This window comes from Morus notabilis, unplaced genomic scaffold, assembly GCF_000414095.1.
Source record: "Morus notabilis unplaced genomic scaffold, ASM41409v2 Scaffold140, whole genome shotgun sequence".
Classification (NCBI taxonomy): domain Eukaryota; kingdom Viridiplantae; phylum Streptophyta; class Magnoliopsida; order Rosales; family Moraceae; genus Morus; species Morus notabilis.
The window spans coordinates 205,237-265,875 of record NW_010361275.1 but is presented as its reverse complement, the minus strand read 5'-3'; the positions used below and the strand labels follow the sequence as shown (position 1 = coordinate 265,875).

Below are 60,639 nucleotides of genomic sequence, written 5' to 3'. Positions count from 1 at the left end.
AAAAAAGCTCGCTTGGGCTTACAAGAGTTGAATATAAGAAAGGAGTTGCACTTGGATGGTAAGGGGAAAAAGCCTCCGGCATGTTTTACATTGTCTACTACGGAGCGGAAAGCTTTTTGTCAATTTTTAAAATCAGTCAAATTTCCCGATGGATATGCAGCAAATTTGTCGCGAAATGTCAACATTAACGATGGTAAGATCACGGGTTTGAAAAGTCATGATTGTCACGTGTTGTTGCAACGATTGTTACCGATAGGATTGCGGCCTTACTTGAAGAAAGACAATGTGTTGGGTCCGATTGCTGAGATGTGTTCATTTTTCCAGCAACTTTGTGCAAGGACATTGTCAGTAAAGGACATAGATGCACTACAAGAAGGTATAGTTTACACATTATGTAAACTTGAGAGGATTTTTCCTCCTGCATTCTTTGATGTTATGATCCATCTAGCCTGCCATTTACCAGAGGAGGCAAAATTAGCTGGACCAGTGCACACTAGGTGGATGTACCCTTTTGAAAGGTATCACTCTATTTAGTGGATTTATGTATATGTTTAGAGATTTTCCTAATGACGAACATGTGTAATTCTCGGGAGTTATATCATAGGACACTAGGGAAATTGAAGAAATATGCCAGAAATAAAGCTTGTCCAGAAGGCTCAATTGCAGAAGGTTATACTATTAATGAGGCATTGACGTATTGTTCAATGTACATGCGTGACATTGAAACACAGTTTAATCGGCCCGAACGTAATGCAGACAATATCGAAGCCCGACCATCCTCATCAATTTCAATTTTTCATCAACGTGCGAGACTGTTTGGGAAGCCAAAGGCTATTATGTTGACACAAGATGAACGTGAAAAAGTACGTTGGTATATTCTAAACAATACTGAAAAGTTGCAGCCATATTTGGAGTAAGATGTTGATCCTTATGTGTACCTTCTCAATTCCTTTTTAGAATAACGAAATTTAACACATAATCATTGACAGTGAACATGTTTCATTATTGCGATCCGAAGGCGTTGATCTTATTGATATTCAGCGTACCCAAATATCAACCTTTGCAAAGTGGTTTGGAAATAAGGTAAGACAATGCTTGCTTTCATTTGAAATATGAATTTATAGTGAATGGCGTTCTTCTTAATATCTTACATCAACATTGATGCAGATTAGAGACAAATATGCAAAAGATGATACAACTATCTCTAATGACTTGTATGCTCTGGCAAACGAACCTAACATTTTTGTGCACTCATACCCTGGTTGTATGGTGATTGGAGTGCGATATCATACTAAAATGCGAGATGACAAGCATACCACACAGAATTCTAGTGTTTACGTTGAGGGAGATTGTGATGCGATCCGAAGGCGTTGATCTTATTGATATTCAGCGTACCCAAATATCAACCTTTGCAAAGTGGTTTGGAAATAAGGTAAGACAATGCTTGCTTTCATTTGAAATATGAATTTATAGTGAATGGCGTTCTTCTTAATATCTTACATCAACATTGATGCAGATTAGAGACAAATATGCAGAAGATGATACAACTATCTCTAATGACTTGTATGCTCTGGCAAACGAACCTAACATTTTTGTTCACTCATACCCTGGTTGTATGGTGAATGGAGTGCGATATCATACTAAAATGCGAGATGACAAGCATACCACACAGAATTCTGGTGTTTACGTTGAGGGAGATTGTGATGGGGTAATAAGTGATTTCTTCGGTGTGATTGAGGAGATTTGGGAGGTGTCATTTTTGTATTGGAATAAGGTGATCTTATTTAAGTGTTCATGGTTTGATACTGCCAATGGAAGGATGAAGAAAGAGTATAATTTCACCACCATTAAAACTGATTCATTATGCTTTGAGGATGAATTGTACGTCTTGGTAGATCAAGTGAAACAAGTCTATTACATTAATGATGAAAAGAGAGGTGACTCTTGGAAAGTAGTTCAAAAAGTCAATCACCGTCATATATGGGAGAATGTCTCAAAAACAACAGTTGAGGCTTGTCAAGAGGATGAAGAAGATAACGAGCCTTATCAAGAAGAGTTATCAAATGAGCTTGACATTTCATTTGACACCACAAATGTTAATGAAGCTCCCTTAAATCGTACGGATATTGGGCCACTCAAAATTGATGGTTTCAGCATTGATATTTGCATCGATCCCAATGACGAAATTGATGACGAAACAGAAGAGGAAATTGAAACGAAATTCAATGGAGAAGCCGATGATGAAATTGATGGTGACATCGAGAAAACTGATTCTGCAACTGATTATAGTGATTGATTAGGTCAACTTATTTCAGTTTAACTTCAAAATGTGCATTTGTGATTGTTTGAAGTAGTTGTAAAACTGTGACAAGATTTGAATATACCATACCTCCAATCACTAACTTCTATTTTTATTTTTATTATTTCAGGATATCACTTATGTCTACTCGTAAGAGAAAGCTATCATTTAGTTCTGGTTCAAAATCCAAATCCGCTCCATCTCTGCCGGATGTTGACGCATCTCCCCGGACTCCTTTAGTGGCATCTTTAGGCACTTAGGCTCATCCACATCTTCGCGAGCAGATAATGAGCCATCACAAGATTTTTAACAATTTCACGAGGATCAACCTCCGGAGATTCTACGTATTGAAAATACACGTAAGATCATAATAATTATTTTTAATTGAGTTTTTTTTTTTTACACTATTCTACATTTAACCTCCTTTGTAAACAGCACGGTCAACAAATGTTCGAGGACCAACTACATGTCAAGGAATTAACAAGTTAGTGTCCAAGAAAGGAAAGCTTCAAGTACAATTTAGAGAATCTGAGCTCCGAGTTTACGGGGAGCATGCGGGCCGATTTGCGAGCAAAATTGGTTCTATAGTTCGCCATCATGCTCCATTAAAGTATAGTGGTTGGGGTAAGATTCCTGAAAATGAACAGAATGAATGCATAAGATGATTGAAGGTAAAAATTTATATTGTAACTTATTCTTTATAACGATTGCACTTATATAAGAATAAATTTAGCAACTTTTTTTTCTTCAGGATCTATTTGATTTAGATTTTGAGGCGCATTCACAATTGAAAGATATTGTACATCAATATTTCTATGAGCGCTTTAAAGGTTATCGATATCGGTGCCACCAAAAATATCAAGCCATTATTGAGGAAGGAAAAGATCCATTGCAACATTTACCGAATCAATACATTAAACCAGATGATTGGGAGTGGATGTGCACCAATTGCTTTGGCGATGATCAATGGCAGGTAAAATGAACAACTTAACTGTATTGTGAGATGTTTGTATGAGAATGTGGTTTTGGATATGCAAATTGAACCAATATATGTGGTTTTGGATTTTCTGGGTTAATTGAAATTATAGGGGAGATGATGTCGAAATTTCTATTATATTTTAATGCATTTAAATGTTTCTTTTTTCATTTATATAGAAAAAAGCACAGGTTGCTGCGGAAAATCATTCCAAAAAGCCAGCAGGTTATTTGGGTGGCTCAAGATCTATAGTTCAACATTTGGAGGAAGTCCATGTAATTAACTTGCACTCACTTAAGTATACTACCACTTGAAACCATAATTTCTTTTTTCTTTTTAACTAACTAACAAATAATGATTTCTATGTAGAACACACATTCAAGTTCTGACTCAAATGCTTCGGGAAGGTATTTTGAGGTATTCAAGAACACTCATTGGAGCGAATCACGGGGATGGACAACTGAGAGAGCAAAGGAAGATTATGTAAGAATTACTAAACACTTTATCATTTTGTTTGATTTTATATATTTTTTTGACTCTAATTTGAAAGTTTATAACACTTTGCCTAATGCAGGAACAAATGATCAAGATCCGCGATGCTCGTTTAAGTGAAGCACTAGATGGGTCAGAACTTGATTTTGATGCAGAGGAAGAAATTTACTCCCAAGTTTTGACAAGTAAGAGGTATGAAAAATATGGTTTCAAGCGTGGCATAGGTCCTGTACTAAGAAAAGCGCCACAAGGTCGAAAATCTAGAGGTTTAGGATATGAAAAACTTGAAAATGAAGTTCAAGAAAATAAACGTCGTATGTCGGATATGGAAATCCTAATGAAGCAACAACAGGAGCTTATTCAAAAGCTACTTCAACAAATAAATCCGCCGTCCGATCATCTTGGACCTTCCGTCTCAAGAATAGAAGATTCTCCGCCACCGCCACCGCCACCACCGGCCTCAATTTGTTAGAGTGTTTCATTTTTGTAATATTAAGATTTTATTAGTATAATATTTACATAATGTTTGGGTTTGTTTAAGTATGACTATTTTAGTATTTTGTTTGGACTCTAATATGTATTGAAATATTTAGAGATTTTTAAATTAATATTTGCTATTTTATTTATATATTTTTTTTTCAAAAAATACAGGTACATAAATCTGTCTATTTGCTACTAAATATTTGGTACTTGATTATTTTTGCTACCAAATATATTTTGTTACCAAAATTTTGGTAGCAGAAAGCTCACACTTTTTGCTACCAAATATATTTTGCTACCAAAATTTTGGTAGCAGAAAGTTCATGCCTTTTGCTACCAAATATATTTGGTTACCAAGATTTTAGTAGCAAAAAGCTCGCACTTTTTGCTACCAAATACCTTTTGCTACCGAAATTTTGGTAGCAAAAATTTCATACTTTTTGCTACCAAATAGATTTTGCTACCAAAATTTTGGTAGCAGAAAGCTCACATTTTTTGCTACCAAAAACCATTTGCTACCGAAATTTTGGTAGCAAAAACCTCACACGTTTTGCTACCAAAATATATTTGGTAGCAGAAAGGTCACACTTTTTGCTACCAAATATATTTTGCTACCAAAATTTTTGGTAGCAGAAAGCTGACACTTTTTGCTACCAAAAACCTTTTGCTACCGAAATTTTTGGTCCCCGAATATCATATATTTTGCTACCAAATACATTTTGTTACTAAAAATTTTTTTGGTAGCAACAACTATTTGCTACCAAAAATTTGGTAACTAATACTTTCTGCTACCCACTTTTTGCTACCAAACTTTTTTGGTAACAAAAACATTTTGCTACTAAAAACAGGACTTTTAGTTACCGAATTTTTGGTAACAAAAAATTCAAATTCTTGTAGTGTATATATATATATATTTTTTACATGCATGCTAATGTGCATCTAATCTGATGTTCAAGAAAGAAATGACGTAAATTATGTTGACATATTTTATATACTATTGAGAGTTTAGGGAAAAAAGTTGTAATTTTTGCAGTTGAGGGAAATTTTCGGAAATGAAATTGCTTTATTTCCTTGAGAAAAAAGTTATGAGAATGTTTAATTGACATCGATGTTCACTAGTTTATATTTTGGCGATTATGTTTATGTACGTAATACATGATCAGTATAAGTTACCAAAATTTGAAGTTTTAAGGATTAAAACTATAAATTTTATTTTCCGACAAAAAAAAAACATTTATGTAAAATTTATGGAAACGATTTACAAAACTTTTCTGATATATATATATATGTGTGTGTGTGTGTGTGTCATCATAATTATCAAATACGAGATCAAAGACCCAAGGCATATGAACTCTAATTTCAGAGATACTTGGAAATTGAGAGAGAATATAATTATTTGTAGCTCTAGCGAGTAAAATCCCAACCATCCAAATTGGGTGTAGCAGAAATTAATAATTGAAATCAATATTACCTTCTTCCTCATGATATACCTTCAGTATAATTAGTAGGCATGATATTATACTTCCATTAAGAACACATCTACTACTCTCTTTAGATTAACAACCCATATTATCTTTTGCATCAAATTATTTTCTTTTTTTCTTGCAAGGAGAAAGGAAGTAAGGCTCTAAAATATTATATAGAGAAAATTGCTATACTTATCCTTAAGAGTGTACGAGTTCAGAGTTTTACCACTTACTCTTAATTAATATTCTTTTGACTAATACATTTATTTGACTAAAAATGATATTAATTAAGAGTAAAGAGTAAAAATCCAAACTCACGTAGTCAAAAGAATATACCATCTAATTATTTGTTCATCATTAGAAATATTAGCAAATGTAGTTTTCTTTTGATTTAAGTTTCTAGTATATGAAGATGTACTATAACGGGAAAAAAAAAAAAAAAAAAAACCAAAATAAACAACAGAGATCATGACTTATAAAAAACTCGCACATTAAAGATGATAATACATCGTTTGTTTAAAAAGGGAAACAAGATCAGAACTACTTACATATATGTATGAATATAACCTTAGATTCTCAATTATAACAATCAAACCAAATATTAATCCATTGAACTACGCATATGAATAATCAATAGTATAATGCATAAATAAAAACACACCATATAAGGTTTCCATTTTAAGAATATCAAATTAAGGAGTGATTATCAAAGATTACCGCCATGTTTTCTGCAGCTCCATCTAAGGCTTCCATTGCATATGCGAGTTCATCAGCTTCCCAAAGCGCATAAATGTCCTGCACAAGATGATTAGATTGCCCTACTTGACCTTGGTAATTAACAAACTCATAATTATTGTCGCAGTCGATTATAGAATCGAAAAACGATGAGAATGTCGCATCCTCGTTATGATCCGCCTCCTTTCTCTGACGATCATGATCAGATTTCTCCATGGTCAAACCTTCAGCTGAAAAATTAGCTCAAATATTTTCTTCCGCTGGAGTAGTTAATTGGGAGTAATTAGGGTTAGGGTTTAGATTAATATTAGGAAATACTGTTAAAGTGGCAGAACAGTTATGGGTTACTTTTGAGCAACTAGGGTTAGAATTAGGTTTTGCATCAAAGGGCTTATGAGTCCTTGGATCTATGCCTTGGTTTATGAGCTTCTTGCTAAGATGGGTATTCCAGAAATTCTTGATCTCATTATCCGTACGCCCTGGAATTCTCCAAGCTATCAAAGACCACCTTAGATTCAACAAGATCTATCAATTAATATTAGGGTTTTCATGAAAACTGACTAGAAAAAAGAAAATACGTATGTGTAGAGCATGTATTATATATACCTATTTCCAAGGAGGCGATGAAGGCGGAGGATGAGATCCTCCTCATCGGGAGCGATGGTGATACGACCTTGCCCATACCGCTGGGGTTACCAAGCCCATTACAAGGGAGAACAACAAAGGTGGGGAATAATCCGGAGCTGGGCCTAGAGGACCAGATGCCAGCCCAAGTCACAAGAAGCCCACCTCGTGTCAGGAGACCACCTAGTTGGATGTCCGATTACGTGATTTGAAGTCTTGTACGACATGTCGTTTGGAAAGCTGATTGTGCAGCCAATTTCTACTGTTTTCTTTCTCTATTTGTTTGTTTTAGTATTTCAATTTTGTAACGATTTCTGGCTAGAGTTTGTTAGCCTCCAAGAACTGTGCCAGGCAGAGAGAGAGTTATATGCTCAGGTTTTGCTGTAGTTACGGATAACAAGAATTAAGAGAAATCTCTTTTCTCCCTCATCTTTTTTCTTCTCGTTCCCTATTCTTCTTTTCCTATGTTCATTTTCTGAGTTTCTGGAGCTGTCACTCGCTCGGAGAGTGCTGTGTCACCGCTGATTCTTGATTTAGATTGCAGGGGTGTATCATTGGTGCTTTCATTGACTTCATCCATGGCGGATTCTGACGTTCTCGAGGCTGTCAAGGTGCTACAGATTCAATTCGAAGGCCAAACACTGGCGTATCATCAGACATTGCAACAGTATATGGCGGCGGTGGATTCTCGTCTCAAGGACCTCCGTTCTCACTTTCATGGTTCCTCCGGTCCTTCGTCCGGCACTGCGGGTCGCCAAGCTCACCCCTTTCATCCACCCGACATGCCATCAGGTGGCGCAGATCTGGGCCCGGTTCTTCGATCCATGAAGATTGAGGTACCGAAATTTGATGGTTTTGATCCCAATTGCTGGGCATTTCGTATCGATGAATTTTTTGACTTCCACGAGACGCCGTAGGCTCTCCGTTTGAGGATTGTATCCTTTCACATGGAAGGACGCGCGTCGGCTTGGTATCAGTGGATGAAGGCGAATCATCTTTTGACTCATGGACGGAATTCTTGATTAATCTCAAGCAGCGTTTCGGCACCTCTCTGTACGACGATCACCAAGGTAATCTTTCTAAATTGACTCAGACATCTTCTGTAGCTGAATTTCAATCTGCATTTGAGGATTTAATGAACAAAGTGACTGGCATTTCTGAGCAATTACTTATCTCATTTTTCATTACCGGTTTGAAACCGGATATTCGTCGTGAGTTATTGTTGACCCGACCATCCACTCTGTGGAAACCTTCGCGCTTGCGCGGGCTTATGAGGCTCGTGTTGAAGAGACAAGGCAAGACAATCGTTCATGGTCCAAATGGTCTCCTCAACCCCCCAACACTGCCCCAATCCCATATAAGACTACCCCTGTGGCATATACGCCCACAACCACTCCGTCGAACCCAAGTCCGGCGACTCACCAGGGTCCCACAAATCACAACCAATTTCTGAAGCCAAACACTCTTCCCCCCTACTACCCACACCCAATTTACCAGTACGGCGCTTGTCTCCTTCGGAGCTTCAGGAAAAAAGGGCCAAGGGCCTGTGCTACAACTTTGATCAGAAATGGAACGTGGGTCATCGATGCCGCAGTAAATTTCTGCTGTTGTTGGGCACAGAAGATGACGACAACGAGGACGCTGCTGAGGATGGTTGTGTCACCGAGCAGGAGCTGGAGGTGGTCACGGGTGACATTTCTAGCCTCAATGCGTTGGCTGGTCAAAGTAACCCTCGCTCACTTCGCTTGGTGGGTGAAATTATAAATCACAATTTTCAGGTTCTCATTGACAGTGGCAGCACCCATAATTTTATTCAACCTGCACTTACTGAGCGTTTGGGGTTGACGGTCCAACCTATATCCCCTTTCAGAGTATACATTGGCAGTGGGGACTTCTTAGTATGCACATTTTGCTGCACACGGGTGGCATTGACAATGCAGGGGCATGTTTTTCCGGTGGACCTTTATGTATTACCAATCGAAGGACCGGACGTGGTCCTGGGAATCCAGTGGCTCCAAAACCTTGGCCGTGTGTCTCATGACTACGCCGCATTGTCGATGGAGTGTAGTTGGGAGGGCAAACCCATGTTACTCCGTGGAGATTGGGAACAGACACCCCGGCAGATTTCGTTCAACCAATTTCAAGCATTAGTTCACCAGGCGGGAATTTGTAGTGTGTTTGAATTGCACAAGCTAACTGAATCGGAAGTCACCACATTAACATCCCCGGTTCACTCGGATGTGTTGGAGATCCCTCCTGGTCTGCCTCTGCCAATTGCCCAATTACTGCAGCAATATGCGGCTTTATTTCACCCACCCACGACCCTACCACCACACCGGGTCATAGACCACAAAATACACCTCCTTCCTAATGCTAAGCCGGTCAATGTTAGACCTTACAGATATCCACATTTCCAAAAGAATGAAATGGAAAGACTTGTTCGGGACATGTTGGATCAAGGGATCATTCGCCCCAGCCAGAGCCCCTTTTCTTCCCCGGTTCTCTTGGTCAAGAAAAAGGACGGGACGTACCGTTTCTGTGTCGATTATAGGGCCTTGAACGCCGTTACGATTAAGGACAAATTTCTGATTCCTACTATCGATGAACTTCTAGACGAACTTGGCGGGGCGGCGGTGTTTAGCAAATTGGACTTGCGAGCGGGCTACCATCAAATCAGAGTGCACGCTCGAGATATCTATAAAACAGCCTTCCGCACTCATGACGGGCATTACGAATTTCTCGTCATGCCGTTTGGCTTATCGAATGCACCATCCACTTTTCAACCCACCATGAACCGGGTCTTTGCTCAGTTTTTGCGAAAATTTGTGATCGTATTCTTTGATGACATTCTTGTATATAGCGCCACGATTGAGGACCATGTGACACATCTTCATAAGGTTCTAGCATGCCTGCAGACCCAACATTTCTTTGTCAAGTTCTCCAAATGCCTCTTTTGCCAAGAGACAGTCGATTACTTAGGTCATATTGTGACCCCCACGGGCGTTAAGGCCGACCCTCACAAGGTGGCAGCCATGGTGAATTGGCCTCTGCCTACAACGCCAAAGCAATTTAGGGGTTTTTTAGGCCTCACCGGGTATTACCGTCGCTTCATTCGGGGGTACGCATCCATCGCAGCGCCACTTATGGATTTACTGTGTAAGGATGGTTTTGGGTGGACGGCTCGAGCTTCCGTGGCTTTTGCAGATCTTAAGCAAGCCATGGTGGAGGCACCGATTTTGCGATTACCCAATTTTGACTCGAAATTCATTATTGAGACGGATGCATCAAATGTGGGCATTGGCGCCGTTCTCATGCAAGAAGGCCATCCCATATCTTATTTCAGCAAGAAGTTGGGTCCTAAACTCAGAGCAGAGTCCACTTACATCAAAGAACTCCACGCCATTGCCGAAGCTGTGCAAAAGTGGCGTCAATATCTTCTTGGCCGGTTCTTCGTCATACGGACGGATCATAAGAGCATCAAGGAGCTGTTACAGCAGGTGATTTAGACCCCTGACCAGCAAGCGTACATCAAAAAATTGCTTGGTTACCATTTCCGAATTGAATACAAACCTGGCCATGCTAATCGTGCCACTGATGCACTGTCCAGAGTACATGAAGAGCCCAAGACAGCCTGCACTATTCCTGCCCTAGCTGGGTTGTTCATGGCCAGCCGTCCGATTTCAGAAATTTTGGTCATACTTCGCCAAGAGAACTCTACACTGGAGGACATGTTGTCCCTGCATCAACAATTGGCAACTGGTACACTCTCGTCGGCCTATTCCAGTCATGATGGTTTGCTCTTCTTCGGGCAACGTTACTACATCAGCCCTCATTCGTCCTTGAAATCGACCATTCTCTATGAGTTTCATGCAACCCCCTTGGCTGGACACTCCGAAGTCAAGCGCACGTTGGTCCGCCTGTCCTCGGTTTTCTTTTGGCCTCATATGAGGCGTGACGTGGAAAAACTTGTTGCTGCTTGTTTGGTTTGTCAGCAAACAAAGTACTCGACTCAAGCTCCAGCCGGGCTGCTTCAACCCCTGCCCATACCCTCATTGGTCTGGGATCAAGTCACGATGGACTTCATTACGGGCTTACCACTATCTCGGGGATCCACGGTTATACTGATTGTGGTTGATCGACTGTCCAAATCTGCGCATTTTGGCCCTCTCCCAGCCCAGTTTACAGCAGTCAAGACAGCTGAGTTATTCGCTGATATAGTAGTCAAACTCCACGGCTTCCCTAGTTCCATCGTATCCGATCGAGACCCCATCTTTGTGAGCCATTTCTGGAAGAAATTGTTCAAACTTAGTGGCACTACCCTATGACATAGCACAGCCTATCACCCACAGACCGACGGGCAATCTGAGGTGGTGAACCGTGGCCTCGAACAATATCTCCGGGCCTTCACGCACGATAAGCCATCAGCATGGGTTACTTACCTCGGGTGGGCGGAATTTTACTATAACACTAGTAACCACAGCGGCCTGAAGATGTCTCTTTTCCAAGCTCTTTATGGCCGTTTACCACCAACTATACCGACGTACTCACCGGGGTCCACTACAGTACAGGCACTGGATGAACTTCTGCGCGAACGAGATGCCTTGTTGCAGTCGTTGAAAGACTCTCTCTGTAGTGCACAACATCGGATGGAACAGAAAGCTAACGCGCATCGTCGGGAATTAGAACTAGCTGTCAGTGACCGTGTCCTTGTACGTCTCCAGCCGTACCGCCAGACAAGTGTAGCTCGTCGCCCATCTCAAAAACTAGCTAAGCAGTTTTATGGGCCATTTTCAGTCATCGAGAGGGTAGGCCAGGTTCCTTATCACTTAGATCTGCCAGCAGAGTGTAAGATTCACCCGGTCTTCCATATTTCTGTCCTTAAACTGTTTCGTGGATCTGCAGCCAAGGAAGCATATCCTTTACCACCTGACACGAGGAGCGATAGGCCCCTCTATCACTGCCAAGCGCCGTCTGTGCTTCTCGCCTTGTGCTTCAGCAGGGCAAGGCTGTGCGCCAAGTCCTAATTCAATGGCAGGATAGCCCCCCTGAAAACGCCACTTGGGAATCCTTCGATGCATTCTGTAAGTTGTATCTAGACTTTCACCTTGAGGACAAGGTGGTTTTTCAAGACGAGGGGAATGATATGACGTTGTCCATACCGCTGGGGTTACCAAGCCCATTACAAGGGAGTACAACAAAGGTGGGGAATAATCCGGAGCTGGGCCTAGAGGACCAGATGCCAGCCCAAGTCACAAGAAGCCCACCTCGTGTCAGGAGACCACCTAGTTGGATGTCCGATTACGTGATTTGAAGCCTTGTACGACATGTCGTTTGGGAAGCTGATTGTGCAGCCAATTTCTACTGTTTTCTTTCTCTATTTGTTTGTTTTAGTATTTTAATTTTGTAACGATTTCTGGCTGGAGTTTGTTAGCCTCCGAGAACTGTGCCAGGCAGAGAGAGAGTTATATGCTCTGGTTTTGCTGTAGTTACGGATAACAAAAATTAAGAGAAATCTCTTTTCTCCCTCATCTTCTTTCTTCTCGTTCCCTCTTCTTCTTTTCCTCTGTTCATTTTCTGAGTTTCTGGAGCTGTCACTCGCTCGGAGAGTGCTGTATCACCGCTGATTCTTGATTTAGATTGCAGGGGTGTATCAGATGGGGCCGCGCTTGATGGAGGGGCGGAGATAGTTCACCCAGCGGAGTCGGCAGCTCTTCCCGCAGCGGAGCAAACCGGCGTGCTCCGGGAGGGTTCCCCAGTGCCCTTCTCCATGTCTTTTGATGTAGGTTGCTAAAACCTCATCATCTTCCGGAGTCCATGTACCTTTCTTTATGCCTACTTTCCTGCCACATGGCGTTTTGCTTTTCTGCTTGCTGCTGCTGAAATAATTATGTCCAAATGAAGATGGGTTCCTGATCATGATCTGATCTCTCTTTGATCTGTGTCTTCTTTTTTATTTTTTGTTTGTAAACTCAATGTGTTTATGTGCGGATAAGTATAAGAGAAAGCTTTGAAGGTTAATTTGGATGATGATGATGGTGGTGATCATGATCATCGTCATGATTAAAAGTAATGATGTATTCTTCTTTTAAATTTCCAAATTGATCCAATCTTAAATTTCAAAAGATATACAATAAATTGGGTGTTGCCAAAAAATGTCAACACTAAAATATATCTAAAAATATATATTGGTCAGCTCTAAGCTAGGCTTAATTTGTTGGTAGATCAAAGACAGGGCACTATGTGCGGACATGGATCCGCAATAATATTGGCCTTGGCCACAGTCCCAGTGCCTCCTGCAAGATCAAGCAGGGATTCAAATCCCTCAAACATATTGAATTTATAGATAAATATGTTTTTTTTTTTTTTTTGTTACGGTATATCTAATAGTATAGGGTTGCTATGCAACCCTACCATATAATTTGTTGAATAATAAATTTGGAAACAAATGCTTTTGCTTGAGAATATGACATATGGTTGGTGAATTATATTTCCCACTTCTCATATGACATAAAGACATTATATTTTTTTTTGGATTAATCTCATTAGTGCTTCTGAATTTTGAGGTCATTTCCACTTTGCTTCTTAAAATTTGAAAATTCTCATTTTGCCTCATGAATTTTAAAGTTGTCTTATTTAAGAAGCCATTTTATAAGAATTTCTATTAAAATCAAACAACAAAAGCGGGGGTTAAATGTGGGCATGTGATTTTTGTCTTATTTGTATTTTTTAAAGATTCATCTTGTGTGTTTTTAAAAGAAATTCAACTAAAAAGAGCATGTGACTACATCACTCTCATTTTTCTATTTATTTTTAAGAGAAATTACTATAGAAGAGGTTAAGTGAGAACAATTCAAAATTCATGAGATAAAGTGAGAATTTTTAAAATTTAGAGATTAAAATTAGAAATAATATTAAAGTTCAGGGACACCAATAATAATAATTTTTTTTCCCGGAATGAAGGACATCATATGTTGGTTCACAATTGTTCGGTTGTTGGAATATGAAAAACTATTCCTTGATAAAATTAATATTACACACCACAATTTTCACTATGTAGTGATATTTGCAAAGAAAATCAAATTATATTGCATCTAACTACAACTTTTAAAAATAGAAAAAATTATTTTTACCTTCATGTTTATGAGAAGTTTTTAATTAATATATTCTTAATTAATTTTACAATATCCCCAAACTATGCATAAAGAAGGTGGGCCCAAGACTCATGCATTCTTTAATTCTTTAAGACCCTTTTAATTCATTAATTAAAAGGTATATTAGTCAGGAATAAAGGATAAAAATCTAAAACTCATGCATTTTAAGGGTATTTGTCTCTTTTTTTCATTACCTATGGCTCACTTTCCTCATCCTCTCATGCAAGTTTGAGGACTTGTTAATTGTTAATAAATTTAACTACATTACATTTATATTGAGCCAAAAAAAAACCTACATTTCAAATTTATATGAAACGAAATATAACAATTTTTTAAAAATATTTCAGGAATATATAATAAACATTATGCAATGATTATAATAGTAGTATTTATTTTTATATTACAAAATTACGTAATAATTATTTTAAAAAGGCATTAATCACTCTCATTACATGTATTATAGCATATCTAAGAGATTTTATCTACCTTTGAGTTGGGGCATATACTATTTTATGGTCTCTAGTCTGCTACTAATGATTTTTTTTTTCTTTTATGGAAACATTGCTATTTTCTTTTGTTAAGTGGCCGGTTAATTACTATCTATTTATCTGCCTATATAGATAAACAAAGAGGCAAACTTCACACTAATGGTGTCCCAAACATTTATTATTATGAGTAATGTTAGGGACACTAACTCAAATTTTAACTCTTATGTATTAACTTACATGACATGTAAGTTATCATGTTTTTATTAGTAAATGCAATCTGTTATCATTAATTGATGTGACAATATTTTAAATACTTATCAATGTAAAAAAGACAACTCATATGCCACATGAATTAGTATACAAAAATTAAGATTTGAGTTATTGTCTCTAGCATCATTTTATTATTATTATTATTATGGGGAAACTTCAATGAGAGATCTAACGCCCAAAATGAGAGTTATCTTAGAAGAAGTAAAACCTGCAACAAAAAGAGCTTACCCCATTCTTTCTCTGTCCTTGTCAGCCAAGGAGAAATACCATCATCAATATATCAAAGAAGAGTTAGGTTTCATACTGACAATTATCATGATTATGATCATGATTATGATCAATATCTTTAATGATCATCTCTACTATAATCACCTTCCCTTTCCTGTTGCATTTGCTTGTAATTGCCTCTTTGCATCGCTTAAGTAATTTTACACTCTTCGCCACTCATTTATGCAATATCCACTGTTTTTCCAAAACGTAAATCGTTAATATTTGATCATGAATTGATCTCCATGCATTAAATATTTTGTGGGTGTAAATAAACACACAAACAAATGAGTATTAATAATATATGTAGTAGGAAAAAAAAAGAGAAAAGGTTCATAGATTCTTATTTATATTCAAAGGCTTTCATAAACTTAATCATGTGTGTGTATACAAGATCGGTTTTTAGTTATATACTGAATTTAATTCAAGCCCAAGATTCTATGAAATTGATTCTATCACAAACAAGATCGGTTTTTACTTTTTTTCGAAGATTTAAATCATTTTGTCCTTATCTACTTTTGAAATTCACTCTAAATCTTGTCATCCTTATATACGATTTCTTCTTTTAAATTTCCAAATTGATCCAATCTTAAATTTCAAAAGATATACAATGAATTGGGTGTTGCCAAAAAATGTCAACACTAAAATATATCTAACAATATATATTGGTCAGCTCTAAGCTAGGCTTAAGTTGTTGTTGGTAGATCAAAGACAGGGCACTATGTGCGGACATGGATCCGCAATAATATTGGCCTTGGCCACTGTCCCAGTGCCTCCTGCAAGATCAAGCGAGGATTCAAATCCCTCGAACACCGATATGCACTTATCGAGCAGTACAATCACAACCAATTACGCATCACTAGCCGTCGCCTCATTGAACAAAATCCCATCCAATTCGTTGTGGCAAATGGTGTCGGATCATCATGTTCGAGCCAAGTGCTTAAAGAATGCCATGGCTTAGTCATAATAGGGTCAAGCACGGCAAGCAAGTAGGGTGTGACACATCTTCGAATTGGTCGATCTCCCTGACGACAACTTCTTGAAGACAAAAGAAGCTAGAGTTGACCAAGATGCGCATGAGGTGGTAGATCAAACGAGAATCAAGCTTTTTATTTTGGTGGATTGGCAAGGCAGATATGAGTTGAGAAAGAGTCATGGGTTTGCCATGACTATGGATGGCATCTGATATACCTAATTAATGTTCTATTAAGGCCTCGTTTTTGCTTATTCGAGCTGAGATGTAACTTTATGTTAAAATTTTTAACTATAGCAAAAAAAAAGTTAGATGTAATTTATTGTGAGAACTTTTAACTGTAGCAAAACTTGAATTAAAAACTTGAATTAATCGTTATTATAATTAATCATTTCTAGGCCTTATTATATATTTTAATCTTACCATACGGAATCCACATCCGTCAAGTATAGCGTGCTAAGTATGTTTTTCAGTTAATCATCACTATCATCATATTTAATTTTAAAAATAAAATAGCATGAAAACATGCAGCTACAAAAGTAGGGACGGGTATTAGTTAATTGATTGATTATACACATACAATTGCTATCTCTCTTGTTAAGTAGGTTAATTATCTATTTTTCTGCGTATAGAATTGAACTTTCTTAATTTAATTTTTAATAGATATAAGCAACGAGAAAAAGTGAAATAAACCTCTTATACTGAAATTTTGTGATGGCTTTTCTATCTCTTTTCATAGTTTTCTCTAATCTGGCTACATATACAACCAGAAGGTGTACGATTTTCCACTTTACGACTTTCACGTCTTATTTATTTGCTTTTGATATGTGTCATAAATGATCTTTAATAACATGGAGGTAGAGGTATCAAAATTCAAACAGATTTAATTATAAGAGTAAAATTATTATAGTACTCCTCAAATTTAATTTAATTTTAATCACTGAATATCTTGAGCACTGAATATGTAATGTAAATATATAGAGAGAGATTTTCATGTGTGATGACATTGAACTAGGCAACCATTATTGCCCAGATACATTTTTTTTTTTTTTTTTTGATGACGAAGGTCCTAGGTACATGTTTCGGTGGAGACCTTAATCTTACCAACCTACCTATTGAATCTTTGAAAAAGAAAAATCAACTGGCAATAGTACAGATTCCGTCATAAAGAATACAATTACCAACCTACCAAATTTCATAGTTTTCTATATATATTTTGTGTAACGCTGCATATTTAACACATGTATAATTTTTTTTTGTTGAAAAGAACACAAGTATAATTTAACACATATATAGGAATTATTAGTAATTATTAATCTGTACGGGTCTTATCATATAACCCAACATCTATATTTAAGGCTGAGAAGTAACACCTATTTTCATAACTATTGGAGATTTAAACTGAATTAATTATCAACATGTAGGTGTGGAATTACCACTATGTCGCTTGCTGCAAGTTGATTTTTTAAAAAGAATAATACCTCAATTCAGGCTCATATTATTAATGAAGAGAAAAAATATGCATTACAACCGCCACAAAAACCAAGTGAATCTGTAGAAAAAAAAAAAACCAATATAATCCCTATACACACAAAATTCTAAAGAAGCAGAAGAATGAGACCATCACATCCAATTACAATTAATGATTCTGAGATTAATAAGATTATCAGCACACCAATTAGCTTCGTAAAAAAATTATCAGCACACTAATTATCAAGAATTTAAGTGCAGGCTGCCAACGCATTCACACTAGCCCCTTCAAAACGCACCTAATTCTATCCCAAACAAACCAACCACCAACCTACCAAATTTCATAAGACCTTAATCTTATCTAGCTATCTACTGAATCTTTGAAAAACAAAAATCAACTGGCAATAGTTCAGATTCCGTCATAAAGAATAAAATTACCAACCTACCAAATTTCATAGTTTTCTATATATATTTTGTATAACGCTGCATATTTAACACATGTATATTTTTTTTTTTTTTGAAATGAACACTAGTATAATTTAACACATATATAAGGATTATTATAAATTATTAATCTGTGTGGGTCTTTTAATATTTAAGGCTGAGATTTCTACTTTCAGAGATCATTTTAGTCCTTTGGTCAAGAAACTTTGGATCCTTACTTGTATGCAGGCTGCCACTGCCACTTGTTGACGAAGATTCACTCTCAACTTCTGTTTGAGTTGTCTTCTTCTTCAACCCGAAAACATTCAAGAATGAATGCGGATTTTCGTCTTGTTGTTGCGGTTCCTGTACTCTAGGAGGTACTCTAAACCTAATCTCATATTTACTATAGATCGAATATATTTTTTCCTTTATTATTGGATATTGGTCCAAACAATTGATGCCTAAAAATTCACCTAAGTTATCTAAACCACTTTCTAAACCTTCTAATTTTAATCTATGATCAAAAATAGTACCTAAACCATACAACAAAGGCAACTTATACCAATATTTTATAAATTTCTTTTCCATTGAATGGATAGGAACTGCTAAGATTGGGTCCTCCCTCTATTCGTTAAATAAAATACTAATTCGTAAAAATTCTCCTAAAGCTAAAGGTCATGTTGGATAATATGTTCCACTAAGTTTTAGAGTCACTTCATGAAACCTACCTAAAAATTGATACAAAACTTCGGTAATTTACCAATCATATGCGTCTATATGATTTACTTCTACTTTTGCACACATATAGTTAATTATAGCATCCTTATAGGGGATGCATTGTTGAAGTATTATGTAAGTTGAGTTCCATCTTATAGGCATATCTAACGCTAATGCTCTAGTAGGTATATTTAATGCTTGTAAGAACCTAAACCAATCTTCTTGTCTTTGGTTACTACCTTAAATCCATGCAAGACTATCTCTAATTCTTTTAATATGATTACCCATTTCTTTTAAACCAGATTTAACAATTAAATTAATTACGTGACATCCACAATGTTGGTGAAAAATTGTACCATCACTGAATAAACTTAAATCATTTTCAAAGAATTCAATTGCCTTTGTATTGGCACTAGCATTATCTAATGTTATAGCCATTACTTTATCTCATAATCTAAATTCATCAATTACATTTAAAATAGTATTATATATTAAATCCGCATTATGTGATCCTAGAACATATTTAAAACCTAATATTCTCTTATCTAAATCAAATCCTTTAAAGTAATGTCCGGTTATAGCTAAATAATATTTATTGGCAACGGCAAACCAAATATATGTCGTTAACACAATGCACCCGCTAGTCGAGTGTAAAAGGTTTATTAATGCTTCTTTTTCTTTTTTAAATAATTTTAATAAATCTTTCCTAAGAGTAGTTTTTGAAGTGAACTGTGCATTAGGATTATGTACAACATTAATATATCTTTGCCAATTAGGATGCTCTACAAAACTAAGTGGTTGATCTAAAGCAGCTATCATTCATGCAACTTCCATACGATCTACTTGCGGATCGTATTTCCAAGTGGTTAGACCACCGGTTGCGCGATCAAAAGATAATTGTGTTTGGTAGAGTTCGGATCTGCTGGATTGGCAAAACTTTTGAAGACACTTTTCGGAGTGTCTTCTCAAGTGTGTGGTGCCGTGAATATTGTCACCTTGTAATTTAGATAAACAATATTTACACTGAGCTATATGTTTAGTGTTACCTTCATTGTCGATCTCCTCAATTATGTTAAAGTGATCCCAAACTGTCGAGGTGTGCTTGCATTTCCTCCTAGAGGTTGCAACACTTGCAAACGCAGTCGCACTGGTACTCGACCACGACCTCCAGTACATCCAATAGGGCTCGGATTAGAAGATTCATGCATAACAAATTCATTAGTGGGAAATTACCCTTCTTCCACGTTGTGTTGGGCATCAACGGGAATACCACTATAACCAAAAGGATCCATTATAAAAAAATAAGAGCGATTTGAGAGAGAGAGCTTTAGGATAATGCGATAGTTTTTAGAAAAATGTTGATAGAGATTTGAGAGATTGAGAGATATTGAGAGAAATTGAGAGAGATTGAGAGAAATTGAGAGGGATTGAGAGAGTTTGAGTGAGAAAAATGTGAAGGAGATAGGGGGTATTTATAGGGAAATTTTTGGGTTAAAAAATTGATTTTTTTTCAAATAATTCATAGTGCAACGGCTACTTTAGGAATCGGCGGGTCGGGTTCGGGCGGCAAGGTCAAAAAACTAGCCATTGGACGGGTTTTTGGGCAAAATTCAGGTTTTCAGGCTTATTTTCAGGTCGGGCACCAACGGTCGGAACTTTAACCGTTTTTTGGGAAATTCGGGCAGTCAGGCGGGTCGGCAAATCGGGCTTGGCCAAAAAAATTCAAAAAAAACTCCGGTGGACGGCGGTTGACGGCACCTACACAGCGGCGGGCTCCGGCGAGCCCAAATTCGGCCTGCCCAAGCCCGAAAATACCACTTTGGACAGGCCGGCATATGGGCCTGCCCACCGAGCCTGAATTTTTCAGGCAACAGGCTTGCCCGCCGGCCCAAAGTTCCACCACTAATATAACATAATCTTTTTGAAATATTTCAGAAATAACAAAAATTAAATAGTAATTACAATAATAAAATTCACTTTTTATACTATGAAATGACGTTGTAATTATTAATTTAATAAGTAATTAATAGTGTCCTGCCCGACAATTGATAATGATCTTAGAACCGTTTACTAACAATCAAAGGGTGAAGGCAATCAGAGTTCAGAGATCATTGAAGTACTTATGACATGTATTTGATAGCAGACCCCACCGTCTACTTTTACAACCTTCTTTTTTTTTTTTTTTTTTTGGTTAGAAATTAGAATACAAGAAGTCCAAAAATATATCCATCAAAAATTTTCGAAAAAAAAAATATCCATCGAAACAATTCCTCTCCCAGTGCGAGCCTCAGCCCTGTAACAATGACGGACCTAGAAAAGTATTTTGATGAGACAACTAAATTGTCATATTTTCATCCACATTTTCTTTACAACTTGAATGTTATATATTGAAAAACAAAATATTAAAATTAAAATTAAAATTAAATAAAAAGGGGGTACTTATGGCTGTTTGGTATGAATAAAAAGTGGAAGAAAATAAAACATTGGAGAGGTATAGGATGGAAATTTATAAGTCGAGATATTTGGTAGGAAGAAAGTAGTTTCTTTTCATCCAAACTAATACAAATTATATTGTTCCATAATAGTTTTTTTATCCTTTTTATTTCACTTTCAATATCAAATAAGAGATGGTAAATTAATTTTCTTTCCTTCATATCATATAAAATAACTCATGAGGAAACTAAAATCTTTTCTTTCCTCTATAGCTTATAATTACTAACCTTTATAGTTTTTCATTCTCTCTTATCTTCTTTCATTCTTACCCTTATAGTTTATTATTAACTAGTGACAACTTTATATTCATAACAAAACTTTTTTGTAATTAAATGATAATCCCAACTTTACCATAATTTTCCACTAATAATATTTTTTTTAATTGTGAGCATTATGTATATATAGGTGAACTTTTTGTGACCATAGGTAACTTTTTTTAGGATGAGAACTGGGAGTACTTATTCTCACCAAAATAAAACTATTGTCTACAATTAAAACGTTTTTTAAACTTTTTGTTTTCATTGGTTTATGACGGGAGTACGTGGTTAGAAATTAATTGTGTTTACCAATAAACTTTCTCACTTTTAGTCATAATGATTAAGTTGTGACGACTACTACTTTTTCTAGTGGAAATATGTTATAATATATTTCACTTTACTTATTCCTAATTTAAACATTGAAACTTTAATTATTAAATCAGCTCATGATATGTTCACACATTAATCTTATTAATAAAGTATATTCAACATCTTGAAAAAACATACTATCAGTAATATATATCCCTATGAAAAATTCTTCTGAGCAGTTTTCTTTCATCATTTGTTTTGATCATAAATTACTTAGCACTTACATTCCTATACTATATGTTAATTAGGATAAAATTGAGTTTTTTTTTTTCTTTTTTGGGGGGTACAAGGCACCTTCCGCTATGTTAGTCCCTCCCCTAGAAGTACAATGGTTGGTCCCTCCGGAACTGGTAATCTCCGTTTGACTAAAATTGAGTTAATGACCCACACAAGTTGAAAACACTTGTACGTACACCAAAGTTAGGTCCGGAGAAGATGTGTACGTATGAGGTGTATGAGATTTCTCGTGTTAAAGTTGCTCCTAATATTGGTTGGGGTAGTAAAATTTGGGCACAACATATTTCCCCTCGTTTTTCCTTTCTTGTTTGGAAGTTGTTGTGTGAGAAGCTTCACGTGGATCTCATTCTAAAGACTTTTGGTACGCAATTTGTTTCAACTTGTAGTCTTTGTGGAAAGGCTGAGTAGTTGATCCTTACTTTTATGGCTAGTTGTTGGTTTGTTTGGGATCTTAGGAATTAGGTGCGGTTTGAAGGGGCTAGTGTGAATGCGTTGGCAGCCTGCACTTAAATTCTTGGTTATCTCCGGCAGTTCAAGTTTTTCAACTTGGGTCTTATAATTTTGTTTCCGAGATTAATATCTTCAAGAAATTACATGTTTCTCAGTTTTTGCCTCGAAGTCCTAAGATTTTTCCAATTTATTAGATTTCTCCTCCATCTGGATGAGTGAAGGTAAACACTGATAGTTCGGTGAGAGAAGCCCCTGACTTGATTGCTTGTGGTCAAATTTTTAGGAATGCTAGGAGCTTTGTTTTTTAGTGTTTTTCTTTGAGAAGGTTTTTGTGACGCCTCCCGCCCTAGGGGCGGGTCGCCAACCTTACACTACGACTAATAGGCCGAGTTATAGTCTAATCCATTACTTATTACTAGACTATCGTCTCTTTATTTTTTTTTCTTTCTTTACTTTAACTCTCAGGTTCTTAACATGTTTCTAGCATGTTATGTTGTTATACTAATAGTATATCTTACTAATACTTTAAGAATCCAGATATGGAACTAGTCCCTGAAAACTTGTCTTACTTATTACAGTCCGTTGTTCTTTACTAAGACAATGACTGTAGCGTCTCTTTCTTAAAACTGAATAAACATACTGGTGTTCTATATTACATTACTCTACAGCAGAATTTTCCTAAGCGGGCGTAGTAGACACCACCCCCGTGTTCCCATGACATATCTGCCACTTTGCATCGGCTAGTCCATCAAGCAGCATTACAGTATAACTGGCTATTTACCTGGGTTACTTACACACGAGTAAATTGATGAGTTAACGCTCAGCAAATATAAACATGCACACATCATAAACTAGTAAAACTACATTATGAGTTATGATGCAAATATGGTCATGTGCAACATGCTTTAAACTGCTTTCTGTCTTTATGTTCTTACTACTGTGAGCCTGGGCCCCTACTTACTGTCTGGTCTAGTCAGAATCTCTACTCTTTGAGATTTCCTCCCTTGGGAGGCCGACGACCCGTCAGTCTCTTTACATTACTGAACTTTGGGTTTGCATTTCAAAGTGTTAAAAACTTCACTGAATGATATGCAATGTTTTTTTTTTCCCTATGTGCACATGCTAACATAAAATGCATAATACTTCATGCATACCTTAAACTGAGCATTAGGGTAACCACATGTCGCCCTTCTGCAATCTAGGGCACTAAGCCCTCCAAATATTTAATATCACATCGACTTAGGAATATAAGCAAATTCATAATTCTAAGTCTAATTTCGGTTTACTCGAGTCCAGACAAACATATATGTCTATACTTAGAAATAATCCGCTAGGATTCCTGCTTGTTGGAAGTTCTTTCTTGTTGCTTCAGCTCTCGTGCCAAAACCTGTTTCATGGAAATAGGCATTAACTTCCTATTCCAAATCAAAATTCTTCATACTTAGATTTTTAAATCTAATTTCAAACTCGTGTCTGAACCTTTTTCCTCTAAGCCGAATTTCTAGCTTAGGAGGCAATTTTCACAAATCTGTGTGTCTCGGTTTCTGAACCTCCATCTATTCATTTTCGAGCCTTAAAACTGTTATTCATTCTCAAGAGTCGAATTCCTAACTCATTTCTTACTAACTAGGTTTTAGAAAATTTCGACAGAGTTTTGCCTTGTTTTTCTCGTTTCCTGAACTTGCTCTAACTTCCGATTTCGGTACCTAGAGTCAAGATTCACATTCCTGAACACCAATTCCAACATAAAATTGAACAAAAACACATGTTCACCATTTTCTAGGGTTTTGGATTTTTTTAGTGTAAATCCAAAAAATTTCGTTCAATCGTTTTAAAACTTACACCATTAGACTCCTATCACAGTCCCCTACAAAACGTCAGTTTTGATTTTTAGTTTTACGGAATTTTTTCAAGATGAGTTACTATTCATCCATAATGAAAATCATAGAATTTCTCATGAAAAATCTAAAATCTTACCTCTAGAATTTGAGATTTTCCGCTAGAACACCTCGGGTTACGTTTCTACCAGACTGAACGGAAGAAATTTCAGTGAAAACAGTTGATTCCCTTGATTTCCCCTTGGTTCTCTCTCTTTTCTCTCTTGGTCGGCCACACTTAGGAAAATAGAGTATTTGGCTTCTAATTTCCTTTTTAGGCCTTTTTAAGACTAATTGAATATTTTAATAATATTTCTAATAATATCTCATATTACTTTCTAAATTAAAGAAATTACTTTAATTTCCACAATTTAATTTTTCTAATTCCACTTAAGTTTAACACTTAATTTGAGTGGTTCTAAGTTCCTCACATTTTTCTTGTCGAGACCTAACTTTCCATTTTTCAAAATGAGTCTCTTTCCTGTACCGATAATCTCACACTCGGTATAGGTTTTACACTGTTTTTCTGGACTGTCGAGTACCCTGGGTCAAACTTCTCATGTTCAACCCAATTCTCTTTGGTATCTCTTTAGTCAATTTCTTTTTCTGAAATTTTCATTTTAATTGAATCAGAAATTCTGGAAACACTTATCCTTGCGGTACTGGTTTTTAAGTTGTTTCCCGCTTTAACTGACTCGGAAAAATCATGTTTCAGGAACTATTACTATTTTTCTTACTTCTAATATTTCTACTCTTTTTCTAACTTGTCATTTGGTCGCATATCTAATATTTCAGTTTTTTATAACTAAAATATACCCACTAAAATTTCTAACTTTTAACTGATATTTCACTATTCATAACTAATATTTATGAATTTTCTCTGTAAAAATATTCGTATTATAACTTTACACTTTTCGGGAAATTTTATCCCATACATAAAGTTTCTACATAATATTTCCTTGATCAAGCTAAAATTCTACTACTTTCTATTCCGGAAAGAATTATGGTCAAATGTCGGACTATCTAGATTAGACCTAAAATTTTCCGGGTCGTTACAGTTTTGCTTTTGAAGTTGAAATGTGGACTGTTATTAATGTCATTTCCATTGCGTATGAGAATGGTTAGAACAAAATTGTGACTAGAGCAGGGTTCTTTCTTTGCCTAGGAGGATGAATTTTCATTTTTCTCATGTGTTTTGCGAAGCTAATTGATCTGTTGATAAGTTTACGAATCTCAAAATTATTAATTGTAACAGGATGTAGTGGTCTCATTGTTCTGCTTCTTTAGAATTTTATGTGTATAGGAATTATATTGGTTTTTTTTTTTTCTACAGATTCACTTGATTGTTGTGGCGGTTGTAATGCATATTTTTTCTCTCCATTAATAATATGAGCCTGAATTGAGGTATTATTCTTTTAAAAAAATCAACTTGTAGATAGTAGTAATTCCACACCTACATGTTGATATTTAATTCAGTTTAAATCTCCAATAGTTATGAAAAGAGGTGTTACTTCTCAGCCTTAAATATTAAAAGATATTGGGTTATATGATAAGACCCACACAGATTAATAATTACTAATAATTCCTATATATGTGTTAAATTATACTTGTGTTCATTTCAAAAAAAAAAAATTTATACATGTGTTAAATATGCAGCGTTATACAAAATATATATAGAAAACTATGAAATTTGGTAGGTTGGTAATTGTATTCTTTATGACATAATCTGTACTATTGCCAGTTGATTTTTCTTTTTCAAAGATTCAGTTGATTTTTGGTAGGTTGCTAAGATTATGGTCTCTATCGAACTTGTAGAGTTCAATATTTTAATCACTAACATTTATAACGTGAAACATGTACCTAGGCCCTTCTTCATCAAAAAAATATATATATATCAGGGCAAGAAGGGTTGCCTAGCTCAATGTCATCACACATGAAAATCTCTCTCTATATATTTACATTACATATTCAGTGCTCAAGATATACATAACTCAAAATAATACCAAAGAACACCAACAATAACATGGAGAAAGTAGTGAGAAACTCTGGGCATGATCTTGAAATAATGCCATTGAGCTAGTTAAATCTCAAGCCCACATTTGGAACTACATCTTCAACTTCATAAACTCCATGTCCCTCAAATGTGCCATTCAATTAGGTATACCAGATGCTATTTATAGTCATGGCAAGCCCATGACTCTTTCCCAACTCATATCGGCCTTCCCAATCCACCAAAACAAAAAGCCTGATTCTCATTTGATCTACCGTCTCATGCGCATCTTAGTCAACTCCGGCTTTTTTGCTCTCCAAGAAGTCGTCGTTGGGAAAACCGACCTATTAGAAGAAGGTTATGTCCTCACAAATGCTTCCAAATTACTTCTTAGGGACAATCCCTTGAGTGTCACACCCTTCTTGTTGTCTATGCTTGACCCTATTATGACTAAGCCTTGGCATTCTATTAGCACTTGGCTCCAAAGTGATGATCCTACTCCATTTGCCACAACACATGGGATGGAATTTTGGGACTACAATGACATGATCCCAGGCTGGGAAATTTGTTCAATGAGGCCATGGCTAGTGACGCGCGATTGGTCACGAGCGTGGTGATCGATAAGTGCAAATCCGTGTTCGAGGGATTGGAATCCTTGGTTGATCTTGCGGGAGGCACTGGGACGGTGGCCAAGGCCATTGCAGATGCATTTCCTCATGTAGCATGCACTGTGTTTGATCTACCTCATGTTATTGCTGATTTGCAGGGAAGTAAGAACTTGAAATTTGTTGGCGGGGACATGTTTGATAAAATTCCTCCAGCAGATGCAATTTTCATGAAGGTAAGAAATATATATATATATATATATATATACACACGTAGTAGTTAAAATTCATATATACAACAATTAATATTAGGCTTTTAAGACGATAATTAATTGTTCTTGTGTCTGAAAATTGCTTAGGTTCACATAGGAGTTGAGCAACATCACCAATATAAATAAGTAGCCTCTCACTTCAATATATACATACATATATATATATATAAAGTACGCTCTATATTTGGGTCTCATGTTGTGTATTTCACTCTCTATTAATTAATATATGACGCTTAGTTACTTTAAAAGCAAGAATCATAATTCTAAAACTACCTAACAACAAATAAACCCTGGGCTAGGGCTGGCCAACTGAATTTGTTGGATTTTCAAGCATTGAAATTATATAGATGTGTTTTTAAGAGTCCTATAAATAAGTATAATTATATGAAAGCCTTGTTTGGTACTACATCTAAATACTCATGTAGTTATGTGGTTTTATTTACAACCACAAAATAATATTAATCCGATTGTTTGTTTAACAAAACAGTGGATATTGCATGACTGGAGTGATGAAGACTGTGTAAAATTACTGGAGCGATGCAAAGTGGCAATTACATGCAAAGGCAACGAAAAAGGAAAAGTGATTTTAGTAGACATTGTCATTGTGGAGGACCAAAACAACAAGGACATTGGTTATGACAATCATGCTCATGATCATGATCATCAGTCGTATGAAACTCAACTCTTCTTTGATATGTTGATGATGGTGTTAGTTCGTGGCCGAGAGAGGAAAGAGACAGAGTGGGCTAAGCTATTTTTGGATGCAGGGTTTAGCACTTATAAGATAACTCCTATTTTGGGTGTTAAATCTCTCATCGAAGTTTTTCCGTAAAATAATAATATATATAAATAAAAAAAATACTTGGGACACTACCATACTAAACAGCACAACTAATTTTAAATTAGCCAGATGACTCTCAACATGAGGCCAATAGATGAGACCTACTTTTTATAATTAGTTGTCTTGGTTGGCACTAATAGAGCTCTGAGCATTGCCAAATAATAAAGCTTTATTATGCTGTTTAAGTCGTAATTAATTACCATTACTATAATGTTATTTTCAATATGAATAAGTGATGGACAATTAGAGCTAGCTTGGGATTTGACAATGATAAACTGGCTTTTCCCCTGGTGGGCCCTAGAAGCTCGTCGACTTGCACCGGCCGGACGTTAGCAACTTGTGATCATCTATCCATATATGTGTGCAATATGTAGTTTATGTAAACAATGGTTTGTTACTGTATTCTATCAAGTATACATTTAACTTGATAGAGCAAAATAAATTAGCAATATTATTCTATTCAATATTTCTTGTTTCAAGGTCAAGACTCAAGTCAATCTCACTCTTTATTTTATTTGTAAGAAAAAGAATACTCGTCATGAAAAAAAAAAGAAAAAAAACAACTTTCATAACACATGGTAAAACTAAAACGGAACTTGTTAATAATGGTGATTAAAATCAAATTAAATTAGAGGAGTACTATAGTAATTTCATTCTTATAATTAAATCTCTTGTAATTTTGATACCTCTACCTGCATGTTATTATAGATCATTTATGATACATATCGAAAGAATATAAATACGACGTGAAAGTCGTAATGTGGAAAATCGTACACCTTCTGGTTATATATGGGGCCAGAATAGAGAAAACCAAGAAAAGAGATAGTAAAGCCATCACAAAATTTCAGTATAAGAGGTTTATTTCACTTTTTCTCTTTGCACGCTATATTTGACCGATGTGGGATCCGCACGGTAAGATTAAAATATATAATAAGGCCTAAAAATGATTAATTATAATAACTACGAACGATTCGAGTTTTCAATTCAAGTTTTACTACAGTTAAAAGTTATTACAAAAAGTCACATCTAATTTTTTTACTACAGTTAAAAGTTTTAACATAAAATCACATCTCAACTCGAATTAAAAATTTGAATAAGCAAACTGAATGAGGCCTCAATCAATTAACTAATACACATCCCTTCTTTTGTAGCTGCATGTTTTTCATGCTATTTTATTTTTAAAATTAAATATGATGATAGTGATGATTCACCGGAAAACATACTTGGCACTCGTAGGCTCCGTACAGTAAGATTAAAATATATAATAAGGCCTAGAAATGATTGATTAATATCATGTGCTAGTAGGGAGGTATTAATTCCTAAAAACGTTTGATACAAAAGGATATAAAAAATAATCAATTTGTATAGTAAGCAACAAGTTGCTTTCAGAAGCTTAATTAGCATAGTAATAATTCCACATCGCTCTGTCTAGAACGTTGATATTTAATTTAGTTCAAATTCTCATTCGTAGACATCTCTAAGTCTTTTTTCTGAAAAAAAAAAAAAGAAAAAGAAAAAGAAACCTTGCTAGAAGATTTTAGTTATGAAAAAGAGTATATATTACTAATTTTGCGCCTCAATAAAGGATGTAGTTGAGGTTGGATAATTATATCATAATAAGAGCTTCGACACTCATGTTTGATAGCAGTGCCTCCTAGTGTTTTATTTGTATAGCCTTGTACATTATTATTGTATTACAATTAGTAATTCACAAAAATATTATCACTACAACAATTAAGCCCATTTACGATGACATTTTTTGCGACGACATTTGTCGTTGTAAATAATACACTATTTGCGACGACATGTCGTCGCAAATACCTACCGTTAAATAAAATAACAATGTCGTCGCTAATAATTTCATTATCGTTACAAAAAATGTTGGCGCGCAATTTTCAATGACGCAGATTATTGGCGCCAAGGTAATCCGTTTTTTTGCGACGACAAGTCATGACTATTTGCAACGACATTCATCGTCACAAATAGTTTTACCTTATTTGCGACGACATTTTTTTATTGTCATCGCAAATAATCTTATTTGACGATAAAGTAGGCGCGGGAAAAAAGCATTAGTTGCAACGACTTTAAAATATTTGCGGCGAGAAAATATCGTCGCAAATATTTTAGTATTTGCGAAGACATTTTATTAATTTGCGACGAATTTTATTATTAGCGACGACATTTTAAATTTATTTACGACGAATATGTGGTCGCAAATAACTCTGACCTAATATCCCCTTCTTCTTCTTCTTCATTTTCTCTCAACGCTCTCTCTCTCTCTCTCCTGCAAATCTCTAATCAAATACTTTCGCTTTCAAGTGGTTCAAGCTTCTCATGTCGAAGTTATCCTGGTTGTGTGGTCAACGGTGTCAAGTTTCTAACATGCAATCGGGATATGAATCGAAGTACTCAAAATAGTGGTGTTTGTGTTCGCGGACCTGATAACCAAATGTTTTATGGAGTTTTGGAGGATATTTATGAACTGTGCTACTTGAATGACAATTATGTTATGCTTTTTAAATGTCTGTGGTTTGACACTCGTTCGGGGAAGAAAAGGATTCAACACTACAAAAATAGAATAAGTGTTTTTGTTAAAGACACGTGGTATGAAAATGAACCTTTCATACTTGCATCTCAAGCAGAGCAAGTTTTTTACGTAGACGATTTATTTAACGGTCCAAACTGGAAGGTTGTAGAACACTTTAGACATCGACATATTTGGGACATTCCAGAAACTGACATTGATGACGTGGTGATAGTCCAGGATACAGAGTCTACAAATATTGAGTTAGTAGTGGAACTACCAGAGATTGACTCATTTGTATTGAATCGAGATGATGGATCGTCTAATGTCGTCACTTCCGATGTTCATGCAATTATGAAAGATAAGTCTCTCGTAGTTGATGATTTTATTAATGACGAAGACAATGAAACTTTATAGGAGTACGTTGAAGAGGAAGTCATCGAATCTGAAGACGATGATGACATAAATGATGATGGAGACAATCAACAATGTAGCAGCAACGATGAATAGAACTACAGAATAGTAATCTTTGTCATTTTTCTCAGATTTCATTTTAATATTATGATCTTATTTGAATTTATAAATATTGTTATTAATATGAATTTGTTCACATACATTGATGGTTGGTAGGGTAGCGACTTGCGCTGGCTCTTCAGGGGGAGCGCAGCCTCCTCCCGGTCCTTGCAAAGTCCCCACATACTGTGAGTCTGGTATGTTATTCTGGCTGTGGTTTCTCGTTCTATCATATAGTAATTAAATGTAGTCGTACATGTTGATTTGAAATACTTTCATGTGCTTACAGCACCTGAACCTCGACAACGTAGAGAGCGAGGTGGGGCAAAAGGTTATGAAATCGCCTAAAAGGTCCTTCAAGATGGGAAAATCACAGTAGAATTTGATGAGGCGGGAGGTACTTGGAAGGCACTTGGTAAATATGGTGTCTGGTTTAATAGTGCGGTTGGTATTCGTACCAGGGACATATGCGAGCCCTTCCACGATGCTTGGAAGGACATTAGCGACATGGACAATAGGACAATTCAGGACCGGATGCTGGTATTTATTTTATGCAATAATTTGTATAGTTTATACTATAGTTAACAATGCATTTTAACGATGTGAAACTGTTTTGCAAGGACTGGTTTAACGTGGACTATAACTACAAGAACGGCATTCTGAGGTCCGTTGTTGCTAGGGAGGCAGCAAAGTGCTACAAGGACTAAAAAAGTTCCCTGCACCGCCACTACAAACGCTATGGTAGAGAAAGTCTCCCGAGTAACATGAGAAATCAAGTTCATTGGGATCGTTATTGCGATAGGTTCTCCAGCGACAAATTTCAAGTAATTATAGATTTGTTAGAACTTGATGATTTTTTATACATAATTTCAAGTAACTATTACTTATTATAGTTAATCATAAACAGAAAATATCAGAGACAAATAAAACTAATCGCAGCAACCAAAAGTATCCAAGCTTACAGGGTCGGTTATCGTACTCTCAGCATCGCAATAAGCAGGTTAGTACTTATTTTTTGACTTCATTATCGTATTTATATGTTTGTGATTCTTGTTCTGGGTGACACATCTTGCAGTTATGGTGTGCCAAAATCTTTTAAAGTTGTTTTTTTACAGGTTTGGATTTTTGGATCATATGAAAAATAAGTTGTTATGCTGCCGAAATTTAGTTAGAATTTAAGAATTTTAATAAATGTAATTTATTTGACAGGCCAGTACGGAGACCCAAGAGCCAATGTCTGCTATAGACAATTGGGCAGACATGCATCGCCGCAGGGACTCTTGGGTTAATACCCATGCGGAACAGACTTTCGTAAGTATTTTTACTTTTCATATTACATTTTTTTATACTGAAATAGTGGTTTTATAACACGTAAAAATAATTATAATGTCTTATTATGTAGAACACCCTGGAGGAGGAGAGACAAATGCAGAGAACACAGACTACTGCAAGCTCGACTAGACCCCCCCTTGACGAGTATGGGGTTTTGAAGCAAGTTCTTGGCATGCGTAGAGGACATAAGATAGGAGTGGGTCCGACGCTTTCCCAAAAGCATTACTCCGGGGCTTCTCCTTCATCTGCTGGTTCAATCTCGGATGCAACATCATCGGCTCAATCTAACTCACGTATGGATCGTTATTTAAAGAAATCATACCGGGAACAAATGAAGATTTATGACAATCAGGTGAAGATGTTAGAGTGGGTGTCTAAATTGCAGCCTAACATCCAATTACCTACGATTGCTCGTCCAGAACCAGTTGACCTAGACGCTCATCTGCCTCCTTCAGATGATGACAGTCCTGATGATGATTCAGCTGTTGGCGATGCTGCAAACTTAGATGAATAGTTTCGTTATATGTTCTATTTTATTTTTCACTTTATTTAGACTTTTATATTTTTTTGAACATTATATATGCACTTCATGTAGTATTCATAATATATTTTATAAATTTATTTAGATTTACTATTTTTAATATTAATTTATATTTCACTTTTAATGTATCTTAATAAATTATATTCAGTATGTAACATAATAACGTTTAATTAAAATTATTAAAAATTAATTAATTACCATTTTTAAAAAAATTGAAAAAAAAAATTTATTTCAGTTTTTTGCAATGACTTTTTTATACGTGTCGTCGCAAAAAAGGAAGAATATTTGCGACGACATTTTGAAACTTGTCGTCGTAAAAAATATTATATCACGAGAATTTCATAACGGCGTATTTGCGACGCTTGTCGTCGCAAAAAAAATATGTCGTCGCAAAGACACGGTGGCGTCGCAAAAAAAGTTTTTCTTGTAGTGTATACATGTGTTAAATTAATATAAATAATTATACATGTCGTCGCGAAAACTATTATTTGCGACAACACTGGAGTTTTTGCGATGACAAAAAGTCGTCACAAAAACTCCTTTTTCTTGTAGTGTATACATGTGTTAAATTAATATAAATAATTATACATAGGATACTATGAAATTTAGCAGGTTGGTACTCTTTATGAGCTGGGAATCTGAAAATTGCCGGTTGATTATATTATATTTTATTTTATTTGCTGACATACAACTTTATTTCAAGAGTTCACCAGACAATTGAAAACATATTCTGTATACATGATGCATATATTTATATAATATGGTAGAGGCAATAGTTTATTAATTCTGTGAGGAAATAATGAAAATAAAATTTGAGAGCGAGTATTTATCAAACCAAAGTTTCAATAGCTAGATAGAATAAAAATATCAGTCAAAAAACTTGTAATTCGTGATTCTGATACTAGATTTTGCATAATTAATCGTCAAAATTTCCTCAACACACGACTTCAATTTTCATGTTAAATTATCAATATTCCATAACCAAAGAAAAGTATAACCAATGGAACATTAATTAATCTACTTTTAAGTTGGGATACATATAGAAAACAAACGTTAGAATGGAAAAGTATATATAACTAAGGGAATCTAAGGTCCAACAATCATTCCTCAGTGTGTGTGTATATATATATATATATATATATATATATATAAGAACCATCAAGGGCATAATTACGAAACAATTAGTGTCATAATATTCCAAGGATCAATTAATAAATTGAAATTTAGAAGATGACATTTCAATATTTTAATCACTTTCTAAGACATATAACGTGAAACATGTCCCTAGGAAAGGCAAAAACTCCATGTCCCTCAAATGTGCCATTCAATTAGGTATACCAGATGACATCCATAGTCATGGCGAGCCCATGATCTCTCTCAACTTATATTCGCTTTGCCAATCCACCAAAACAAAAACCCTAATTCATAAACCCTAATTCTCATGTGATCTATCGCCTCATATGTATCTTGATCAACTCCGGCTTCTTTGCTCTCTAAGAAGCCATCGTTGAGGAAACCGACCAAGTAAAATAAGGTTATGTCCTCACAAATGCTTCCAAATTGCTTCTTAGGGATAATCCCTTGAGTGTTACACCCTTCTTGTTGTCTATGCTTGACCCTATTATGACTAAGCCTTGGCATTCTATTAGCACTTGGATGCAAAGTGAGGACCCTACTCCATTTTTCACAACACATGGGATGGGAGTTTGGGACTATATTGTGCGTGATCCTACATTCGGAAATTTGTTCAATGAAGCGATGGCTTGTGATGCGTGATTGGTTGTGAGCGTGCTGTTCAATAAGTGCTGTTCGATAAGTGCATATCGGTGTTTGAGGGATTGGAATCCTTGGTTGATCTTGCAGGAGGCACTGGGACAGTGGCCAAGGCCATTGCGTATGCATTTCCGCACATAGAGTGCACTATCTTTAATCCACCTCATGTACTGATTTGCAGGGAAGTAAGAACTTGAAATTTGTTGGTGGGGACATGTTTGATGAAATTCCTCCAGCAGATGCAACTTTCATGAAGGTAACAAATATATGCACTCTTATAGATATTGTTGATCTGTAGTAATATTCATATACATTGATTAGTATTAGCTTTTGAGAAGATCTTATATATATTAATTGCACTTCATGCATGAATGCTTTTAAATATAATTCATTTAATCAATTTTACCAAGGACTTAAGGAATATGTCTAAAAAATGCTTGGGAGAGTCTATGAGCCTTCATCTATTAGTGTGTTGTGTCTTTATTTTAAAAGCATGAATTGTGGATGATCCTAAACTATAAAACAATAAATATTTAAGCCTAACTAGATAGGGCTGGCCAATAAATTTTGTTGGTTTTTCATGTATTTAAGTTGTGTGTGTAGGTATGTGTGTATATATACTATAGCTATAAGCTGTAAGTTCATCTATATATATATATATAAACTTTTCATTTATATGTGTCACTACAACAAAAAAAAAAAAAAAGCTTATTTGCGACGACTGAATGTCGTCATAAAAGAGTACATTGTCGTCGGTAATATTATATTTGCGACGACATGTCGTCATAAATTAGTCGCCGTAAAAAATTAGACGCAAATAATATATTTGCGACGACAAAGTTTTGAGATGTCGCGCTAATACATTAGCGACGACTGTCGTCGCTAATATATTAGTGATGACTGTCGTCGCGCATAAGTCGTCACGAATGTTCCGTTAAACATGTCGTTGATAATGACGTGTTCAGTTGTATTTGTGACGATATATGTCGTCGTAAAAGGGTTAGATGTCGTCACTAGTGATTTAGACTATTTGCGACGACCTTTTTCATATTTGTCGTCAATGTTTTCCTTTTTTTTCCCTAATTTCCTAATAATATTAATTATTAATATATAATTTAGAAGAAAATTTAAAAATAAAATAAATCAATAAAATTAATATTTGCTAATAAAAGATTCATATAAAAAAGTCAACACAATAATAAAATAAGTCTTAAAAAGTAAATTAATCAATCCATACAAAAAAGTATTGATAATAAGAAAAATAAAAACAGATATTTTAATCTCCTAAATTATCTGCATCGTCGTCCTCATTCTCGTCTTCTTTGTTTCCTTCTTGCGGGGCAGCGGACGAACCCATGGTTCAGGACGATTAAGTGGCAAGAAGTTAATGTTGGGATTCATCGTGCGCATGGCTTCTATTATCATCTGTTGGTTGTCGAACACTTTGCAATGCTCGACATAGATGTTGTTCAACCAGGTTTGGACATGCTGGGGCAAATTAATCAACGCCAACCCGTCTGATTGCGAAGCAGATGATGAGGTGGAAGTGCTTGACCGATTCCTCCATGGCAATGTCGGTCCCACTCCCTTAGTGTGTCCTCTGCACTTGCCCAAGACTTGGGACATAATCCCCTCCTCAGTGACCGGCATGGATGAACCTTTGCTAGCAGACTGTGTCATCTGCGTGGTTCTTTCCCCCTCCATCTGAGCCTACAAAGGTAAAGGAAATAAAAATGATAAAAATAGTATAATATGTTATGTTAAATATGAAAAAAATAATAATTTTAAAATTTACTTACAAATGCATGTTCCGCGTAAGGGTTGACAAAATTATGCCCATGACGGTGCATGTCACCCCAATTGTCAATTAATGATCCTAACTCATGGGTATCGGGATTTTCCTAATCAAGTTGAACGTGTTAGAATAATTATTAAGCCAAAGTGAAAAAAACTTAACAAGTATGCAAATTAATATTACCTTATCTAAACGATACTGGGAGTATGACTTTCTACCATGGAAGCTAGACCACTTTTGACTGTCACGGTTTTATTGATTTATAGCATATTTTTTCTAGTAATGATCATACATAAATTAGTAACATACTTAATAATTAAATAAACTAAGTAATCAAAAATAAGAAGACATAATGATATTGAACCTGAAAAGCAGGGGACGTAAAACGATCACAACAAGGTCCCCATTGCTCTAACTGTTTCTATTGGAAAACACTTATGGTTTAAACACCTCTGACACGGACAACTTGTACAACCGCTTTCATCAACATAGTCTTTGGCAATGTTGATAAACGCAGACAATCCTTCCCAATACTGATCAGACAACCAATTTTTCAGATGTATCCAACTCTTGTCAATTGGCATCTTGACTATAAAAATAATAACACATCTAATCATACTTCATGTTTCCTTGTGACTATATAATCACATTCATAAAGAAAGTTTAATATTTCATGTTTCAATTTTATAAATTTTATGAACAAGTTATTTTTTTATTATTGCACTCATAATGTTTATAATTAATTTTTAATTTCTTTCTATTAATATAATTAATTCTTATTAATTAAATTCTTAAAATTAATAGGTTTTAATAAGATTTCGACATTATAATGATATATTTTTCTTATTATCCAGAAATTCAAACCTGCAAAAAAATAGCTTTTAAAAAATTTCAACACATCATAACTGTAAGATGTGCCACCCAGAACAATTATCAAAACTTTTAATTTCAACCTAAATCAAATTATAATCTTAAAATTTCAACAATCTCAAAATTCATAATCTAAAATTCAATCTAAAATCTAAATTTTAAATTATATACTAATTCTAAAATCTATAAGGGGATGTTTGTTTCTTATGTTCGTTTCTAATTCTGAATCATGATTTATGATTTTTTACAGTGTTTTTCTCTCATAAAAAACACACAAAAATGAAAATGGTTCTGAATTGTGGTTCTGAATCTATGAACCAAACATCTACTAAATCAAACTTTAAGATTTATAATCCATAATTATACACAATTCAAATAACAAAAAACTCATATATTTTAAACTAAAAAATACAATAATTATAGAAAACTTACAAAATTCAAACCCACTGAAACGGGGGCTGTAACGGCAAGATAAACATGGGCATAGGGCGGTGGCGGCGGACTTTGATGGTGAGATTTTGAGATTTTTTGGATGAAAAAGCAAATAAAACTTATAATATTGTTGATTTTAAAGAGAATACAAGGAGATTTTGAGAGTTTGGGGTCAGAAAACCGGTGAAACCCGGTGAGAGGCTGAGAGAGAGAGAGAGAGAGAAGCCGATCGGAAAAAATAGAGGAGGAGGCTCTGCTAGTAGGCAACAGAGTTTTTTGTGACGACAAAAAAGAATATGAGTTGAGAAAGAGTCGTAGCAAATATAACTTAAATTATTTAAGGTTTAGAAGAAAGGTTCTTGAATTATTATTAGCGACGACACCTATAATGTCGTCGTATATTTTTTGGGGACCCGCCCAATTTTCCCGCCTTTTATTTTACTGAGGGAATACAAAATCACTTATTGCGACGACACACATTAATGTCGTTGCAAAAAAAAATTTGTCACCCGCCAAAATAATCCTTTTTGCTCGGAGAAAAATAAATAAATTAAATTGTATTTGCGAAGACAATAGTTAATTATTTGCGGCGACATGTGGTCGCAAATAATATTATTTTGGCGCTAAAAGTTCGCGCCAGACAAGATCGCCGCCAAACAAATATTTACGACGGCATGTGAGTTTTTAGCGACGATAAAATTTTTCAGTTTTACGAAAATATTTGCGACGATATATCGCCGTAAATATTTATTTATTTACGCCGACAATTGTCATCGAAAATATTTTTGTCGTAAATAGCCCAAATTGTAATAGTGTGTGTGTTTGTACTGAGTCCTATATATAAATATGGTTCTAGGAATGGTACTAATCGTGATTATCAAATATTAATTGATGATTGCATGTTTAACAAAGCAGTCGATATTGCATTACTGGAGTGATGAAGAGTCCGTGGAATTACTTAAGCGACGCAAAGAGGCAATTACAGGTAAAGGCGAAACTTAAGGTGATTATAGTAGACATGGTCGTTCTGGATAATCAAAAGAATAAGGATATTGATCATGATCATGATCATGATGATCAACTGTATGAAACCCAAGTCTTTTTTGATATGTTGATGATGGTTTTGCTTCCTGGCCGAGAGATGAAAGAGAAAGAATGGGCTAAGCTCTTTTCTGATGCAGGTTTAACTACTTATAAGATAACCCGCATTTTGGGTGTTTGATCTCTCATTGAAGTTTGTTCATAATGCTTGAGGCCACACTATTTGTGCTAATTAACACCACAACTAATTATAAAAGGTGGATTTCATATATGTGACTTATATTATGAGACGCACCTCATATTAGTCTGCAGTGTTCAGCATCATTAGTATCTTTAATATTATTCAATAATAAAAATTTTATTATACAATCTCAATCGTGACGAGTCAAAAGATGGGGTCTCACCTGATTTGTATCCGTGTCCACGACTTGGGACGCACACTATTTCTATTAGTAATGTTATTTTATATTGAATAAGTCATGGAGCTAGATAAGACGTGAAAATGAAGTTGAAAATCTAAAATTTCAGTATAAGAAGTTTATTCTAGGCAGATAAATAGATAATTAATTAAGTACCGGCCACTTAACAAGAGAGATATAGCAATAGCTACACTTTTCATGATCATAAATTCATAATGGTCAAAACTCATTAAGATTAAACTTAAGAGAGTGTTAGGACTTACTTATTTGAAACAAAGAAAATTAAATAATATAAGTAAAAAGCTAGATTATGATCAAAAGTATGCCAAGAAGTAGAATTAGATCAGATAACATACATTACAGCTTAGATTTAACTCAATGTTGATACATTGCAGTACGTATAAAAGTAATGAGAGTGATTAATGTGGGTGATTAAAGGATTTTTAAAATTAAACGACACCCTTGTTTGTTTAGCGGGTTAATTACTAAAAATTTTCATCTATTTTTGACTTTTTCTAAAAAATAACTTTTCTTTCTTAAAATTGGAAATCAATATAAAATACATTGAAACTTGATATTTACCCTTTTTAACCGATTAGCTTTGAGAAAGTCTCTCTCACTCTTTTTTACGCAGAGTTGGGGGCATAATTTTTAAACTAGTTTACAAAAACTTAATCAGGGATTTTTTTTTCTTTGTGAAATTAATAACAAAAACTTCTCCTCTATTTTAAACTAGTTTAACAAATAATTTTTTATTTTTGAATGCTATATAATTTGAAATAAAAGCATATGTATTGATTTAATTAAGAAATAAGACAATTAATGGGTTATAGTTAAGATAAAAAAGTTTTTCATGTTCCAATAGTCAAACAAGCATGAACCAAGATGTGATGTTTTTATCAATATTTCCCTTTCTTATGATCTGATAATCGTAGCACATTGGTTTTAGTCTTAACAAAATTCTAATTATATATGTTTACCATCAAAATAACAAAAATTAGATTAATGAAAATTAAGTACCTGACTTACTAAAAGTACTTATTTCAAAAGGCTCAATCACTTGATTAGTTCTAATCTAAAAAATAGAAATATATAAGTTAATATTAAGAAGTAAAAATAAAAGAAACTCCATTTTAAAGAGTATTTTAAAAATTGCCCTTTCCTTTTCTTCTGATCTGCAGACCATAACACATTGGTTTTAACCTTAACAGAGTTCTAATTCTACATTACCATCAAAATAACAAAAATTGGTCAAAACTCTTTTTCAATTCAAACAAAGCACAAAGAAGATTTCCAAAACTCGCTATTTTTGTAACTTGATCTCGAACTCTTAATTTTAGCAGTCAGAATCTTAAAACGAGAAAAAATAAATAAATAACTTGTTATAGTGCGTTTGGTTAGTGTATTCATACTATGATTCGAATCATAGTTTATAGTTTATTACAGTATTTTTTCACACAAAAAACACACATAAATTGAGAATAATTCTGAAACTATAAACTAAATCTTAGATTTTAATTTGTCAATCAACAAAAAGTTACGGAATATTTATGCAAATTACTCAAAAGGAAAAAAGAAATTAAAGGAAGAAAAAAAAAGGGAAAAATGAAAGAAAAAGAGGAGGAACGAAGAAGGAAACAGAGGTAGACAGAGACAGCAAACGCGGTGTTCAAATTCTTTGTTTAATTACCACAAAAACAAAACAAAAAAACTAAACCAAAAAAACTAAAAACCAAAAAACTAAAAACTAAAAACTAAAACAAAAACGAAAGCGAAAACGACACAAAAATAATAAATATAAATATAAATCGAAATTCCAACACCAACCCTGACTGACCAACCCCATCCAAACTCGTTACCACTTTCAAATCCCCATTTCTTCTTCTTCTTCTTCTTCTTCTTCTATTAACCAAAAATTTTCCCACTTTCCAATTTTAATTTTTTGGGTTTGTTTGTGATTATATATACTTTTCTTTTTGGTCCATTTTTCTTTGTATAATCTTTCTCTTTCCCGTTTTGCCCCTCGTGATCCTGCGTATTCTCTCTCCGTACCGTTCATTCTTCTTGTTCTTCGTCGCCGTCCATGGCTGTCTTCGTTCTGTTACTCTGTATTGTGATCTTGTCTTCTTCTTCGCTACAATCGGTTTCGTCTTTGGCTCTTTGTGGTTTCGAAGACCCGAATTCTTGGTTGCTCAACGAAATCCAATCCCGATGCCCGCTGTCGGTCTCCCCCAATTCGCCTCTTCAGGTGCGTGAATTTCCCGATTTAGGGTTCTCCAATTTTGCATAATTATTTATGTCTGAATTAGATGCTTCTTTTGTTGATTGCTGGGACTGTTTAATTTTGCTGTTAATTTTTTTTTTCCTCTCTTCATGGGTTTTGGATTTTGATCTTTTGTTTGGATTCTGTATTTTATTTTTTTTTAATTATTATTTTTTTAGTGGTGGGAAAATTGGAGAACTAGAGTGCAGATGTGTTTGGAAAGAGGGAAAGAAAATAGGAAAGAAAGAAAAAAGTATGTAACTTTGATATGGATTCTGTGCTCCAATCATTCTTTCTGACTTTAGGAGGATCAAAGTTGAAGTCTTGCGGATGATTTTGAATTTCTCACCCAAAAATCCATTTCTACTTCAATCCCTCTTAGCAAACAACTATAGGTCTTAAAATCCACCCACTAGTCCTGCCACTTTTCCCCCATACCGAATAAGGGGTAAAAGGTTATATAATGGAGGAAAGGATGATGTTTTGATGTCGTTTTGGTTGGTCGGGGGTGTAGGAATCTTTGAGCATGGTGGATGTTGGTAATGGCGTTTCGATGCCATTTCACGAGACGAAAGAACAGAGAAAGAAGTATAATGAGGTGGAGAGGAGGCTTTTTTAGGTCGATTATCGATTCGGATTTTATTTTTAATTTTGCAGCCATTTGTATTAGTGTTCAGTATTCATTGTTCAGATCATTCCGAATAGCGAAACAACCTATGTAGGGTCCCGGAGGGCGGGGATTTATATTACCCTTCTCCAATAAAATTCCACTCTATGCTCACTAATAGGAAATTGAAGCTATTTAAAGTTACAGATTCTCTTTCGTCTAAATTACATAGGATGACCAGTGAACATTCAAGGAGTACCCAGTTTCTTGGAGTTTTAGAACCATGTCTCTGACATTAATCCCATCCCTCGGGATTACTAATGTATCTTCTCTGGCATACTTAGTATTAGGAACTGCCAAATGGAGGATGAGATATGTGGCTCATCTATATGCTCAAAATGAAGATGGCATGTCTAGTATCAATTGTTAGATAGCTGTGATGATAGTTTAGGACTTCAGTATATGTTTTGCTCAAAGTACAAGTTGCTGAAAAAGTTGTCCAAGACTCCGAAGTGACTCTTTTGTTGTGATCATACGCAAGAGAGCTTAAACGTGCTCTCGTGTGGAACCACTTTGAGATTATAATGCGCCTGGTTCAGATTATTCCTTCATCTTTACGTTATTTGTCGCACTGTCGTAGATTACCTTGTTTGACTTGAATTCTTTGGGACCTGAGAGCACTGATGGAGATCGTGTGATCTTCAATGGTTGATGGCTTGTAATTCTTTTAGCTTTCGTCATGTGTGGAAGGTTATCTTGTTAATTTTGCGGAATAATCTTATATGTGATTTTAGGTATTTCCTTGTTTGTTTTAATGGTTGAAAGTAGTTCTACAATATTATTAATGCCATATGCATAATCATTTTGTTTCCATCTTGTTTTTTCATGAAGAAACGATACTATTCGTACTTATTGTTCCACATGATGCTACTGAGCAGTTTGTTAATGTGGGTTCCTAGTTCTTACACTTGGTAAACATCTGTATATTTTTTCCTCATTGAAGCTTCTTTGAAGTTTTCTTCTAGTTTTGACTTTCTTGTATCATCTTTTTTTTACTTTCATTTATTTCAAGGAAGATTTATTTGACTAGGTATTCTTCTCTACTCTATATGCAGTACTATATAAGTGTTACTTTTGCCTTTCTATTATTTTTGACTACTTGGACTCTTGGTTCATTAAAGAAAAAGGAGTGCTAGATGATGGGTGCATAATTGGTACGCAAATGCTGAGGGCATTCTTGTTCTTTGTTTCTTGTACTAATGGATATGCAACTGAATTAGTTAAGCATGGTTTATTTATACGCCGTCTTAAACTAGGAATCACTCCTAGAAGATATCCGATGATAGATAAAGGAAAATAGCTTAATTGGGGGATGCTCTGGACCACTTCAATAATAAATGTTGTGTCATAAAGTTCTTTAGAGCCCTTTTGATTGGAGGATTCGTTCTCTGATTTGAATCATGGTTCATGGTTCGCTACAGTATTTTTTTCTCACAAAAAACACACGTAAATCGAAAATGATTCTAATCTCATGGTTCTAATCCATGAACCAAACGGACTCTTAATAAGTACTATAGTTTTGTTTGATTCATAAATTTATTCTTCTTGATCTGTCATTCAACTCTTCTTCACCGATGGAGATTGGAGAATTTCATGGGTTTTGGTGGGAGTAGGTTGGACAGATTTTTATGGGCACTTTTCACTTTTTAATAGTGCTATGTTTTCATATATGTTACGGTATTTCATGAAGCAAATATCAAAGACTTAATTATTTAGATTAACTGCATTTTATATCCATAGTCCATACATTAAAATGGGAAAGAGAAATTCATTTAGACCTACAAATTAAAAAGGATTCACGTATGAATGAAAACTCACCTGATAAACAACAAGATATTTTAGTTGAAGAACAATACAATGTACTTGTTCCACTCTGCTTTCTTGTGTATTTGCTGTATGTTTATATACCCTCTATGTTTTAGTTCAATTCTTTCTACTTGCCACAATCAGAATTTTGTAATATCATAGGAGTATGTTGAAGTTCCAAACTTGGATGAGGATGTGGTGTCCAATTATTACTCTTCGTTTTCTTGAATATTCCGTAAAACACAAACCCCACTCCATCCTACCCCATGTTTCGATATTTGTGATTGTCTTTCAAATATTGATTGTCACAGGGACGTCTCTTAATCTCTCAATATAAATATGGATATCTATGAAATTTGTGTGTGGATAGAGATGTAGATAACTTTGTGTGTGTGTGTGTGTGTGTGTGTGTGTGTGTGTGTAGAAAATCAAGGTGCTTCCTTGAATTAGAAATCGGGATAACTTTGGATTCTGTATGTACAAGCAGATTAGAATCAATGATTCCCAAACTCATAAAAAATAAAAAATAAAATTTGATTGTTTTAAGTCATTAATATATGGGTTTTTTTTTCCCCTCCAGGTGACTGGAAGCTTCCTTGATAGAACTCTGGCATCTAAACAGAGAACTGGATATACCTCCATCCTCTTTTATGCTTCTTGGTGTGAATTCTCGCGCAGTACATATCCAAAATTTGAAGCCCTCAGCTCCATGTTCCCTCAAATAGAACATTTGGCAGTTGAGGAATCTTCTGCTATGCCAAGGTGTGAAGCTACTAACTTGACCTGCTTCCTACTTTGTGATGATTTCCTGGCAAAAGATTGAGTAATCACTTGTGCTTTCATTTTAGAGATAAGCAAGTAGGGAGAGATGAGAATACAGGTTAAACACTGATTTCGAAGAATGTCAATGAAAATTTTTTGTGCTTTCTTTCGTGTTTTTCTCATATATAAGTTGCTTCCTAAAACTACTTTCTGTGATTTTTTTTTTTTTTCATCTCTCTTATTCTTATGGTCCTTGGGCGTTCTCCTGTTGGAACTTGTAGGCAAATTTTTTTCTTAAGTAATTCAACTTTGCTGCATTTCACCTTGGACCTTTGTTGGATGTTGTGTTAGTAAATTTTTGAAGAAACAAATTAACAAAAGAAAAGCAAAATATTCCATAAAGGGTTTCTTTTCTTATAAATATGTTGAATTGTCTCCTTACTAGTATGTGGCTTCTATTCTAGCCAACCAATTTACTCTAATAAAACTACGAAAATAATGACTTAAAATTGATGTGGTGATGGTCTAGTATCTAAACTTATATAGCAATATCAGATTTTTTTCTCTTTTATTTTCTTTTTTGAACTTGCAGCATTTTTGTAATGCCTACTTCTCTTGCTGTGTGTTTATTGCAGCGTGTTTTCAAGATACCGAATCCATAGCTTGCCTTCGATAGTAATGGTGAACCAGACATCAAGGGTGCGATATTATGGCCCGAAAGATCTTCGCTCCCTCATGCAATTTTATGAGAAAACCACAGGTAGGTTCTCCTAAAGATGGTCGACTTTTAAGTTTAAGTTTAATTTTAATTTTTTATGTATTTGCTCATTCTTTGCTAAGATCAAGATGGTAGAAAAAGCCATGTATAATCGCTCTTTTAGTTTCCGATTGATGTAGTCGAATAATTTTATTTTGTGCTGCCAACCATGTCCTAGTTACATTTTATTGATCAACAAGTGTTACCCCCAAACCAAATCTGAAAAGCGAAAACTGCAAATGTGCCCAAGTCTTGTTCTTCATTCATATCATAATTCTAGACAAATAATAGATTGTGACATGCATTAGGCATTCATGTTTTCTTCTTCTGTGTTTCAGGACTTGAACCAGTTCAATATCTTGATGTGGATCAGCCAAACGGCTCAGAAAGTGGTGGAGAATCCGCAATCCAGTTGATGAATGGTTCGGCACTGAGAGCGGAATGGAAGAGGGAACCCTACTTTGTTTTCTCTATATTGTTCCTCTGTTTGAGGATACTTGTAGCCGTATTCCCAAGGGTTCTATCTCGGCTCAAAGCCTTCTGGGTCTCCTGTGTTCCTCATCTGAACTTGGGGATATTCGGAGAGACGAGCCAGATAATGGGGCGCATCAGCCACATGATTGATGTTAGAGGTATTTGGATGAAGCTGAGACAATGCAAGACAAGGAATTTGCATGAAGGTGCGAGGAATGCTCGGGTTTGGGCGTCTTCTCTGGCTTCGGTCTCTTTGGGTGAGTCTTCATCAGTGAGATCATCACATTAGGAGGGCGGAACTGTAGTGTTGTACAAGGCAGTTGAGGGTGGTAGGAAGGAGCTTTATTGATCAGAGTGTGTACTATAAGAACTTATGCGGGTGCTGTTGCGCCGGATAGTCTCCCTCTCTCTCTCTCCCTTTCTCAAAATTTTTATTTGTAATGATGATAGCTTAAGCTGTTGTCCTTGTTTGAGTTGGTTTTTTGAGATACAAAGCAAACAAGCATGTAAATCTGCAAGGTCTCTTTTTGTGTAAATTATTTTGGCTTTCTGGAGGAACATCTCTAAGAATATTAACTCCTCTCTCTCTCTCTCCTCTTAACATCTCTCTCTCTCTCTCTCTCTCTCTCTCTCTCTTAACATCTCTCTCTCTCTTATCATGTCTCTCTCTCTCTCTCTTAACATCTCTCTCTCTCAGTCCCCAAGCATCGGTGCTAACAATTACGGAATAGATATACTTTAAAACAAATAAATAAATTAAAGATCGTTAGGCTTGGGAGTGGAATTGCATTATAAACGCACAACGTTTATCGAAATGCGACATGTCCAACTTTTTTACACATACAATCACCTATTTGACATGATTAAACAACGAAATGTCGTAAAAAGATACGAACTTAAAACGACTTGTCTTTTAAAAGTTGGACGTGTGTCGTCTCATTCATTAAGTTGTGAAAGAATATGAATACCGACCATTAGTTGTTGTCCATGTGGAAGTGCAAATTTCCTTCACGGAGTAATACTAATACATATCCTACGTAAACGACATCAAACTCATCACTTGCCAAAATGCAAATTCTCCGCATAAACCACTGTCCGTTTGAAAAATTATTATGTGCCTTTGAAATTCGTTCAAAATAATTTTATTTTTTGTATGGAAAGGCTCAGAGATTGAAATTTTCTACAAGAATGCACATCACAAAGGGGATTTTGGATTATGTGCACTCGGATCTTTGGGGGGCTTCTAGAGTTGTCTCATGGTGGAGCCAAGTACTTTATATCCATTATTGATGATTTCTCCAGAAAGGTATGCCTTATCTACTTTTATTGAATGGAAAACGTTTGTGGAGAATCAAACTGGTAGGAAAGTGAAGAAACTTGGGACAGACAATGGATTGGAGTTATGCGCTGATGAGTTTCATGCCTATTGTAAACAAAAGGGCATTGCTAAGCATCATAATATTATTGGAACGCCCTAACAAAATGGATTGGCAGAGAGGTTTAATAAGACCATATTAGAGAGAGTGAGATGTATGCTCTCTAATGCAAATCTGTCAAAGTCATTTTGGGCAAAAGCTATCAAAATAACTGCCTACTTAATAAATAGGTGCCCTTCTACAGCTATTAATTGGGAAACCCCTGAAGAAAGGTGGTCGGGTCATCCACCCAAATATGAGCATCTAAAAGTTTTTGAATGCATTGCTTATGCTCACGTTAAGCAAGGAAAATTAGAGCCCAGAGCAAATAAGTGCATTTTTCTGGGATATCAAGAAGGGGTCAAGGGTTACAGGTTGTGGAATCTTGAGCCTAACGGAGCCAAAGTGATACTAAGCAGGGATGTAACTTTCAGAGAATCTGAGTTCTACAAGAAGCAACCACAAACTATGAGTACAGTTGCAGAGGAGTCAAATACCGAGAGAATAGAAGTGGAGGTAGAAGCCATTAAGACAGCAGGAGGAGTTTCAGGATAGGAATATGTTGGGACAAAGGTTATTATAATATTATTAATAAGTACTAAAAAATGAAAACAGAAAAGTAAAAATAACTTTTAACTGTTTTCTAATTCTTTCATGAAAATTATTCTCATTGTTTTCATATTCAAAACATTTACTAAACAAACATCGTTTCGTTTTCATTTTCATTTTTTGCTTCTCAAAATACGTAAAAACCGTTTTTAAAAACCGTTCCAAACACACTCTATATTTTAATAGTCGTAGTTGCGGGGATTCGCGTGGTGTTTGGTTGGCAGGCTCCCATAGTTTTCGACTGTTAAAAAACTAATCCAACAGTTAAAAAAATATTGCTCCACCGGCAAAGCACTTATTAGAGATCCACCATAAAGGATCCCTTTCTTTTTTTTCCACCATAAATAACATTATTCTCACAGAAAATATAGAATCAGTGAGTATGTAATTTTTTTTAACCCTTGTCATATGCTTCTTTTTTTTCCAGTTTATTTTGCAAAATGAATTTACCAATAGAGCCTTGAAAGCCCAAAAACACAAAAACAACTTTCGTTCCCCTAACTATTCATAATCAAGAACGGAGTAATCATTCATTAATTGTAGTTAGATGAAAATGACAAAAAGGGCTTCAAGCAATCACCAAAGGGCGTTCCAATCATATGTTATGGTGGAAATTATACCACGTTACATTTTATTAAACTTTGACAATAAGCCAAAAGTATACACTGAAAAGACACACAACATTTAATAATAATGATAATGATCACAGAGAGAATATAGAAAAGAATATTGAGCATGTAAATTGTAACCATATACTCCTTAAGCTTAAATAAGGCTTAAAGAGACTAGTAAATAAAATGGAAAAACTGGTAGCCATTAGAAGGGAAATAAAGAGAGAGTAGTAAAAGCATAACAAGAAAGCATGTAATCAAATTACAGGACAGCTTTTTTCTAATAAGCTCTGTAATGACCGGCCAAACCAATCCATACTACATGTTTATGACGCTGAAAAATCAAAAGAAAGAAGCCCCTTTTGCAAATCTCAAGCTTGTTGCTCTCTAACTAAACCCTGCAAGATAAAAGGAGAAACTTTTGTGTTTATTATGAATTATATGATACCAAATTTAAAAACTCAGGAGCTCTAATGTGTTGTAGGAACTGGAAAGGAAATGCCATAAGCACAATAATAGAAACTTGACAAATAGTGGAAAGAAAACTCATACAAACCATCTAACATTTTCTTCTATTGCTTACTATGGCTATTTTTTTTGTCTTTGCATTTCATTCGTCTTGTACTACTTCTAAGGATTAAACGGAGTACATGATAATGACAATCTAAAATCTTAAAAATCAATAATCAGCACTTCGCTCACTAATTTTATCTACATCAAATTGGACCGACCTATTCAAAACAAAACTAAAACAATACAAATAAAGAAACGGAAACAAATAGAATTAAAACGAACAAAAATAAAATCCTACTACTTAGAATCCTGACATTGCAAAATTAGGATGGCATCGAAATAGTTAGCGCAGACGTAATTCCTTCTAGAATTCATCAAACTCTTGGTGCAACTTTGATCCACATCAAACCACAGACATGAACATATCAGTAGTAGCTATATTGGAGAAGGCAAATTACAAGGAACGTGGAAAAATGTACAAGCATTATCTACACAGAATAATGATGAAAAGATTGAGTAAGGAAGGTTATTCAATTTCAAATATGAACAAAGTAAACATCGAAATAAGAGCATCCTATACTTCATAGTTGAGGAAAAGGAGAGAAGAGGAGGGGGAAGTAATTATCAAAAGGGAAGAAGAGGAAACGGGGCACATATATGACTTGAAGCAAGTTTTTGTCATTGCAAACACAAGCTTGTATTCAGTGGCGGAGGGAGGTGGGGCCCGAGGATTTAAATGGTGCGTTTAGAATTGGTTCCAAAACGTTTTTATTTTTTGTATGAAAATGAAAATAAAAACGTTTTTAGTTTCATTTTGGAATCATTTCTGAAAATATGTTTGGCAGTTTTATTCTGAGATTGTTTTCAGTTTAAAAAAAAAAAAAAAACTGAAATTGTGTTTGGTTTTTAAAAACATGTAATAATATTTAAATTAATAATATATTAAATAAATAATAATATTAAATATATTAATTAAATATTATTATTAAATATATTAAATAATAATATATTTAATATTTAATAAATATTATTATTAAAAGTGAGGAGAAAATGAAAATGGGAAAACGAGTAAAATTCGTTTTCAGAAACTATGCAATTTTATGAGAAAGACCAAAAACGTTTTCAGTTTTGTTTTTGATTAAATGGGGCTCCAAACACAATCTTCAAACCATTTTCAGTTTTTACTCCTCGAAAAACGTGAAAAATGGAAATAAAAACAAAAACAAACAGGGCCAAAATCTTTTCATATACGCAACCCAACCACAAAACCAACAACCAACTTTCCTTATTAGCAAAAATTTCAAATATATCTCCACAAAATCCAACATGTAATAAACACAGTCAATAGCCAAAACACAAGATTTTGAGCCTGTTTGTTTCTGTTTCCATTTTCATTTTTCACGTTTTTCGAAGCAAAAAATTGAAAACGGGTTTTAAAAACGCGTTTGGTGCAAGTTTTTTTAAAAAACAAAATCGTTTTGTGGAAATCAGAAAACGAAAAAAAGTTGTTTTCATTTTCTCCATTTTTCTTTTCTCTCCCGTTTTCTCTTTAGCCTCTCCCCCCCCCCCCCCCCCCCCCCCCCCCCCCCCCCCTCATCATCCGGTACCGGAACTCGAAGATCTGCAATGGAAGGATCGCTCCGGGGAAGAGGACGAGGGGGAGGGAAAAAAGCGGGAGCTCGACGACGTCGTCTGACTTTGGCGAGCTAGCGTAGTGCCGCTCGGAGAACGACGACGCCGAGCACTGGAGAGAGCATTGGGCTTGCGGCTTTAAATATTATTACATGTTTTCAAAAATTAAACCACCAAACGCAGTTTCAATTTTTTTTAAAACTGAAATCAATCTCTGAATAAAACTACCAAACGTATTTTCAGAAATAATTCCAAAATGAAAATGAAAACGTTTTCATTTCCATTTTTATACAGAAAACAAAATCATTTTGAAACCAATTCCAAACGCACCCTTTATATTTCAAATGGGATAAAAAGCCATTCATACATTTCTTCCAACCTACATGTAACAAAAGACATGAAATCATTTGAAACTTCCCAAGCTCAAGGTTGTGTTCATTAAACGGGAAAGAAAATAGGATGGAAAGGTATATAGGTGAGGAAAATCGAGAGCAAGGGGAGGACCTTTCTTGTATTATGTTTGGTATGGACTCTTTCCTTTAATCTCTCTAGGACTGAAACTGGAGTCCTATGGTTGGTTTGAATCCCATGACCAAACCATTCTCTCCTCTTATCCCTTACACTAAACAACTGTAAATCTCCAAATCCATCTACTAATCCCCCACCATTCACCCTCCTTCCTACCAGACAAGGCATAAGTCAAAGATTACGATACTTTGTTCAACAAAGTTTTCAATTCTCTCGCTAATATAACTTAATGCGAGTAAACGTTATTCAACTGCCAACATCATCAACTACCAAGTTTCATCAATTCTTGCAAGTAACCACCAACCATCATAGTTACAATGTCTACTTCAACAATGAAGGTAAGAGCGACATGATAGAGACCATAATCTTAAATTACGCACCTACGTTAGGCGCAAAATATAAGGTTTAGAGTTCATTTTATTTCTTGTTCATCTGAATTCAACTTCATCTCATTATCATGCTATATCTACCCTGATCATTGATTTCACAAATTTGCAGCCTACTTTCTCTCTTCTCTCAATTTCTCCCTTCTTTTCTCTCAATTTCTCCCTTCTTTTCTCTCAATTTCTCAATTAGTCTCATTTTTCAACAATCAAGTAACCAGCTAAAAATCTCACAAAACTTCGCAATTGAATATAAAAGTAAAACAACAAAAGTCAAACCAATTCATACTTTAGAAACTCAAAAAACAAAAGAAAAAGTAGAGATCGTGCTTAACCTTGAAGAAGAACCGGCATTGATATTGCGATGAAGAACCCGAGTCCGACCGGAATCAGCCTCACCGCCGTCGATCAATTCCCTAAGCCCCAAATTCGCCGCCACCTTCTCCTCAGCTGCCTCCTCCTCCTCCTCCTCTTCCGCGGGAGAAACCCTAGCCTTATTAGCATTATTAGGTAATTGGAATCTCTCAAAGTAATTTCCATAGATATACTCGGGAGTATATCCATTATCGTCGTCGAAGAGCATGATGTGGCCGTGCCACTCCCAGACGCGGTAATCCGAGCCCTTCTCCTCGTGGAATCCGACGCAGACGTGGTGGTCGCCGACGGCCACGGCCTGACCGGAGTTGGGGCGGAGGCGGTCGGAGTTGCCAGCGAGGATGAGGCGGACGATATCCTTCTCGAGCCTGGACTCCTCCTTGGCGAGGAGGGTCTTGTCGCCGTCGTTTTCGGCTGCGTCGTCGTTTTCGTCGTCGTCGTCGGAGAAGGTGGGGGAGTCGAAGAGGAGGAGGTCTTCGAGGGATTTATGGGAAAGGAGTGGGTTGTGGTGATGGTTGGGAGGGCGAATCTGGAGCCTACCCATCAGGGCTTGGAGGAGGAGGTTGTCCAGGTTTGTGTTGGAGTTGACGAAGGAGCTCATTTTTTTTGGCTGTCGTTTTTGGGTTTTAGAGGGTTGAAATGAGGGTTTTAGAGGTGCAGAAGTGAAGGGAATGATATATATATAGGGAGAGGCCTTTGGGTTTCGGGGATAGATATTTTTTTTGGGGTTAAGAGAGAGAGAGAGACGACTACATATTTGCCTTTTTTTTGTTTTTTTTTTATTATTTTTGATATTCTCATTTTCTGGTTGTGGGAATCTTGGGCTGGACAAGTATGCGGGGTGGGAGGGAATGTTTTGGGCTGGCCTAGCTAGGTTGGTTACTCGGAGCCTGTTTAGTTTACATATTTAAATTTTTAATTTGAGTTAAAATATGATTTTATGTGAGAATTTTTTACTGTAATAAAAAAATTAAATGTGATTGTTTCTGAGAGTTTTTTACTGTAATAAAACTCAAATCGGTAAAATGAACGGGACCTTAGTTTGAAAGTTACCCATCATTCTGAATCAATTTAGACGGTCACGAGTGACTTATAGTGTGTTCTTTTTATAGACTTTGAGCGAAAAATTTAAGCTGAAATTCAAATTTTTATAAGAAAAAATATTATAGTAAAAAGATTAAATTGTGATTGAAATTATAAAAAGAACAGGACATGAAGCTTTTGTTGAACCCATGCCTAAGACAAGGGGAGTTCATGGCGGAGTAATATTAAGATATTATAGACATCCAGACGATGAGAAAAAAAGGTGGTTGCATTAAATTCTTATAATTCGGGAAAATGTACGAGTAATCTTAAGGTCCGTTCATTTTGTTGGTTCGAGTTTGTAATTTGAGTTGAGATGTGATTTTATATAAGAGCTTTTTACTGTAGCAAAAAAGTTAAATATGACTTTCTGAGAACTTTTTACTGTAACAAAACTCAAATTATAAACTCGAATCAGTGAAGTGAACAGGGCCTTATAAATTTTGGTGTTCATATACTTTTTTGCAATTTATGTTCAACGAGAATGCGTAGTGAGGTTAAATTTACTTTCTTCTTTTTTTTTTTTGAGTAGTTCATTTCTAAAAAGAAACATCATCACGCAGAACTCTCCTCTATTTATAATGCAAAACATTTAAGGGAAACAATTGAATATTCAACCAAAACAATCCATTGCAAGTGCTTCATTACATCAAAGTATACATAACAAACAATATAATTTTTTTTTCCTCCAATCAGAAATGAAATCGACGAAAGTATGAATCAATATTGGATGTATAAGAGGGCAAGTAGCCAACAACTTCCTCACCTCGGAGCCTCCCAAAAAAAAAATGAAAGAAAACGTAAAAGAAAATCACAAACCCAGGGAAAATAATCTTCAAAAGAAGAAAAAAAAAAGGAAAAATATAAGAACCTTTAAACATTTATTGCTATATAATTTCTAGTAAGTCGTGGGAGTATAACTACCAAGGGTTGAGAATTGAGATAATCCGTGTATATGCTATACGACAGTGTTTTCCATTTTGTTTTGGTTACAATAAAACGACAACATATGTAATAGCTGTATTCTCCGAACGACAGCATATCTCTTGCTCCATCTACCGCCTCAGGTTCTCCACTATGTAGTCTGCGTACAGATTCCTTCACAGACAAACAATTCATGAGCTTAAAACCAAGACCATTAATTGATGTAAAACGTGATAAAACACATAACCAAGCAAAATATCCTGGACAGTTGAAAATGAGCTAGAGGAATGTGACGGGTGTACAGAAAATTTAAATCTAATTTACACAAAGTGGTGCGGGTGAATAACTAGACATGGAATATCACTTACATGGAATGTCGGATAGCTTCATAGGCAGTAGAGGCCGGTAGAAAGTCGTTAACCGCGACTTCCTTGTTCTCATTTTTCTTGTCTGTTTATTTTGTCAAGGAAAATATTTGGTTCCATCACCTTTGTGGTAGAATATGACCACAGAAAGACGTAAACTTTTGTGTATGCAGATATCACATACTACTGATGTTGCTGAAATTTATAGTTTAAGGATACAGTCTTCAAAGAAGCGGCGGATCTCAGCCAAACGATGTGGCGGCAGCTCTTTGATGTCATTGTAGTGACGGTACTCAGGATCATCGGCACAAACAGCAATTATCTTGTCATCTTTCTCACCCTGTATTCATAAAAATGTCAGACAATTTTCTAACAACAATTGGAAGCAGTCTTTCTTCTAAATATGCACCTGATCAATCATGGGCATCAGGCCAATAGCTTTAGCCCGAAGAAAGCATCCTGGAAGAACTGGCTCCTGTCAATATTTGCGAAAACAAATCATATCAAATTGAAGCCCACATGTCAAAAGAGTGAAATCAAACTCACTCAAACCATGTTGTGTTTGACATTATGTGTCAAAACAAACTAGTAAGATATGTGAATACACGTGACTGTTTGATAGATCACGGACACATGTATAATGCCGACCAACATCATGAATAGTCTATTGGTTGTACAGAGATATGTTTAGGAGGTTTGAATGCTTTGGACAAAAGTCATTCCAAGCATCATAAAGAATCCTTGGCAGCAATTAGAAAAACGTGAAATTTACAACAAAAATGGCCATCAAAGCTACCTGCATAATGATGAGTACATCCATGGGGTCGTTATCCTCACAAAGAGTGCGAGGGATGAAGCCATAGTTGTGAGGGTACACAACTGACGAGTAAAGAACACGATCAACCTGCACATATGTGCACCTTTAGAAATCCATAGTTAGAATGTAACCAGTGACCTATAAAGATTATGCTTCACGGATCGAGTACCTTAATCAAACCAGTTTTTTTGTCAAGTTCGTATTTCACTTTGCTTCCCTTTCCTATTTCAACAACCTGCGAGATTTTTCCACTTTCCATCAGAGCTAGGGTCAAGTAGAATGCAGAATGATTCATGGTCAATATTGTAGACTTCAGACTATCGTGTAAAATTCTCTCAAAATTTCAAAACCAGTCTAGTGTAAAAACAAGTATTTCAAGAAATTTGCCAAAAGTTGTTGGCATAGCAAAAAGTTGCACCGGAGTGTTTCCATTGCATTGCATCAAATGCTTAAGGCAGTAATTTCCATTTTGGACCATCAATGCCATTAGATTTTAATTTTCTTTAGTGCCCTATGAGTTCTGAATTTTCATTTGTAGATTTCTATGAGCTAAGAATTTCTGTCTATAGTTTCCCATGCTTTGAAGGTTCTAAAGGTAGGGAGCTACATTATCATATCACAGTGGATTTTACAGTTCCTAGACCCAGTGTCACAGATAACAAACTTTTTGGAGGAAAACTCATATTATAGCTAAAGAGGGTAAAAGCATTGTATTACAATCAAATTAGCTTGTGCAAGATTGTTAACCACAGACATGGCCATTTCAAGATGAATACACACGGCATATAAAATTATACAACAATTTTAAAAAACACCAATAGATGAGATCAAATGATAGTATCCTTACACAGTTGAAAACTTCTGGAGCACCAGGCCCTGCATTGTAGTGACAAAAAAGGCAACAAAGTAAGTTGCTACAAAAGAGCAAAAACAGGAGATAGAGAGAGAGGGAGTAGTATAAGGATACAAAAGAACAATGACAACTAATAGATACTAGAACTAAGATTATAGATCAATCATATCGCATACCTATCTCGAGATCGTGCCAAGGATGTGCAGCGACAGATCTCCTGGACATGGATGAAAGAATCCTCTCATTTAGAGGCGGATGCGAGGCACGCTTGGAGCCAGGAATGTTGTGGGGAGTCTCAATGGGTGGGGCCATAACTGCAAACGAAAAAAAACCACACATGAAGCAATCAAAATCGTATCCCGAGCCGTTTCATGAGCATAGATCACGATGTTGAAAAGAATTTGTGTCAGAGTGAGTCACTAAATGCAAATTCTAATGAGCAGAACCGCCTTTACCATATTCAAGATTTCATTTTTCACAAGCTCGTTAAATCATCAAAGCACAGATCACAATCAGCTATTACATCCAAATCACACATCTAGAGGTGGCAAAAATTCCGCAGACAATAACACAGAAAAGGCAAGAACATAAACAAAAAAAGGAGACACATTTTGTACTACCTAATACAGAGATCTCAAATAGTTCTAACTCTTGTAAATATATGTGAAAGTCAGGACTCGTTATTTATTACACGCAAAATCTCCCATTTTCTCCCAGAGACAATTACATTTCGAATGTTATTAAGAATTAAGCTAAAACTAAAATCTGAACAAATCATACAGTACTTCTTAACCTAAAACTAAAATCTGAACAAATCATACAGTACTTCTTAACCTAAAACTAAAATCTGAACAAATCATACAGTACTTCTTAACCTAAAACTAAAATCTGAACAAATCATACAGTACTTCTTAACCTAAAACTAAAATCTGAACAAATCATACAGTACTTCTTAACCTAAAACTAAAATCTGAACAAATCATACAGTACTTCTTAACCTAAAACTAAAATCTGAAGAAATCAAAACAGTACGGACATCTAAAATTCCATAAGAAGAACATCCGAAAAATCCGCAGAAACATAGAAATCTATTTACGATGTCAGAATCTTGAAAACGCAAAGTATTGGAGAAACAATCAGATCCACAAACGCAAGAAGAAACACAAGCACGAGCATAAACCCGACTAGAAATGCAGAAACCAAGAAAAACAAAAACAAAACAAAAACAAAAGAAACGAACGATCTGAGAGACAATAACTGAAGCTGAAGAGCTTATTACCTGGTAGTGATGAAGTACGAGGAACAAGGCCTTCGCCGGCGAAGCTTAGAGAAGACGGAAGAGAGACGCAGATCTCGAGCAGAAGAGAGAGAGAGAGAGAGAGAGGTGCTCGAACAAATGAAAGCAAAGAAAGGTACGAGTTCCCGCTTCCTTTTCCCCTTGCCATTTATAAAGCCAATCCAAAGGTGCACCAGCTCATCTTAATTTTTCTTTTTTCTTTTTTTTTTGGAAAATATCTTAAAATATAATTTAAAAAATAATTGTTTGTGTATGGTAAATTTTTTAGGACCCGTTTATTTCGTTGATTCGAGTTTTTAATTTAAATTAAAATATGACTTTATGTAGAAATTTTTTACTGTAGTAAAAAAATTAAATATGATTATTTTTAAGAACTTATTATAATAAAATTTAAATTATAAACTCGAATCGGTAAAATAAAAATATTTAAACATTTTCACAAATAGCCGGAAGAATAATTTTTTTAATTTTTATGAATAAAAATGTCACAGTAGGAGAAGCTTTAAGAACTTTAACTCCCATCTAGAGGTGGCCAATTTAACACCCATTAATTTATTATTTTGTAATTTTAAAAAACTAAAATATTTTTCAAAAATTAAATAAACAATAATAAAGAGTGAGATTTTTTACGTTCCAAAATTCCACTTAATTGCCAAGGAATCCGCATATCCGGAAGGAGCTAATATAACGTGGCTCCAGCTGTATTAATGGTGCTACGTGTCTAGTGGTGATTGGGTAGTTGGGGAACGAGGAATGGATTTGTCAAATTGTGGGACCAGGAGGGGAGTTTTCCTAACGATCGTGTGGCGCAATTGCCGTGAATCGGACGGTGAGGAGTCTCTTTTACATTTGGCACAAAAAGATATTCTCGCATCTCCCCATTTATGATTCTTTTATTCTGTCTGTGCCGGTGGTCGCTGATGGAGTGTGAAGCGGACCACCCCCGATTCCTTGCATTTTCACCCTCAAAATATGCCACATCATCGCTTTGACCCCTCAAAATATTCATTTTTACGTGTCCGTTTGGATCACAGGTTCCAAATGTTTGAAATATTAGTTTAAAAAGTGTGGTTTGAAAATCACAATACAAAATGGTCTGAACCACTTGAATTTGATTGGAAGGGGGGGTAAGTTTTAAAATAGTATTTTATTGGTCAAAAACGCCACATCAAGGTTCAAAATTTCATCTCCAATTGTAAATTTTAAATAGCATTTTGAACTTAGCTCGTAAGTACAAATCACATAAGAGTTTTATATGCACAAAACGAGTCATGCCTATGAGAAAAATAAAAAATAAAAAACAGTTGACATGCATAAGAATATAAATTATTTAGAGACGTTATTGGTGTTAAGCACTACAATTAATAAAAAATGTGTTTTACTTATAAGTCTTATGTTATGAGACATTCACTTTTAATTATTGTGTGATGCTCAATGTCACTCTGTCGCCTAGTATTGTTTATAAAGATATCTAGGAAAAAAATGTTTAAGAACACCAATGATTAAACATCGAGTGCGTTTGGTTCAAGAATTCGTGTCATGATTCAAATTATGGTTTGTGGCTCGTTACAGTGTTTTTTCTCACAAAAAATACACGTAAATCAAAAATAATTTTAAATTGTGATTCTGAATTCATCAATCAAACGTCTTCCAATTAATTTAATGTAGGATTCACGTTCTATTAACGTGTGTTACTATTACTGGTACCTCTTGGTATTGTTTAATATTAAAATGGATACATGGAGAGATGTGGGAGATGGAGTTTTGGAAGGGGTGTGGTTGAAGCAATGTCAACAAATGTCGAATAGTAAAGTGTTACCTCAAAACGCCCCTACACCAAAGCATGTGCTACGCAATCTTAGTAAGAGCTGCGTAGGAATGAGAATGTCCATCCATATCTTTTCTTTTCTTTCTTTTTTTTTTTTTTTGACCGTTTTTTCTTGCATAACCATTGTCTCGAGAACTTTAATAAATTCCCCGAAAAAGAACCCCAGGTAACATAATCCTCTACGACATTGCACCCTTTTCCGCTATTAGATTTTTAGAGAATATTTATTCCGTTCATTTTATCGATTCGAGTTTAGAATTTAAGTTTTGTCACAATAAAAAGATCTCAGAAACAGTCACATCTAACTTTTTATTACAGTAAAAAGTTTTCACATAAAATCACATCTCAACTCAAATCAACGAACTACAAGTTTCTGATATGATTTTAATGTGATTCGACGACTTTGAATTTCTTAATATTTAATAGGATGGCGAAAGAATTTTCGAGGAATTTATGTTCTAGATGCGTTTTTTGGTTGTGTTGGTGATATTTTGGTCTGGTCTGGTCTAGGCTGGAGGTGGGAGGCCGGTTTCAAATTGGGCATTAATATTATTGACCTAGCCAAGTCCTGATTGGGTTGAAGTTGAACCAGTCCACTCCCATAAACGCAATGCCAAAACTCTCTCCAATTAATGGACTTTTTAGAACGACTTAATCAGGTTAGATTTTTTTTTTTTTTTTTTTTTTTGTTCCTTTTTTTTTTTTTTTTTTTTGCATCGTAGTTGGGACATATGTATTGAATATAACAACCCTTTTTTTTTCATTTGTATTTTCTTTTCTTAATGCTTTCTTATTGGGAACGTGTGACAAGTGACATTTCTCCAACAACCAAAAAAAAAATGTAGCAGACAACAGTGTATTTTCAATGTTGATTTTGCTTCCGCGAAACTCCTTGTGGATTTGTATTTTAGATCACTATTAGAATCTCATATTGACTGGAGATATTGATATGATCCACTTAATAAGCTGATGACAATTCTCATCTAGCAAGCTGGTTTTGTTAGGTTGAGTTAGGCCCAATATCATTTTATTTCTGTAAAATGGTATCAGAGCAGGCTCAGTTTTACAATGTTGGGTCCCCCAATATCGACCTATTCGCAGCGGTTTGGCATGGTTCACGCTGTGCATGAGGGAGCGTATTAGAATCTCACATTGACCGGAGATATTGGTATGATCCATTTAATAAGGTGAGGGTAATCCTCTCTTAATAAG

The 60,639-nt window shown here is 35.3% G+C and overlaps 4 protein-coding genes and 3 pseudogenes across 4 annotated transcripts; 3 read left to right on the top strand and 4 right to left on the bottom strand.

The window, feature by feature from the left end:
- Window positions 1–6,400: 6,400 nt before the first annotated feature.
- LOC21392271 lies at window positions 6,401–12,989 on the bottom strand (annotated as a pseudogene).
- Window positions 12,990–15,934: 2,945 nt separating this feature from the next.
- LOC112091781 lies at window positions 15,935–16,660 on the bottom strand (annotated as a pseudogene).
- Window positions 16,661–26,540: 9,880 nt separating this feature from the next.
- Window positions 26,541–28,216, top strand: LOC21392270 (probable O-methyltransferase 3). The gene is given in 4 exon segments (XM_024166232.1): window positions 26,541–26,549; window positions 26,594–27,050; window positions 27,053–27,348; window positions 27,872–28,216. Coding segments are annotated over 4 exon segments (1,107 nt in total).
- Window positions 28,217–33,733: 5,517 nt separating this feature from the next.
- On the top strand, window positions 33,734–39,227 carry LOC21392269 (annotated as a pseudogene).
- Window positions 39,228–41,406: 2,179 nt separating this feature from the next.
- LOC21392268 (5'-adenylylsulfate reductase-like 5) lies at window positions 41,407–46,776 on the top strand. Its single transcript, XM_024166240.1, has 4 exons — window positions 41,407–41,713; window positions 44,782–44,963; window positions 45,599–45,723; window positions 46,059–46,776. The coding sequence occupies exons 1-4, from the start codon at window positions 41,549–41,551 to the stop codon at window positions 46,481–46,483; spliced, it is 897 nt and encodes a 298-aa protein (XP_024022008.1). The 5' UTR covers window positions 41,407–41,548; the 3' UTR covers window positions 46,484–46,776.
- A 2,159-nt stretch (window positions 46,777–48,935) lies between these two features.
- LOC21392267 lies at window positions 48,936–52,960 on the bottom strand. The gene is made up of 2 exons (XM_024166241.1): window positions 52,221–52,960; window positions 48,936–49,227 (listed from the first exon to the last, which is right to left on the bottom strand). The coding sequence occupies exons 1-2, from the start codon at window positions 52,859–52,861 to the stop codon at window positions 49,221–49,223; spliced, it is 648 nt and encodes a 215-aa protein (XP_024022009.1). The 5' UTR covers window positions 52,862–52,960; the 3' UTR covers window positions 48,936–49,220.
- Window positions 52,961–54,149: 1,189 nt separating this feature from the next.
- LOC21392266 (soluble inorganic pyrophosphatase 4) lies at window positions 54,150–57,733 on the bottom strand. Its single transcript, XM_010099090.2, has 9 exons — window positions 57,582–57,733; window positions 56,479–56,616; window positions 56,297–56,325; window positions 55,619–55,684; window positions 55,429–55,536; window positions 55,042–55,107; window positions 54,852–54,972; window positions 54,636–54,717; window positions 54,150–54,441 (listed from the first exon to the last, which is right to left on the bottom strand). Exons 2-9 carry the CDS (start codon window positions 56,612–56,614, stop codon window positions 54,399–54,401), a joined length of 651 nt encoding a protein of 216 aa, XP_010097392.2. The 5' UTR covers window positions 56,615–56,616; window positions 57,582–57,733; the 3' UTR covers window positions 54,150–54,398.
- Between the last annotated feature and the right edge of the window lie 2,906 nt (window positions 57,734–60,639).

Coding starts and splice junctions, on each gene's coding strand:
- LOC21392268 (XM_024166240.1), top strand. CDS start 41,549: ATGGCTGTCTTCGTTCTGTTACTCTGTATTGTGATCTTGTCTTCTTCT. Junction 44,964..45,598: donor GAATCTTCTGCTATGCCAAG/GTGTGAAGCTAC, acceptor TGTTTATTGCAG/CGTGTTTTCAAGATACCGAA. Junction 45,724..46,058: donor ATTTTATGAGAAAACCACAG/GTAGGTTCTCCT, acceptor TCTGTGTTTCAG/GACTTGAACCAGTTCAATAT.
- LOC21392267 (XM_024166241.1), bottom strand. CDS start 52,861: ATGAGCTCCTTCGTCAACTCCAACACAAACCTGGACAACCTCCTCCTC.
- LOC21392266 (XM_010099090.2), bottom strand. CDS start 56,614: ATGGCCCCACCCATTGAGACTCCCCACAACATTCCTGGCTCCAAGCGT. Junction 56,326..56,478: donor TTGGCACGATCTCGAGATAG/GTATGCGATATG, acceptor ACTACAATGCAG/GGCCTGGTGCTCCAGAAGTT. Junction 55,685..56,296: donor CTCCAGAAGTTTTCAACTGT/GTAAGGATACTA, acceptor AAAATCTCGCAG/GTTGTTGAAATAGGAAAGGG.